The 72,089-nt window shown below is 32.2% G+C and overlaps 3 protein-coding genes and 1 long non-coding RNA gene across 4 annotated transcripts; 3 read left to right on the forward strand and 1 right to left on the reverse strand.

Annotated features, from left to right (window-relative positions):
• Window positions 1-16,496: 16,496 nt before the first annotated feature.
• Window positions 16,497-19,082, forward strand: LOC120118907. Its single transcript, XM_039138822.1, has 2 exons — window positions 16,497-17,087; window positions 18,190-19,082. The coding sequence occupies exons 1-2, from the start codon at window positions 16,500-16,502 to the stop codon at window positions 18,946-18,948; spliced, it is 1,347 nt and encodes a 448-aa protein (XP_038994753.1). The 5' UTR covers window positions 16,497-16,499; the 3' UTR covers window positions 18,949-19,082.
• An 829-nt stretch (window positions 19,083-19,911) lies between these two features.
• On the reverse strand, window positions 19,912-21,528 carry LOC120118901 (transcription factor bHLH93-like). The gene is made up of 4 exons (XM_039138815.1): window positions 20,864-21,528; window positions 20,584-20,754; window positions 20,328-20,495; window positions 19,912-20,234 (listed from the first exon to the last, which is right to left on the reverse strand). Exons 1-4 carry the CDS (start codon window positions 21,437-21,439, stop codon window positions 20,148-20,150), a joined length of 1,002 nt encoding a protein of 333 aa, XP_038994746.1. The 5' UTR covers window positions 21,440-21,528; the 3' UTR covers window positions 19,912-20,147.
• A 28,551-nt stretch (window positions 21,529-50,079) lies between these two features.
• On the forward strand, window positions 50,080-50,782 carry LOC120119022. Its single transcript, XR_005515807.1, has 3 exons — window positions 50,080-50,110; window positions 50,376-50,460; window positions 50,566-50,782. It is a non-coding gene; the product is annotated as an uncharacterized LOC120119022 (long non-coding RNA).
• A 7,444-nt stretch (window positions 50,783-58,226) lies between these two features.
• On the forward strand, window positions 58,227-62,247 carry LOC120119087 (rhamnogalacturonate lyase-like). The gene is made up of 14 exons (XM_039138978.1): window positions 58,227-58,336; window positions 59,157-59,217; window positions 59,296-59,417; window positions 59,506-59,544; window positions 59,621-59,731; window positions 59,808-59,927; window positions 60,024-60,336; window positions 60,407-60,565; window positions 60,787-60,893; window positions 60,987-61,219; window positions 61,321-61,477; window positions 61,560-61,676; window positions 61,765-61,891; window positions 61,985-62,247. Exons 1-14 carry the CDS (start codon window positions 58,227-58,229, stop codon window positions 62,228-62,230), a joined length of 2,022 nt encoding a protein of 673 aa, XP_038994909.1. The 3' UTR covers window positions 62,231-62,247.
• Window positions 62,248-72,089: the final 9,842 nt, after the last annotated feature.

Consider the following 72,089-nt stretch of genomic DNA (forward strand, 5'->3'; position numbering starts at 1 on the left):
AAAAAAGTACTTTGAATTACAAAAAACCCAAAATAACAACATATAAACTCAAAGGACCAAAATAGTACAAACATGAATTTCAAAGGACTATAATGAAATAAATAGAAATATGAAGGGATTAATCGGTAAATAAAAAACAGAGCCAAAATCAAAATATTAAACATTTACAAGCACTAGAAATGAAAATAAACCATAAACAACATCTAGGACTAAACTGCAATAACCAAAAACATGAAGGCCGAATCATAATTAAACCAAAAGTAAAATAATGACTAAAATAATAGATTTAAAACTATCATAGCCAAATTTGAATATCAGAGAAAGTACACAACACCTAATATCAGTGACTAAAATATAATATTTATAAATGTCAGAGATAAATTCGAAACTCAACCAAAATACCTAACATATAAAATCAGGGGCTAAAATGAAACTATTACAAACCTTGGGACCAAAGTCAAATACCCACAAAAATGACATAACATACATTAGTAGGACTAAAATATAAACAAGGAAACATAGATGCCCAAAACAAAAGAAAATAAAATAGACATTAAAACAAATATATTAAAGAACAGAAAATGACTAAAATACAAGCAATTAGAACTTGAAGCCAAAAATTCAAAAATTCAAAGTTATATTCAGTGATTAAAATAAAATAATTACACAATACGAGATCAGATTCAAATATTCACGAAAGTAGTAATATAAAAGAGTAAGGACTAAAATGAATACTACACAAAATCATCAGTCAAAACTCTAAATACTTAAATATATAGGATTACAGACATATGGGACTAAAATAAATGAAATAAAAACATGCAAGGGAAAATAACAATTAGCCCTAAATACAATAAATATTAAACAGTGATCAAAATGAAGCATGCGGAAAATAATATGACCAAATTCGAACATCAAAGAAAATATTATAATTCATGAACTCAGTGGCTAAATCATAAATATCGAAAGATAAATGCCCAAAGTAAAATATCATAATTTTTATTAATGACCAAAATAACAGATTACATACGAGGAGGGACCTAAACCGTAGTTACCCCATAAGATGAAAACACGCTGAAGGTCCCTTGCTGAAACGGCGCCGTTTTGGTTGAATATTATAAGCCCAAAATCGGGCTTTCTCTGCTTCCCCTCTCTCATTTGGTTTTAATTAATAAAACAGAGGGAGAGAGAGAGTTTCAGAACTCTCTCAACTCCCACATAAAAGAAAAGAAGTAACGCCGTCGCCGGTGGCGCTCACGGCGGCGACGACGGCGGCGCACGGCGGCCGGAGATGCCCAACAACCCTCAAAAGAAACATCTCAACCCCTACTACTCAAAACCCCACTCCACTTTGCTTAAACACTACCCCAGTCTCCTAAATCTACCGATTTACCTCTCGAAACAACAAGACACGGTGACCTTTGAACTCCTTGCATGCCTTCGCCGAACCTCCCTCCTCGGTAAGCTTTTCTCTTCTCCCTTTTTCTCTCTGTTTTCTTTATATTTTCTTTTTTGTTCTGAAAAAAACTCCCCCTATCTCATTTTTCTTTTCTTTGAACCCCCTCCATCGTCCCCTTCTGTCATTGCATGTCTGTTTTTTATGGTCCTTCGCTGAGAATCATCATCTCTATTTGATAGGAATGATGTTCCTAGGCTCGGGTTAGTACCAAAAGCCGAATATTTAGGGATTTAGGACAGCCGAATATTTAGGAATTTAGGACTATTTTAATGGGTTTTCAGATTTGGTATATTTTTGACTGATTTGGGCACTGTGGATGACGTTCAGTTACTGTTTGGAAGCTGGATGACAACGGCGGTGGCTTGGGATCGTCGGCGGCAGCTCACTCGGCTCGGGAGTGACTGGTGAAGACCACGCAAGGCTGGAGAAGCTAAATAGCCAGAGGCGGCTGGCTGGCTGGCTGATGAGTTAGGGTTAAAACCCTAATGTGTTTAGGGTTTCCCCAAATGGGCCACATCGGGTTAGGTCACAGTCCAGTGGGTAGAGTCCAGGTCTAATGATTGGATTAGTATATTGGGCTTTGGTGTTGGGCTCCGGAATCTTTGTACTGGGCCTGGAAACAGAATGTAATATGTAAATAAAATAATAATAATAACACTAATAATAATAATTAAAATAACGATAATAATAATATACAAAAAAGACCCGGACAAAAACGGGTGTCTACAGCTGCCCCTCTTTGCACATTCTTGTGTTAACAAGAATAGGGCAAAGACGACAATACAACACGTTTTTGTCTGGTTCTCTTTCTTTTTCCTATAAATTGGATAATGTTGGTTGTTGGGGACGCCACTGCTCATACGTGATGAAGAGTTCGGGTCGTCTAAGGGTGACATGGTTCCTACGTGATGAGGAAATCTGGTCGAGGGTTGACATTGCTCATACGTGATGAAGAGTTCTGGCCATCTAAAGGTGATAACACGGTTCCTACGTGATGAGGACGGCTGGTTATCTATGGTTGACACGGCTCCTACGTGGTGAGGAGATCTGGTCTGGAGAATGACACGGCTCATACGTGATGAAGAGTTCTGGCCATCTAAAGGTGATAACACGGTTCCTACGTGATGAGGACGGCTGGTCATCTTTAGGAGTTATGGTTTCAAGAGAAACCAAATTAAAGATTTGTTTCAAAAGAAACAAACCTAAAGATGATATGTTTCAAAAGCAACTGTCTCAAAAGAGACAAAATTTTGTTTCAAAGGAAATGACTCAAAGATTGTTTAAAGGAAAACTGTCTCAAATGAGACAAAATTCGTTTAAAGGGAAATGATCTCAAAGATGTTTGTTTTGTTTCAAAGGAAACAGACTCAAAGATGGTGAATTTTGTTCCCAAAGAAACAAACTCAAAGATTTTTCTCAAAAGAAACTGTCTCAAGGGATAAAACATTTTTTTCAGAGAAACAAACTCAAAGATGATCTTGTTTTAAGAGAAAATGTCTCAAGAGTGAAAATTCGTTTCAAGGGAAACGACTCAAAGATGGTTTTATTTCAAGAGAAACAAACTCAAAGATTTTATATTTATAGAGAAACTGCCTCAAGGGAAACAAAATTTGTTTTAATAGAAACGATCTAAAATGTGGGTGGTTTCAAAAGAAGTTGTCTCGAGAGACAAAATATTGTTTCCAAAGAAACAGACTCAAAGATTTTTTTTTCTCAAAAGAAATTGTCTTTAAGAGATAAAATTTTGTTTCAAAAGAAACAGACTCAAAGATGGATTACATCTTAAGTGAGACCAAATTTGTTTCAAATGAAACAATCTCAAAAGTTAGTTTTTCATTAGAAACTGTCTCAAGAGAGACAACATTTGTTTTTAAAGAAATAGACTCGAAGATGATTTTGTTAAGAGAAACAAACTCAAAGATTTTCAAAATGAACATATTCAAAGATTTACTTCAAGAGAAACTGTCTCAAGAGATACAAAATTCATTTTAAGAGAAACAGATTCAAAGATTTTTTTTTTTTCAAAAGAAATTATCTTAAGAGAGACAACATTTTGTTTCCAAAGAAACAAACTCAAAGATTTTTTTGTTTCAAAAGAAACAATCTCAAAGATTTTTTTCACAAAATTGTCTCAAGAGAGACAAAGCTTTGTTTCAGACTCAAAGATTTTTCACGAAATTGTCTCAAGAGAGACAAAACTTTGTTTCAAAATAAATAGACTCAAAGTTTTTTCAAAAAAACAACTCAAAGATTTTTATTCAAAAGGAGCAAACTCAAAGATTTTTTCAAGAGGAACAAACTCAAAGATTTTTTTCAAGAGAAACAAACTCAAAGATTTTTTTCAAGAGAAACTAACTCAAAGATTTTTTTCAAGAGAAACAAACTCAAAGATTTTTTTCAAGAGAAACTGTCTCAAGAGAGACAAAAAAATCGTTTTAAAAGATTCAAATATTGTCGATTTTGTTTATATGGAAATAATCTCAAAGGTGTTTTCAAAAGTGTTTATTTTGTTTCAAATGAAACAATTTCAGGATTTGTTAAAAGGGAAACTGTCTCGTGCGAGACAAATCAGCTTTGAAAATCTCAAGTGATATTAATTTTGCTTTAAGTACAACAACCTGGAAATTTGTATTACGAGAGAAAATGATGTCTCAAGCGAGACGAAATTTGCTTTAAGATACAGTCTCAAATGAGACAAAATTTGTTTTTAGAGAAATTGTCTCAAGCGAGACAAAGTTTGTTTTTGAGAAAACGATCTCAAGTGAGATCAACTTTGTTTAATGTGAAACAAATTCGAAATTTTGATCTCAAAGGGAAAAGGTCTCAAGCGAGACGAAATTTGTTTTGAAAGAAACAAGAATATAAGGTGAGATTAATTTTGTTTTTAGTGAATCAAATTCAAAATTTGTATCTCAAAGGAAAAATGTCTCAAGCGAGACGCAATTTGTTTTAAAATTCTCAAAATTTGTGGAAAAATGTCTCAAGCGAGACATAATTTGTTTTAAAGAGAAAGTTGTCTCAAGCGAGACAAAATAAAATTTGTTTTTAAGAAAACTATCTCTAGTGAGACGACACTTTATTTTTTTTTAAGAAAATAATCTCAATAGCCCAAAGTTTGTCTATTGATTCCTGCATGTTGAGGAAACGTCTTCAGAAGATCTGATTGTTGACTTAAGGAAGCCAAATATGTGGATTGCATTGTTCTTTCAGGTTGAAAACATCTGGTTATTTCCGAGTTCTTATTTCCTGAAAAGATCAGAATGATACATTTTTGACTAACTATCTTGGATGTTATGATAGATGTCAATATGAAATTTATTTGATTTTTTATTGAATTTGTCCTCAAGTGAGGAGAAAAATGTCTTTAATACACATGATGATAAATGTTTGATACAAATTTTATGTATCATGTATGTATGTGTATATATGTATGTATGCATATATATGTATGTATGTATGTATGTATGTTTTCTCGATCTGGAAGGAGAATGGTTGCGAAAGTATTCTTCACTCTATCGTTGATTCAACTTGTCCGTATTTCCACCAATGTGTACTCTTACAAACCTTGACCTGAGACCATTTGTTTATTCCATCAAATTTTGCCCTAAAATTTAGCTTCTCTTGCCCCAGCTTCGATCTTGAGCTTCAGATAGATATCTTTTTTGAATTCCAAGATACGCTTCCAGAGAGATTATCTTGTTTGAAAATGTTTTTCTTCTTCTTTTATTTTCAAGAGTCTGGAAATATCAATAGTTTTGAAAAATGTTTAATCAAAAGTTTTGAAAATATTACTCCTTTCATAGTTTCACAATTGACAAATCATAAAACAAGAGTTCATTGGATATCAAAGAATTAATTAGTCTTTTAATCCTTCAATAAATTATAGCTATTTGACAAGTGTCAAGATCAATGCTATCTTTGAGAGATGGTTAAGTAAGGAAGGATAAAAAAGTCTCAAGTGGTTAATTTTGGTCAAAAGTATAGTGTTCTCATTTATTTGATGTTCTCTGATCTGATGGAGTAGCTTCTGTACTCCGTTATTGGAAGTGTGCTCTGACTCCCAACTCTCATGTTCTCATTCATGTTGTGTGATGCCTCATCAAGGGATTTGAGCAATCGTCTCCTATGTAATAATCTTCATATTCGAGCCGCCCTTTCAGGTTTTCAACTCGAATCCTCCTTTGGCTTCAAGACGTTACTCAGAATTTTACGTCTTTAACCCCCCTTTGTTATTTTTCTCTATCATGCATTAAAGATTTTAGAAAATCTTTATAAGTAAAATATTAATCCTGATAGGCGGGATGAAATATGAGGATAGTCTCTTCCGCTTAGAAATCCATATATGATTAGAAGGGACTTTTTAGGCACGTAATATGGGCCATGGTTCATGGTTATGAAAGAAAGGGATAAATAGGCCCAAACAAGTGTTGAAAGGTGATTGATCCAAGGATCAATTAACTCTGATGCCTTGAATCTTGTCCTGCTCAATTTGAATATGCTCGTATTAGTCCTTTGTCTTCTCTTGATGTTCTATGATCTTCTGGTGAACTAATTCTGGATCAATCTCATAGTTTGAAACTTGATGTGCCATTTGAGTCGAGAGACTCTTTGTATGCGCTCTTTGTCCACTTTTTCTTCTCTTTTTTTCACTTTGTTTCTTTCTCTTTGTTTTTCTTTTCTCTTCGCTTTAATATGATCTTTGCACTGTGTATTTGGTTCACCTTTTGGTATCTTATCTGGATTAATGGTCTTCACTCATACGAGCAGATTTCCTCTAACTTGCCCCCCAATATGGAGGGTGATCCTTGATTATGGTTGAATCAGAAGAAAATATCATTCAGGCTCAAATGGGGATACAATGGATATATTTTCTCCTTTTGTGAAGGGATAAAGAAAGAGAGCCGTTCATCATCTCATACACAGAAGTCCTTGCAGAAGAGGTATCCCCAGGGGATAGATTTTCAGGATTAATGAAAACAGTAATTAATGCATGATAGAATTATTTTGAATGAATTCTATTTTTCTCTTCGCTTCTTGCTCTCAACATGTCTCAATTGCTCATGCTCGTCTTCAGAAAATTGATGCGAGATGCCCCACACTGTGTCTTCTTTGTAGGAAGGTTTATGTTCCAGTGAACATCTTGTACTCAATGTCTGTAGGTCTTATTGGTAGAAAAAATTGGTTTGACGTCTAAGAAGAAGATGGTGTTTTTTTCTCAATAAAATGTATAGGTATGAATTTTTGTGTATCGAAAGGATAAATGCAATGTTTCAAGGTCGCAAAGAATGTTTCAAGGTCTCAAAGATAGGGAGTATTAAAAAATTGGTTCTTTGGTAGTGACCAGGAATTATTTCGGGTAAAAATTGAGAGATTTTATTTTGGGTTTAGACAGAATAAAATAGGTCTAATCTTGCCATATGTCAAAAATCTATAATTCTTGAAGAATTAAAAGAATATGTAATTCATTCGATATTCAAAGAACTAAAGATTAAAATTTGTTCAATTATTTAACCTTAGAATGTATCCTCATTTCAGTCATCAAAGATTAAAAATATTTAAGCAAATATTGAAGAAAGAACAAAAACGAGTTCAAACAAAACAATCTCTATGGATGCAAGTGGTTGATGCAATGACTTCTCTGGCTTAGTATTAGGATACCCCTGAATAAAACATATTATGGATTTTGTGCTTTAGTGTCTTGCAGTTGTCAGTGGTATGCCCCGAGCTCCCAACATGATAGCTGCATATGGCGTTAATATCATGGCCTTCAGGATATGGGGTCTCTCTTGGTTTAGATTGAACTGGAGTCACAAGGTTCCTCTCAACTAGCATTGGGATCAATTCCTCATATGTCATTGGGATTGGATTGATGCGACAGAATATCTTATGAGGTTCGGTCCCCAGATTAGCTAGATAAGATCCTTCAATGTTAATATCATCTCTTTCTTCATTGTCAGAATGACTAGTGCCTCCTATCTGGCCATTCTTGACTGCTCTTTCGATCATTTCTCCACACATGACAATGTCAGAAAAACTCTTAGTGGCAACCCCTATCATGTTGTCGATATATGGAGACTTCAATGTATCGATGAATAGAGTGATGAACTCTCTTTCAGTCATTGGTGGATGCACTTGAGATGCGACATCCCTCCATCGTTGAGCATATTGTCGGAAACTCTCATAATTCTTCATCTTCATATTCTGAAGCATTGTTCGATCGGGGGCCATATCAATCATGTGCTTGTATTGGCCCAGAAAAGCACTAGCCAAATCCCTCCAGGAGCGGGCTTGAGTATGACTCAGTTGATTATACCCCCTAGAAGCGGGTCCAATCAAACTATCTTGGAAACAGTGGATCAACATCGGATCATTGTTGGTGTATCCAGTCATCCTTTGGATAAACATCGTGAGATGTGAATTAAGGCAATTGGTTCCACTATACTTTTCAAATTCGGGCATCTTGAATTTGTGCGGAAGCACCAGGTTAGGAACTAGTACTAGTTCTGTTGCATCCATCCCGTTGTGAGAGTTTTGTCCTCTCATTCCATGGAATGTCTCTCTGCACCACTGTTTCAAATTATCTGGGATCTCGTTCTTGGCTCTTCTCGTCGCTAGGTGACTAGGAATCCTGTTGGGCGAGATAATTGGTTGCGAACTAGCCTGTGCTTTCACACATTTAACTGTTTCACGGGTCAATGAAATCTTTTCTTTGCCTTTTTCTTGGTTGAGCTCAGCCATCTTTGCTACCATTTGATCCACTAGGTCACTTTGATTTTGCAAGATATGATCCACGGTGGTCTTTTGCACCTGCTCCATTTTAACCTCCCACTCAGCTTGCATCTTTTGCAAACTCTCGTTCAGCTCTTTCTTCAATTCCTCAAATTTTGCCTCCTTTCTCAGTACTTTGTGAATGCAGTTGCACAGTTAGGAGTACTTCCTCAAAGTTTCCCGCAAGGTATGATTAATGCATGTAAACATGCTTAAATGAATGTTGTGCAAAATGCAACTATGCAAATGCAAATGCAGAAATATCGATCCCAACGATGAATATTTTAGAACATTTTTCACCAGAGATAAAAGTTTTCACATTACAAGACAGTCCACTTTACAGACTTGACTTCTCTTAGATGTTGAATCTGAAATGGGTCGTTTCTTCGTCTCGGATCTTCGTCCTAAAAAATGATGCCCCTTAAGCATTCTATAATCTAACTCTGTTACTGCCCCGACGGTGGTGAAGTCATGCGCCACTCCCTGATGGTTAGTGATGGAATGTTCGTAGATAAGAATCTACTGTTGGATTACTCCTTGGCTTAATAGATCATCATTTCAGTCTCGGATGCTGCACTATCTTCGAGCGAGTCTCATTCTTGTATTCTGGACTTCTTTTAGCCCTCAATGCATGTCTGTATATGCGACTACTTGATTGAAAACTTTCATCTCTTATTGTGAAAATTTTCTCTCGAATATCCCCTTGCTGATCAACATTTTCGCATTATGTTATGATGATGCAATGTAAAGAAGAATGAAAAAAAAAACACAAACAAAAGAAAATAAATAAGTTAGTGCACACAAAGATAAAAAAAAGAAATTAGTTAGTACAGGTAAGACAATCGATATATATAAAAATGTTATTTAAAGATGAATATAACACCTACCCCGTCATGATATCTACCCGGGCATGCTTTCAATAGATAGCAATCCTACCCGGACATGCTTTCTACCCACAATGATCTATTTTCAAGAAATTGGTTCTAACCGCATGGTATCTAGTTCGCATGCTTTTATTCGAAAAAATATATTCTACAAATTTAAAAGGTAAAGGTTTAGAGTCGTTCCTCCTTCGTGTACACCTATTTTGGGTACCTACTGACGGAAAAAGGTTCAGTATGACTATTCCTAGGGTGATCGTTCTACGGTTCACTATGCATGGTTTCGGCTCTAACGGGAAAAGGGTACTCGAATTGTCCTTGATGTCGGTGCCCCCTTGGGCTGCCAGACCCTCGATCCTCACCCATTACAGGTTTCGAGCGGAACGAGTTCAATTCGAGGGGATTCACTGCCTTATACCCATACGAGGAATAAATCCCTACGAAGGTATAAGGTATGTATCCCATGGGTTATTTGCTAAAACTCATACGAAGAATAAATTCTTACGAGAGTAAAGCAATCACCCCAACTAATTTGGATCGAAGCTCGTGTTTAGAGCTTATGCCATGCAAATGCAGTGATGTGTGTGAGGAGTAACATACCTACCTTCGACTCAAAAGGAAAACAAAACAATGAAAAAAATGATAAAATCTTGACAAAGCTGAAAGACAAAAATAAAATGTTAGCATGACAAAAAATGAAGCAATTAAAAATTTTAATAAACGGATCATAAGTTAACTATGTACTCAAACTTATGATCTCCACTAAGACGACAATGTGTAAGCGACCTACAGCTTGACTCTCTAAAAAAAGATTCCCCAGCAGAGTCGCCAAGCTGTCATAACCATTTTTTTTGTAAAACAATTAAATATTATTTTTAAAACGATTATGACTTTTATTTTGAAAAATTGAGTATTTTGGATTAACTTGGATTAAATTGAATAGAGTCGCCATCGACCTTCGAGTTAGGTAGGTCGAATACCTAAAACCGTCTTTCAAAACAATTTTAAGGAAAATCATTTTTAAAGACAAAAGGGGTCTACGTTTACCAAAAAATCGATTTGATGGGTCCGGGAGTCGGTTACGTATGGGGAAGGATTAGCACCCCCACAGCGCCCAAAATTGGTACTGTATCGCTTACATATCGTCGTGATGATGGAAATTATAAATCGAATATAAAGTTAAATTACGATCCATTTATTGAAATTTAATTAATTTGCTTCGAGTTAAATAAAGAAAATCCTTTAACTTAATCAGAAATCTTGAAATTTGCAATCCTCCGTCGGGAAAGCTATTTCAACCATTTCTCATTCGTAAAAGAATTTTCTACCATTGATTATGTTAAAAATACAAATCGAATATAACTAAAAACAATGTTTACATACGGATAAATTGATTAACTAAAAAACGTGAATTGAATACAAATTAAAAATTTTGAAATTTACATTCACATAAAATAAAGTAAATTGTCACTTAAAATAACACACATTGCATCGTTTGAACAAATTAATTAGCAAAATATACTCAACTTATTTTAAGTTACTATGTCATTAAAATGCCGTATCGGATCGCACCACTTCGACCAAGTGATACTTTCCACGCTCATTCTACGCATACGTGTTCTTAAAAGTATTTGGACAATATTTAAATAAAGAAAAATGGAAATAAATAGAAATAGAAATATGTGAAATAAATATTTACAACAAATAAAATTAAACATATTTAATTACATATGGTACAAATAAATACATAACATGAAAAATCTACATACATAGGGGATTAAAATAAATAAAAAAATTAATATTACAAACCAAACTATAATGACAAAAAAAGTACTTTGAATTACAAAAAACCCAAAATAACAACATATAAACTCAAAGGACCAAAAATAGTACAAACATGAATTTCAAAGGACTATAATGAAATAAATAGAAATATGAAGGGATTAATCGGTAAATAAAAAAACAGAGCCAAAATCAAAATATTAAACATTTACAAGCACTAGAAATGAAAATAAACCATAAACAACATCTAGGACTAAACTGCAATAACCAAAAACATGAAGGCCGAATCATAATTAAACCAAAAGTAAAATAATGACTAAAATAATAGATTTAAAACTATCATAGCCAAATTTGAATATCAGAGAAAGTACACAACACCTAATATCAGTGACTAAAATATAATATTTATAAATGTCAGAGATAAATTCGAAACTCAACCAAAATACCTAACATATAAAATCAGGGGCTAAAATGAAACTATTACAAACCTTGGGACCAAAGTCAAATACCCACAAAAATGACATAACATACATTAGTAGGACTAAAATATAAACAAGGAAACATAGATGCCCAAAACAAAAGAAAATAAAATAGACATTAAAACAAATATATTAAAGAACAGAAAATGACTAAAATACAAGCAATTAGAACTTGAAGCCAAAAATTCAAAAATTCAAAGTTATATTCAGTGATTAAAATAAAATAATACACAATACGAGATCAGATTCAAATATTCACGAAAGTAGTAATATAAAAGAGTAAGGACTAAAATGAATACTACACAAAATCATCAGTCAAAACTCTAAATACTTAAATATAGGATTACAGACATATGGGACTAAAATAAATGAAATAAAAACATGCAAGGGAAAATAACAATTAGCCCTAAATACAATAAATATTAAACAGTGATCAAATGAAGCATGCGGAAAATAATATGACCAAATTCGAACATCAAAGAAAATATTATAATTCATGAACTCAGTGGCTAAATCATAAATATCGAAAGATAAATGCCCAAAGTAAAATATCATAATTTTTATTAATGACCAAAATAACAGATTACATACGAGGAGGGACCTAAACCGTAGTTACCCCATAAGATGAAAACACGCTGAAGGTCCCTTGCTGAAACGGCGCCGTTTTGGTTGAATATTATAAGCCCAAAATCGGGCTTTCTCTGCTTCCCCTCTCTCATTTGGTTTTAATTAATAAAACAGAGGGAGAGAGAGAGTTTCAGAACTCTCTCAACTCCCACATAAAAGAAAGAAGTAACGCCGTCGCCGGTGGCGCTCACGGCGGCGACGACGGCGGCGCACGGCGGCCGGAGATGCCCAACAACCCTCAAAAGAAACATCTCAACCCCTACTACTCAAAACCCCACTCCACTTTGCTTAAACACTACCCCAGTCTCCTAAATCTACCGATTTACCTCTCGAAACAACAAGACACGGTGACCTTTGAACTCCTTGCATGCCTTCGCCGAACCTCCCTCCTCGGTAAGCTTTTCTCTTCTCCCTTTTTCTCTCTGTTTTCTTTATATTTTCTTTTTGGTTCTGAAAAGAACTCCCCCTATCTCATTTTTCTTTTCTTTGAACCCCCTCCATCGTCCCCTTCTGTCATTGCATGTCTGTTTTTTATGGTCCTTCGCTGAGAATCATCATCTCTATTTGATAGGAATGATGTTCCTAGGCTCGGGTTAGTACCAAAAGCCGAATATTTAGGGATTTAGGACAGCCGAATATTTAGGAATTTAGGACTATTTTAATGGGTTTTCAGATTTGGTATATTTTTGACTGATTTGGGCACTGTGGATGACGTTCAGTTACTGTTTGGAAGCTGGATGACAACGGCGGTGGCTTGGGATCGTCGGCGGCAGCTCACTCGGCTCGGGAGTGACTGGTGAAGACCACGCAAGGCTGGAGAAGCTAAATAGCCAGAGGCGGCTGGCTGGCTGGCTGATGAGTTAGGGTTAAAACCCTAATGTGTTTAGGGTTTCCCCAAATGGGCCACATCGGGTTAGGTCACAGTCCAGTGGGTAGAGTCCAGGTCTAATGATTGGATTAGTATATTGGGCTTTGGTGTTGGGCTCCGGAATCTTTGTACTGGGCCTGGAAACAGAATGTAATATGTAAATAAAAATAATAATAATAACACTAATAATAATAATTAAAATAACGATAATAATAATATACAAAAAAGACCCGGACAAAAACGGGTGTCTACAACTTTTATATTTTTATTGAAAATTTATTTCTGTCTTCTTCATGTCCGTTTCTGAGATTTTAGTGGCACGTGGCGAATATAAAAATTAGGTTTCCAATAATAAGTATTGAAAAAAATTAAATTATAAGAACAAGAAAAATAAATAAAATTGTTTGTAAATTATTTTTTAGTATGTTTAATAAACTATCTAATAAATACATAGTTATCTCATACATTTTCGGGACCCTGAGCGAAACTAAAATATAGACCCTCATAAAATGAAAGTATATTCTAATACATTAAATAACTAATTTAATATTATGTTAATAAAAAAAGTATTAATTAATTTAATATTATGTTAATAAATCGTATAAAAATGATTAAATTAGGGGCTTAAACTATAAAAATAAAAAATATGATTGAAAAAATTAGGGACCACAATTATAAACGTAAGAAGTGATTTAAAAAAATATGGGTATCAATTTTAAAGGTAAAAAGTGAGATTGAAAAAAAATTTGGGCCTAAATTATATGAGTTAAAAATGGGATTGAAAAATTAGGAGATTCAATTATAAATGTAAAAAGTGAGATTTAAAAAATCATGAGCTTAATTATAAAGGTACAAGGTGTGGTTGAAAAACTTAGGATAATCAATTATAAATGTAAAAAAAAATGGGATTGAAAAAAATTAAGGGCCTCCATTATAAAGATAAAAAGTAGGATTATAAAAATTAGGGACCTCAATTATAATGATAAAAAATTAAATTTAAAGAAAATTAAAGGGTTAAATTATAAAAATAAACAATATTATAAAAAAATTAGGAGCCCCATACAAAATGAGGGGCATGAACAGTTGCTCAATGTGCACACCTAATAGTAAAAAAATAAGAAATATAATTTTAACAAAAAACAAAAAATAATTTAAAATATCACATCAATATCGTTCTTCATTTTTTAATGATAAATAACCAATAAAATTAATTTTTTAATGATAAATAACCAATAAAATTAAAATGTAACGTTAAGTATATTTTTTTAATAAAAAATTGAATAACCAAAACAAAAATTAAATAATAGATAGATGACTAAACAAATAATTTATTAATTTTTAATTATATATGAATTTCACAATTTTGGGCCCGGGCAAGTGCCCCTCTTGCCCATGCTCAAATACGGGCATGATCCTCTTCAAATTTTATAATTTCATTCTCTCTTAGAATTTTATAAATTCGGTCTCTCTAGCAAAAAATTATACATCCGTCCTTGAACTGAACTAATCTTATCAGATGGTCCACTCGCTTGTTGTAAATATGGTTGTTCATGGATGATTAACAATATTGTTAGCCTAAACAATCAATTAACCGTTATGATGGTTACGATATTTTTTTAATCGTAACCTAATCATTAACGGTTAATCACGAATGATTAATCATTATTAACAGTTTAGATACAGGTTAATTATTGCAATTATCTTTCAAAAATAACACAACATGAACATTTTAAAGTTTTATAATTCACTACAAAAAAGTGCAACACTTAACACATACTTTTACCGGTGTAAGTATCAGGGTCGTGGCTAGGTTGTTGGAGGCCCTATGCAAATTCTTATAAAGGGGCCATTAAATCTCGTACTTATTTTTCTGAAATAATAAAAAATTTACAGCTGTATTACACTGAGCAAACCCACTTGCATTGTTTTCCCAAAAATAATTTTGCTTGTTAATGAGATTCGAACTTAGGATCAACAAAGTCATGAGCCCAATGATCTAACCACTACTTTATACCTATTTTTATGCTTCTTAATAGCAACAACTGATAGATATACTCGATTTCAGGGCCCCTATTTTTTGGAGCCTTGTGCCATCGCGCACTTTGCATACCCTTAACCACGTCTCTGGTAAATATGTACATCTCCCAAAAAGTGTTGCCCCTAACACATACTTATACCAGTATAAGTATGCACATTCTCCCAATATAATTATATTAGTTAACCGTTTATCCAAATTTATAACCGTAATCTTAACTGTTAAATATCATTTTTAATGATTTGATTAATTAAAACTGTTTAAACTAACAACTCGATTAACTAACCTGTTAAATACAACAGTTATACCGATCAACGATCACGGGATTTAGTCGTAAGTGCGGCTCGCGTTGTCCCTTCTACAAAATCAAAATTTGCAATCACGAGGAGCATGAAAACACCCAAACTATATGCATACATCAGACCACGAAGTTGGAACATAGAAACAAAAATTTGTCAACAACTCTTACTTATTCCTAGTGGGGGGAAATGTACAGCCTTTATCAATTCATCCACACATTCATGCATCTTGTCAAAGTCGTTTTTGTAATTTTACAAATTTGTATAGATTGGAATTTCAGTTCACGTTATAATTGAAACGGCGTCGTTTTATATCATATTTGTTATGTCTCGGTACGGTGCAAGTCATTGACAGAAGAAACAGGAGGTAGGCCTGGCCTATGATCAAACCACAAAACCCGGGACACCTCAAACACATTATAGGTCCGGGAGTGTTAGGTTTTGTTCGATTTTTTACTAAAAATTGAACTGAATCGAAATAAATGGGTTTTTAGAATTTAAATCGAAATCGAATGGTTAAAAAATCGAATAATATGAAACTGATTTTTTTAGTTCGGTTCGGTGTACTCAGTTCGATTTATCGGTTTTTTAATGAAAAATTTACTTGAAATTATAATTTTTTTAAAAAAATTATCTATTCGGTTCAATATGGAACAAATGAGTTCCATATGAAAAACCCGAACCGAATCAATAGAATTGAGACTTTAACTAACCGAAAATCGAACCGAACAATTTTACTCAGTTCGTGTCGATTTTTCAGTGTTCTCGATTTCGTTGCTCACCCCGAGTTACAGGTTTCTACATTGGAGTATATAATGTTCTCGATTTCGTTGCTCACCCCGAGTTACAGGTTTCTACATTGGATTATATAATGTATCTACTATCACTAAATTTCATAGCACATTGAGCGGTCATCATAAACTAGTAGTAAAGATGAACAATAACTATTCTCGCAATTAAAACATAGATTAGACGGGTATGATATTGATATAGTCTTCATTCGGCACAAACCTCCGCAAGCATCTGCTCTCAATCTAGGACTCATTTATCTCGAAGTGACGAGTTTAAATAAAAATATTTTAAACGTGAAAGTTCTATAAATGCTATAAAAAAAATACAGTATATCTCAAAATAAACTTTTATTTATCTTATTTTTCTAAATAATTTACCCATTTACCCTATTTGAAAAAAACCCATAGTGCGAGTGCAAAGCCCACTTCAAATTCGAGTTCCTCTGTGTTTGCCTAAATTTGAACAGCGGAAGCCTACCCAATTTTCCCTCTCAAAGAGAGAACCTCAGAATGTTTGCAAAAATGCTTACAAGAAACTCCGTTTCTCAAACCCCACACCGGAGATCTGCAAGGCTTCTCAATAAAAAAGCACCCATAAAACCACAAGATTTTAATACCCCTATTTCCGAGAAGCCGATAACATCAAGCAACGGTTCAACGAGTGGTGAGAATCCGAAGCCTGTTTTGCGAAGATCCCCGAGATTCAGCAGTGCATCGAGTAAGCTTTCAGAAAACTTTTTGAATTCAATGTCAGGGTTGCGAAGATCTCCAAGATTGAACAGTGTGTCTTTGTCTAACAAGCCGGAGGAAATCAGTTTTTCGGGGACGAAGAAGGCCGAGTCTAGGAAAAAGAAGAGTGCAGAGGAGGAACTGGTGGGTGAAGAGAAAAGGGAAATCATTGTTGGTTTGAAAGCGGTTTCGGTGGAAGGGGGAGAAAATGAAAGAAATGAAGATTTTGGGGTTAAGAGAAAGGGAAAGCCTGACGTGGAAGCTGATGGAAATGTTCGAGGGTGGACAAGGGAGCAGGAATTGATTTTGCAAAAAGCCTATCTTTCGGCAAAACCAACTCCTAATTTCTGGAAGAAGGTTTCCAAGCTGGTATTTTCCCCCATTACTTGATATCTGGAGTTCATTTTCTTGGATTTTCTTACATAACATAGTGTTGTAGGTTGGTGTGCATATTCTTTAAAACTAAGGTGTGTAATGCCCGAACTTGAAGAATAAAAAAAAGAGTAACTGTACTGCATTTGTTCTGAATGAATTGTACTGGTTATTGGTTGATAGCTACAGGTCTTTAAGTGAAATTCATCTCTTTTTAATAATTTTTTTTTCTTTTTCATCAACTAACTTTGGCTTCAATACTAAGAGATGATTTAAGGCTCACATTTGATTTCATATATGCCTCATTTTATTAATCTTGAGTGAATTCAAAGATCAAGGAGGTAAAACGTAAAGGTTTAAGTTGTCTTACTGTGAAAATTGATATCCACCGCTTGCTCTTGAAGCGAATCCATGAATTATGATGTCTTTTTCCGAAATATACTAGGGTGACGTTTGAACTTACAAGCTGCTTATATGTTCCGTTTGTTTCCTATATGTTTAATTTTATTTAATCATTCATGAAAATGCATAGTGTTATGAACATAAGATATATCTATTTTTCTTACGCTGTCTTCGACATGCTTGACATTTATTTCAAGAAAAAAATGTTTTGTTTATGCTATAATCATCTAAACTTCTTGTCTAGTTCTATAAATGCACCCGAGTTGAATATCAAATGGATTAGATGTTGAAAATAACTGTTTCTGTATGGTCAAGTTTTCTCCTTATGGAAAATATAGCATTCTATTAATGAAAGGAAATATAATTGTAAAATCACAGCATTAGAGCAAACAAAGTCAGACTATTATGCTACGTTACATTCAGTCTGTTTAGATGTGAAGGCAGCACTTTGTGGTGCATTTGTATTATATTTGAATGATTATTCATAAATTTACTAAGTAGCATCTGTGTTTATAAGCCTTTTCTTATCCGAAGACTCACTGCGGTGATGTGTTTCAGTGTCAAATAGTCTTCCATTTGCTATCCGTAAGCTTTAGCTGATCTACCTCATATGTTGATGTGTTTTACCTAGAATGTACCTTTTTTCTCCTGATATTATTGTTTCAGGACTTGATTAAGAGTAAAAAATCTATTTCAGGTTCCGGGAAAATCTGCACAGGATTGCTTTGATAAGATCCACTCTGACCATTTAACTCCAACTCAGCCCCAGCCTCGATCGAGGTCAAAAAGAAAAGACTTATCACTCATCGAACACTTATCATTCTCTGCAAGCAAATTGCTTAAACCCGTTTCACCCAAGAATAAAAGGTCTAGGAGTAGTAAACATAAAAGCCTTCTTGTACAGAAAAAAACAGTGAGACATTTGTTGCAAAAGCAATGTTATGAGGGCCATGGTGATGAAGCTGATCTATTCTCCATTCTTGAATCCAACACAAGTTCATCTATGCATGCTCCACCAAACAATGCGTTTTCCACCCCAACAAAGTTATTGGCAAAACAGGGACTTCTCCAAAAATGTCATGAGAGATCTTCTAGTTCTAAGAAGCCCCATTCAAAACTTGGCAACACTTCTAAAGAAGCCCTTATTAGTCCCCCAGTGTTGAAGCAGATAAAAAACAGAGGCTTACATGAGAAGTACATCGACCAGCTACATTGCAGGGAAGCCAAGAGAAAAGCAGAATCCGCACAAGCAGGAAAAGATCTTGGAAAGGAGAATTTGGGATCTCGAATTCATGGAATCGATAAGGTTCGAGTGGCAAAAAACAAATTGGTTTCTGACACTAGAGATGTTATTAACCAGCTGCAAAACCAGCAGACCACTTCTGTCGATGACTCTTTAGATTTGGATAACGATGGTGTTGATAGTGGCGACGATCAAGGTGATCTTCAGCTTTAATAAATTCTCTTAGTTATATCAGGATCTGCTATAATTAGCATGCCTTGTTAGAGCTGTTGACTTGTGAACCTGTTGTTTAGCCTAAATCAAGCCTTGGAAAATCCATGCTGTAAACAAATTTCGTTTCTTTAACATATTTTTTTCAAACCGACCATAAGGAAGTGCTCAAGTTCCATTAGCTGTTGCTTCAAATGATACAGTGTTTATATTTGATAATACTAAGAAGAAATAGTGTATTTTGGGAGCATGCTCTAAACAATAAAATAATAGAGGTGAAACTGCAGTAGATATTTAAGCTTGGTAATATCACTGATTTGCCCAAAGAAGAGAATAAACAGAAAAAGGTACTTTTTGGTAAAGTACTTGCTTTTTATACGTTCAAATATGATTTGTTTAATACTTTAGAAATAAATTTGGGCATATTAGTGTCGACGTTCACCCTAAGATTCGAGTATAATAATTATAAATTGCACTGTAGAATGGTCGCCTTGAATTTTCAGTTCCTTTCTCTCATAGGACGGTCTCAATAGTAAAAGAAGTGTTATTCTTCCTCGAGATTCCCAAATCCAGTAGCTACATCTGTAGGGTATGTGTATTATCAATGACTAGGAAAGATTATAAACACATATTATTTTATAATCACGTAATACTATTGGAAAAAAATACTAACGGTTGGCTTGATGATATACTTTGGAAAGTGACTTGTTGCCTAAAAAATTTGACATGTAGAAAATGTTGTTACTGGTGTATATATTTGCTGGTCCTAAGGAGAAGTGTTGCTTTTCTTAGTGTGGTTTGTTTTGTGCAATTAATATACACTTTTCATGATTTAGAGACAAACAGTCACCATCTCTTGCTAATCTGAACTTCAATTATTGGTTGGTAATGTCTACCACAGCAATAGGAAAATAAAGGAAAGAAACATTGATGGAGCACTAATCTGTGAACACTTTTCTCTCAAATACATCCTTGTTCCATTAAAAAATGAACAAATTGTTTTCTTTTTTCAACCATTTAACAGTGTCAAAGAGAGAGAAATGATAGTTATATTACAACATACTCCAACAAGGGTAACATTAATTCAGGGCGGGTTGTGAGATTGATTTGATAAATGAGCTTATATGAATAGGAAAATGTTGTTACAGATTCAGATGAATCTCATCCCTTAAAGGCTTTGTTAGATGGCAATCTTATGAACTCTATAGACATGTTCCTCCGTAGCCTACATTTCTGAACAATGCTTGCTTTATGTCTTCAGAGCTCATCAAGTTCCTTTGCTCTGCAACCTGATACATTAGAAGAAACACTTGTTATCGATGAAAGTGCCGTCGATGGCGAATTCAAGACTTCCACATCGACACGAATTTCTCAAAACATACCCCTGAGCAAGAAGCTTGCATTGAAAAATCATTGAAACAACTTATCACACACTGTTGAATCTCGAGGCCTAGTGCATCCAACGTGTTCACGGTTGATAGGAGCAACCCTGGTTTGGTGGCGCACCGGATGTCGATTCGAGTATCAGTTTCACTATGCTCAACTTCAAACTGTGTTTAGGAACATAAGTCTTGAATTTACTTTTGTTCATTTAATGGATTAATATTGTAGAAACTGAGAACAGGAATCACATTTTACCTTGGGGGATTTCCTCACCATCATTTCATTTGGCTTTAGCTCCTTCATGTTGTTCATTATACTCAAATGATTGAACCCCACTTTTGTTTCTTCTTCCTGCATCTTTTTGACCCTTTCTAGAAGCTCTTTCATGTAATCTATGGTATCTCCAAGTATAGATGTTCTATCCATCTGCAAAATTTTCACATTTCTTCTGTCAATCCCAGAAGAAGTCTATCAAACTTAACTAAAAATAATGCTAAAAAATGAAACTTTTAACAAATAAGAGAAGCAGGGTAACCTTGCTGATCTTGGGGACAATTGATCTGAGCATTGAGAGCCTGTCATTGAGCCTCTTCCTTCTTCTTCTCTCTGCCATTAGATTCTTTGAAGGCTGACCTTCTAACCTCTTACACTTGGTCTTCTTCTCCACCGCCAAGTCCATGTTGAAACCCTGAATGTTGCTGCTTTGCTCCATCTCGACTTTGCAACTGCTCATGATCTCCTCCAAGCTGTGTTGCTGGTGGTCGGTGCTGAGAAGGCCAAACTGATCTTCATCGTCAACCATCGATGGGTAGTCTTCATGAGCAGCTGGAAAAATGGAGGTTGAAGAATCCATTTCCGGCACCGTAAATGATGCATCAGCTGCAAAAGGGTAGGGCTGATGATCGTTGAAATGACATTCAAAGCTACGGTTTTCATCTGTTGCTGTGGAGAACCCCAGAAAGGAAAGATTTGGGGTTGTGGCCAATGTGGGATTTTGATCAAAAGAGTCGAGGTTCCATCCGTTAGGGAAGAACTCGGTCACTCCATTTGAAAAGGTGTCTCTTCTCGGAGTTAATAACTCCTCCAAGAAGCCATGCTGTGACAGCTCCATTCCCTGCTCTCTCTTGCACACACAATATGTTATTTTAAAAATATGTCTGATTGAGAACTGGTCGAAGAAGACAAGCTTGAAAACGTGAAGATGAACCAGCTTAGAACGAGTTATTATATAATGAATAAAAGACCTTGAGAGAGAGAGAGAGAGAGAGCGATTAATAATGGAATCTGCTAATTTCTCTACCAATGTGAATTCATGTCTTTTTCACCGAAATTTTCATTCAGACAGCTTATATATTTTAATTATTCCCAACACCCTGAAGTGCTTTGACCCACAAATCTGCTTGTCTTAACCCACAAAAAATGATGACTTAGCTTAGCGTCATCCTCTTTCCTCTTTTCCATTTCATTACTTAACTATTATCATTAAAAAAACTTATTAAAACTTATTTGATACACTAACCTTCTATTGGATTAATGTGATGAAGTATTAGATTTTAAAATTTATTAATTGAATTTAATGATAAAAAAAGTGTTATTTTATTTAAAAATTTTGGTTTGAACAATTGTTTTCAATGGCGGATCCAAAAATATTTTTTTAGATTAGACACATATGTATTAAAAAACAAATAAAATCGTATGGGATAAACACGAATAAAATTTTAAGGCGACACCTAAAATGAACAACTAACATAAATAAATTCATATTTCAGAACGACCACGTGCACAGCCTGGATAGTACATACATCTACCAGTTGTTGCATCTATAACATATAGGTATATTGTCAATAACTAAAAAAGATTTAAACAAATATTACCTTATAATTATTTTAAACTATTAAAAAAAGTTTAGAGATTTGATTTCTAATATTAGACCTGGAGAAAATTAAATTGAAACGATCACCCTCATAATTATTTTTTTTAAAATTTAATCTGGATCAGTTAATTAATAAATTTAAAATCAATTATTAAATTTAAAAAAACTTGTTCAATACACATTATATATAAAGTTTAATTAATTTATTTTAACATTATTTATTTCCTTTTAAATATAAAGATATGAAATTTAATTTTTAGGGGTTAGTTCTGATTTTTAAAATTTAAAGATTAAAATTAAAAATTTTAATATTTTAAAGGCATAATATCAAAAATAGCTCCAAAACTTATTTGTCTTTATTCTTTTTCTGGAGTATTTTAACTCTAACGTTTCACTTTAGGGCAAAAAATTCCCTCTATCGATGAAAATCATTAGTTAACACACAATTAACACTCCAAAATATGTGTTTTTTAAACTAAAATGAAACGTTGAGAACCATCACAAAATAAAAAAAGGATCAAAGTGATTATTCTATAAAATGTTAGAGCATTTTTATTGTAAAATAAAATATTGTGACTTATGACCCAAAATTCTTCAAAAAATTAAATAGAGATAAAATGATCATTTTAATAAACATTAAACTGAATTTTAACATTATACCTATTTTAAATAACATAATATTAAATTATTATTATTATTATTATTATTATTATTATTATTATTATTATTATTATCACCATCATCATTATTACTAGTGAGTCATCTCTTGAAATAATTCATAACTTTTACCTATCTTTTCCTGTGTTTTGCATAATTATTATATGATATAGGAAAATGTTGTTACCCCATCATTATCATTCCCATTCCCATTCCCATTCCCATTCCCATTCCCATTCCCATTCCCATTCCCATTCCCATTCCCATTCCCATTCCCATTCCCATTCCCATTCCCATTCCCATTCCCATTCCCATTCCCATTCCCATTCCCATTCCCATTCCCATTCCCATTCCCATTCCCATTCCCATTCCCATTCCCATTCCCATTCCCATTCCCTTTAGAACTGTCTATAGATATACATAAACCTAAAAGGATTTCATCCGGTTTAATAAATTTAAGAAGAAATATATAATCTGAATTAAATTCTAAATATTAGTTTTAATAATTTAACTATTTTTAAAAAATATTATATTAATTATCAGTGTAAGCATTAAAATTAATTTTAACTTAACATGGGAATTATATATATATATATATATATTAGACGTGTACTTATTGCGAAAATAACCAATTATTATTTTTATTAAACTAAAGCGATTATTAAGTAGTATTTGTTCTAAATACTATCAATCATTAAACAATAAACACTCAATCACCCTGTTGAAGTCGTTGTGCTCGAACCCATAACCTCTAAAAACAACAACGATTATTTTAATCATAGAGGAAAATTGATTCGTGCACCAATTAATTCAATTAATTTGAATAGAAAATATTATATGTATTACATCTAATAAAATGGTTGAGTGGGGATTTCAAATATCTTGTCCATGTCCCAACACCAGTTACGGTTGAGTAATTAAATTGCGAAAATAAAAAAATATATCAGAATTAATAATATTATTATTTTTGAATTTAAACATATGTGTTTTCAATATAATTAAGCTTGAAGTTTAGTTTTATTTTCTTGATATTGAATTTAAAAAAAATGAACAATTAAAAATTACAAAACCAAGTCAAATCAAGTTAAATTTAACACAAAATTTTAATTTTTATATCATTCAATTTCAATTTTATTTTTAAAAACTAAAATAATATGATTTGATTCATCTTTTATTAAAAAAATCGAATCGAATACACCCTAATCCCGGCCCCTAATTTGTGCCTTTGGTTATCAGTGGGTCTTGGAATTTTGTTTCTTCCTCATGGGTAGGGTAGGGGTAGGGAGAGAAAAGATTAGGCCTAAATTGTCTTTAGCTTCCTTAATAAATGTTTATTGTTTGTTTCTATTTGGGCACTTGACATTATCCAATTTACACTTGTCCTGTAAATGCAAATGAATCAAACAAATTAAAGAAGTAAAGAATTGATTAATTTTATTTCAATGGACTGTTGACCATTATAAATAAAGAAACGGTAAACTACTCGGATGACCACCCAACTATGAGTTGGTATCGAAATGACCATCATTTTGAAATTTGTGTCAATATAACCACTGAATTATTTAAAAGAATTCAATATAACCGCTAGCCATTAAAATCTAACAGAAGAGTGACGCGACAGCTAACAAAAAATTGTATAGTTACATATTCGATCCTCAATACTTGTATATTCCATTAATTTAGTCCTAATTTTAATTTAATTACAAAATTAACCCTCCAATCTGAATGTGTCACGTGTCAACCGATTATTGAGACATATTTTAATAGTGATACATGCCATAACTTGATGGAGAGTTTTTAAATTAATTAAGACTAAATTGATAGAATATACAAGTATTGAGGATCAAATGTGTAATTATACAAATTTTTATTAACTGCCACATCACCCTCCCTTAGATTTTAACGGCTAGTGGTTATATTGAACCCTTTTAAATAGTTCAATGGTTTGAAAATGGTGGTCATTTCGATACCAACACATAGTTGGGTGGTCATCCAAGTAGTTTACCCATAAAGAAAGCATATACTAGCAGTTGCTTGAGAAAGGCATTTTCTTGGAATTTTCAAACATGTAATCTTAAAACCATGAATCTCTACGTCCATAGATTTATTTTATTTTTAATCAAAGAAATGTATTCACTAAAGAATGAGAAAAAAAATTATAGCAAAAGTGGGTCTATACTTGGAGACAAAACAAAAGGGGTCGACAAAAACTCAAACAAACAAGGTAGTCCTAAGCCGAAAGAAACAGCAAAACAAAAGGTGGAGACAACCACCCATACCAACGCTGATGTAGTACGGGATAAAAAAATTATAAACTACGTATTTAGTCACCTATTTATTTGTGTGATTCTGTTTTAATCTTTTAATTTTTTAAATCATATCTAACATTATATTTTAATTTCATTTTGGTCACCATCTATTAAAAGAAACTAGAACTACATAGAGATTAAATGAGACTAATGCATTATACGTGGTTAAAAATATAGATAAAAATGCCATCAATTATCGGTATCATATTCTACGTGATATTGCTCATAGTGATACAATTGTGAGAAAATTGACACTTATGATGTTTTTATCGATGTGAATATTAAGTTACTTTATACATCCAAACTTGTGCATGCCTTGAATTTTGTTAACATTCTTTGTTGATTAATATGCTTTAGAAGTTTCATAGAAGAGATGCATATGTTCTTAAGATAACAATTTTTATAAGATTGTGATTTTATCATCTTATCTTGCACTTCAAGAACTCGTGCCAAGGTAAAACTTGTTAGATTTTGTGAATGAATTTATTTTGACACAATTATATTTTTTTGTATTAGTTTTTTTTATTGAAAATACGAATTTATATTGAAGAAGAAGCTGTGTAATCTAATAGTTTGTTTATTTTATTGAACACGTCATCATAAAGTGAATTGTGAAAAATAAATTACATTTTCTAAAAAAATGATTTTCAAAAATGATTTTTTTGTTATTTGAATGATGTAATGTAAATCATTTTTGTTGTTTGATCATTTTTTTTGGAAAAAAATATTCATTATAAATATCAAATAAAATAAGTAATATTATTTATTATAATATATATATATATATATAAATATTTTTAAAATATTACAATAATTTAGTTAAAATTATTTATAATAAAAATATTATTAAATTATTTACATTAGTGTAAGTAATTATTTTCCTCAAAAATTTATATATTCGATTAGGGGCATAATCTTATTTATATCGGTGTAAGTTAATGTATCATAAAATAAAGAAGACAAAGTTGTCATATTATGAAGATTTCAAGAAAAAAACCAAAGATTCTTGTTTGCACCCATTTTCATCCGTCTTTTTTTTAATATTATTATAATATAAAAATCAAGTCCGATATATACAAAACTAAAACAAAAAATTAAACCCATCAGCCTAATTACAAGACCCAAATGCTCATCCCACATTATGAAACCTAGGGTTTCTACTTAATCCTAGCTGCCACGCACCCTAGTCTACTATATCTGAAATCCATGCAATGGTTCAGATCAAAATACATTAGAGTTTTTACCCTTAACCCTAATATCATCCAACCGTCACAACTTCTCTACTGTTGAATCGAATCTGATATAACTACCTCAGGTGCACCATCGTTGGTTTCCCATGCAATCCCAATGATGTCACCACTGTCAAATTCTACGCGCATGATCGTTAAACTCAAGTGATGTCCCCGTCGACCGTTGTCAAAAGGGAATAGATTTAATTGTACTATACTACGTGCATTCACTATATGAACATGTAAGCAGACAAAGAAATAAGCATACAAAAGCAGTATCATACAAAGATGAGGGAGGAGTCATAGTGTGATAGGACGCACACCCCTCTAGCCTACTTATTATACCCTTGAGTATCTAGAGTAAGATTTAAAATTACATCGAAAACATACACTTGACCATCTTTCTCTTTAAGAGTACTTGGGGTATCTAAGTCCAATCAGCAACTAAAGTGCCTCGGTACTAGTTAAGATATATCTAGATATTAAAATTATACAATACGATCGTCATGCTGCTAGACTAACTCGGGTGTCCTTATTGTTTCTTAAGCGTCACACAAAAGTTAGTTTTATAACATTTTTATTTCATTCTTATCTATTGTTGTCTTCATTAATTGTTATCACTTGAGGTTCTTTTAATAAGTTCTGGTGATTCTAGACACCTTCCCAAACTCTTAGACCAAAGTTGGATTTCTTTCTAATTCAGGATGATGGTTTCCTAAGCTTTTTAGTATCAGTATCGACCCTTCACTATCAATATACATCCTTGGTATCGATATCAAATCTGCCCACTAAAATATGATGAAACCTTGCAGTATTGATACCCCTATTTAGAGTATCAATACTTCTTTTTCGGGGTATCGATATTAAAATTGGGTTATATGTTTGTGAAATTAAATTCAGTACCAATACCTTTATTTTAAGGGGTAAAAACATATTTTCAATAGACAATACATATAAAAATTCTAAAATATATGATAATCTTATAATTTTAGATAGGACCGCCCCCATCCACTTCGCCTAGGTCCATCCATGAGTCTAACACTATATATGTTATTGATAATTTTGATTTATAATCATGTTTATTATCTTTTATTAAACTATCTAGTTATAATCAGGGTGGATGCATTTGGTCTCGGGATGCATTTGGCCCCTTAAGGGACCAAGTGTATGCCCATTATTTTAGATATGTTATTAAATATAGTTCAATATATTAAAACAACAAAAAGGAAAAAGAAAAATTGCATACTCGTTTTATTGAGAAAAAAGGAGTATTAAAATATTTAAACCTTTATTTTTAAATTTCTAAATCTATCACTAGTTGTAATAAATATAAATAACTTAAAAAATCTAAATATCAATTTGAGAACAAATATTTTCATGTATCAACTTAAAAAATATTTAATTTAAATATAACATATATTTATACTTTTTTAGGTTGTCACAATAAACATTTAAAGATACATAAAATTGAACACGAAAGATACAATTTCAGGTTAGTCCAATGAGTCTGAGTTCTCTACTCTTGAAGCCTTCAACCATACCTACAAACTCAGTAACACAAAAACTTACGAGTATCATAGAAGGAGTTGAGGATGAACACAAAATTTTATATCAAGAATATAAAAAAATATTTAAAATATATAAAAAATTAAATTTTATAAAACATAATCATCCTCTAATACTCCTTCGATTCATCCCTACTCCAGACTGCTATTGAGTCGATGGACGGCAATGAAAAAAGAGAGAAAAACGGAAAAGGCAGAGAACATCCTTTTAAAAGAGAGAAGCGGAGAATGCGAGGAAAGAGTGGATACAGCAGCAGTTGTGCATGGTGAATCAACTAGGTTTTTCTTCATTTCCTTTTGAGAGTATAACACATTAGCAAGTTGACTTGACGAGGATGTGCTTTTAAAAGGATAATTATTCTCTATGAGAAGACATTTTTATTTATAATACATTAGTAAGTGGTAAAAAAACTTGATATCATTTAAGTAAGGTCTCGAGTTAAAATTAATAAAGACCAAATCTTAGAACTGAAAACAACCACAAAGAAAAAAAAATGTGTACAAAAAAAGTATTATGCGGATGCAATTCAAATACTTGTTTAACTCTTCATGCATCAATTTTGCATCTTTCAACATAAAGGTGTTGGAAAAAGAAAAAAATTGTCAAAAGATCCACTCCAAAGTGTACCACGTTAAAATTTAATGTTCGAGTCTTTGTGTATATAGAAAATCTCCACTAAGAGACTCATCTATTAAAACCAGGTGTGCGATGCGGATCGATCCGGATTAATCAAGACGAAATCTTAAAACCAAATTTTTTTGTGGATGCAATTCAAATACTTGTTTAACTCTTCACGCATCAATTTTGCATCTTTCGGTATAAAGATGTTGGAAAGGGTGATTGTAAGATACAACACCTTAATATAATGTTAAAGAAAGACGCGACTTAAAATATTATAAACAACATGCAATTTTAGGTTGTGCACAGTTTAAAATGTTAACATTTTAACATTTTCTGTTCAACAGAAAATGTTATAAAAATATAATATTTCGATTACAACTTAAAATGTTAGGAAGAAGATTTACACCAAAAAAAAGTAAAAAAAAAAAGTTAACATTTTAAGTTAATAACATATTAGATCACACATTTTCTTAGATTTATATTAAGCCAATGTACCGTAGAACTCCTCGTGTTAGAAAAAAAATGTCAAAAATCCACTCAAAAGTGTACCACGTCAAGGCATTTGATCAGTGACGGATATTTTCAAATTAATTTAAAATTTAAATCATTTATTATAATACATGTGGAATTTATTATAAAAAAATGATGAATCATACTAATAGGAATTGATTTAACTGATAAGCAGTTTAATATAACTTAAACAAATTATCAAATTCGAATTTGAATTTAAATTCTTATGTATGTAGAAAATCAATACTGAGAAACCCACACACTCTAACTAAATGTGGGATGTGAGTTAATTCAGATTAGTCAAACTAAAAACCCTTGAAGTTTCTGTTTTTTACTGTTTATTTTATTTATTGATCAAAAATTACCATTCACAATAGTAACTAAATTGATAGATTAGATTAAATGGAGAATTTTTTGTAAAAACAGCTGCGTCCAAAACTAGGGCAGCCCACAATATACAAGGATACCACTGCTAAATTCTTCTCAAGAACCGCTTTTCACAAATTTATATGAAACGAGGAATGTTAAATATATTTTCACAGATTAACATTCAATTTCATCATACGTATTCTGCAGTGCAGTATCAGTACATATAGTATGTTTCAGATCGATACCATTTATTTTTAATGAATAACGTGCACTTCACGAAAAGATGAATAAAAAATAGTAGTACACATGGGCTTCCTCGCCATGCGTTGAAAAAAAAATTTCCATATAGGGTTCTATCCAAATTATTTTTTGAGCTGGAGTGTTTGTTACGGTGACCTCATTGGTCGCCAAGTGTTCCTTACGATAAAACCTCCTCTGTTGCAGCAATTCTTCTCTTTTCCCTCGTTGTTGCAGCTCCATAGGTCGATGTGTGCTCCTGGAGACCTATGGTGGTCACTGTAACAATCACCATACTTAAGCAAATAATTATTCGATTGCACTATGTGAAGAATTTTTTCTTCCATTGTATTATTCAAACACTTTTGCCCAAAACATGCTTATAAAATCTAATTTACAACAGATTCCAAACAACACCTTTTAGAGGATTGATTGCTTCATCAAAAATATTATTTTTAAAATTATAGGTCAAAGTACACAAATAATCATCCAATTATAGGATATTGCTATGTTGAGTCCTCCGACAATTGAAAATTATAAAATAATAACTCAATTATTCATATGTTATACTCGTTATTTTCGTTAAAAAATTGATACATGGTTGATTACTTTTTATTTTAAAGTATGAAATTTTGAGTTTGGGGTTTTATTTAATTTAAAATCCACAATGTATGTAAATTTAAGAAAGACTTAAGGGTCACTATTGCCCTTGTAACAAACTCAATTTATCAATTTCACCCCTATCATTTTTTTTTGCATCAATTTAGCCCTCGAAGTTGTCTATGGTGTTCATCCTAGCAGTTGAAATATGTTGATTATTTTTTACTAACATAACCGTGAGTCTTTTGCATTTGTGGATTAAAAGATTAGGTTAAAATATTTATTGAACACGCTGATTAAAATAAATTCCCAAAATCTTATTATTTATTTCAGTGATATTAAGTGATTAAATCAAATTTGTGGATATTTTTTTCTAATCGTTGTATTTAGTAAATATTTTATTATTATTTTTAATAAATATCTCGTCATTATCAAGCCAGATATAATATTTGGCTTATCTGGATTGCTAGATTTGAAAAATACAGAAGACTAATGGTTTTATTAGTCAAAACCGACATCGAGAGCTAGGATGAACACCATGAACAACTTCGATGGCTAAATTAATGCAAAAAAATAGGAGTGAAAATGATAAATTTGGTTTACTAGAGGGGAAACATTGACCCTTTTGCCTTTAAGAAATGATATCAATTTGTTATGACTAATAACAATTACCCAAAGCATAAACGAAAATTTCATTACTAATATCAGTAAATAAACGTTGTCTTAATAAATTTAAAATCATGTGGGGTTTTAAAAAGGATGTTGATTTATTTTGAGAATTAATAATAGTCACCCTCGAGCAAAGGCAGAAGATACAATAGTAACACCAAAACACATGAACATTGTCTTATTTTGAAATCGAATTATGTAATCAAACAACCAATTATTAAACTTAATTATACGATGTGAATTAATTAAGTTTTCACTCTAATTGAAGTGTCAAATTATGAATTTTAAAGAAATGCATTAAAACTATTCTTAAAACTGAAGGTCTAATATTTGACCCTAATGAGTTTTAAAATTTATTAATTGAATAATTAAAATAGAACTCTGAGCACGAGTCGATACTAATTTAAATATCCTTTTGATTAAGCTAATTAAAGAAACTAAGCCTAAAATTAATTAAGGTTTTATCTAATTAAGCTAATTAAATAAACTAAACTTAAAATTAAGGCTTTATCTAAGTCGATGATAAGTTATTTAATAAGAGCCCTAATCAAACTAAGTATAATATGTAAGCTCTAATATTTTTTTTGGATAATTCAGATTTTTATTACCCAAAATAACAAGGTTTAGTTACAACCAATCAACCAATCAACAAAACAAAAACCGTCTAATTACACAACCAATGATTGGCTAGACTATACCCCAAGCATTACAAAGAAATAAGTTAGTTCTATCAAGTCGATTTATGGTCTTGCCCCTAAGACGAATTGCAACCACGTCAACAATTTCTTTAAGAATAACGTCAGTAGAACGGAAACGGCCTTGAAATAATCTTTGGTTCCTTTCTTGCCACACAAAGTAGATGAATGCATTCTAAGAAATCTTCAAAATGGTGGTTAAGAGGGACTTTCATTTCCAAGAGGAACAAGCACGAGTTACCATATCATCCCAAGTCAAAGTAGAATAGTTCATTCCATTCTTTATAAGAATTGATTTCCATATTCCAGCAGCCAAGGAGCAATGATAGAAAAGATGATCTCTGGTTTCTTGATGAGTGTTACAATTTAAACAAAGTCGATCTGTGCAAATTCCCATTTTTTGTAAACGATATCTGGTAGGTAATCTATTCAAAATGGCCATCCAAGCAATTAAGTTATGCTTAGGAATATTCATAGGATACCATATTAGACGTTGCCACATAACCTTCTGCACTTGCATCCGAATGTTCTCACAGATTTCCTTCGTTCGCATGAAACCATAAGCAATTAAAGGAAAAGAAGTAGGTCTCAGTTTTAAGATTCTTTTGAGGCCCCAACTAACGTTTGTTCCAGCCTCGAAATGCCAGAAATTCTGCCCTTTAAGAACATAATTGTGAACCCACGCAACCCACAATGAACCATCACTAGCAAGAATCTTTTTTAAGAGGCTTATAATGCATGCTCGGTTCCAAATATATGTGTTAATCAGACCTAAACCACCTTCTGACTTGGTGAGGCACATACTATCCCAGTTTACCCGAGCACCTGCTGCAGTTTTATCTTCACCTTTCCAGAAGAACCTTGCGCATAGTTGATCGATTGCTTTTAAAATCGAGGCTGGAAGAACAAGTTGCATGCACCAGAAATTATTGATGTTGAACAGAACCAAGCGAATTAATTCCAGTCGGCCAGCGTAACTAAGTTGCTGAGCAGACCAGTGATGCAATCGCAGTTTTATTTTCTCGAGTAGAGGACCACAATCCTTCATTGTGAGTTTGCGAGTAATTTATCAAGAACAATTAAAACTCATGCAACCGAACCAATATTTCCTTTGCAAAAAATCAGCAAGTCATCAGCAAATGAAAGATGTGAAAGCCCGATCTTCTTGCATTTTGGGTGAAAATCAAAGATTCCTTTTGAAGCAACCAAGTTGAGCATTTTTGAAAGCACATTTATAGCGAGGACAAACAAATAAGGGGAGAGAGGGTCTCCCTGCCTAAGATCTCTAGCTCCTTTAAAGTAACCAATCAAGGAGCCGTTGAAGGACATTGAGTATCTTGCTTGAGAATAACAAACTTCAATCCAAGAAATAAATTTTGTAGGAAAATTAAGGGCATTAAGGATAGAAGAAATAAATTTCCAATGCAAGGAATCAAAAGCCTTATGTAAATCGATCTTCATAGTGCATCTTGGAGAAATGGTTTTCCTACCATAACCTCTAACAATCTCCTGAGCGAGAAGAGAGTTGTCAATGATGTTACGACCTCGGATGAAAGCGGTTTGATTCAATGAAATAATCTAAGGAAGGAAATCAGTCATTCTGTTGACCAGAATTTTAGAAATAATATTGTAAATAACCGAACAGCATGAGATAGGCCTGAATTCCTTAACAATAGTTGGGTTTGGAACTTTGGGAACAAGGGCAATAATAGTGGAGTTAAAGGCAGGATGAATATGTGAATTGCAGAAGAAATAGTTAACAGCCTCAATAACATTTTCACCCACAATGGACCATGCTTTCTTGAAGAAATAAGGAGTGAAACCGTCTAGACCAGGAGCTTTATCATTGCCTTGGCGAAATATGACATTGTGAATTTCTTCATTAGTAATATCCTTAACAAGAGCAGAAGCAGCTTCGAAAGGCAAAGAACATCCGAGAAGGTCTTTAAGGAAAGGATTAATATCCTTAACCATAGGATCAGTAGTACCAAGCAGATTGGAGAAAAAAGAAGTTACTTCATTGGCCATGGCATCAAAAGTTTCAAGCCTATTCCCCCTTCATCAATAAGGACTCTAATGGTATCCCTTTTGCTTTTAAAAGCCACAATGGTAAGCTCTAATATTAATTATAAATATATTTTACTTTTTTAAAATGAATAACTAAAACATAACTCCGAACATAAGTAGAGACTATTTTAAAAATTCTCCTGATTAATCTAAGTGAGGACCTATAAAAAAAACCTAAAGATTTAATCTAAGTAAAGTAAACGAGTCTAGGACTAAATGTTACAAGTATAAAATTATAAATTAAATTTAAATAAATTAAATAAATAAAAAATTAAGATAATTCATAATAAAAAATTGATAAGAAAGTAAACTAAACAAATCGGTGAAATATTACAAATGAAAAATTAATATTTTGTTATGATTTTCAATAATGATAAATGCATGAAAAGTATTTATGGATCCACCGATGATTGTAGTAATCATTTCCTTTGATAATTCAACTGCTGTAAAAAAATATATATGGTTTATTGATTGATTTTCTCCTTCATCTTTAAACAAGAAGGCTGTAAAGGGAAGGTGACAATTCTAATAGAATTTTCCTGTGTTTTGACAAGGATTTTTCACTAGTTTCAGTTGCTTCAGGCTTCAATTATTTATCGGATAGACATCTATCATTGTTTCTGCGATTCTTGTGTTTCTGTTTTTTCATGCAGCCCATAGAAGAATGAGTGCCTTGCCATTTGCTATTGGATTAAATGAGCTAAGTCCCAATGAATAAAATTATATTTGTATTCATTTGTTTATTTTTAAAAGTGTTTATGTTTGATTCATGTTCATTTATATTTTTTAATATTATGTTTATATTCATTTATTTATTTTTTAAGGTGTTCGTTCATTTATCATTGGCTTAATACCAAAAATAAGTGCCTAAAGTATACCACTTTTCTCAAATAGGTGCCTAAACTAGTTTTCGTCTCATCCAAGTGTCTAACGTTACAACCGTTACCCGGACTGTCAACAGTGTTAATTTCTCCCGTTAAGTGACACGTGTTACAATCTGATATTTTGAAATTTATTTTTTAAAATAAAATATTAAAAATATTATGATATTTATTAAAAAAAACTAACTTTTCTTATATTATAAAACAACCTCAAAATCTCAAATCCTAACCTTAATCCACATCCTTTCCATCCACGAGCACCGCCACTGACGGAGTCACTGCCATCCTCCTACTCATATACCGTCGTATTTTCTATCAATTGGCCTTCGGAATCGCGTAAAATTGCGATTTTAATCCTAGGGTTCAGGTGGTTTAAAACGTTGATTTGTCATCGATCGGTCACGATTTCATGGGGGTTTTGGTAGTCGGGGGAAGGAAGGTCGGGTGGAGTTTCGTCGACGGCAAAAGATAGCGATCAACATGGGTTTAGGGGTTGAAATGAAGGTTTTCGAAGTTTTTGGTTTATTTCAAAATTTGTGTTTTATATTTTCTAAAAAATATATAATTTAAATTTTTTAATTTTAAATATTTTTTTAAAATTACCAGGTTGTGACATGTGTCATTTAAAGGAGAAATTAACACCGTTACTGGAACAGACACCTAATTAGGTAACATTTGTAACATTAGACAACTAAATGAGAAGAAAATTAATTTAGGTACATATTTAGGAAAAACGGTATAGTTTGGACACTTATTTTGGTATTAAACCTTTATCAATTGCAAAAGTGTTTGTTTAATGTTTTGGGAACATTTTCATTTATATATCAAGATATAAACAAAATCAATTAGTATTTAAGAAAAATGATAAAATTATGTCACTAATGCTTGAACTACTTAAGATTCGCAGTTTAAACTCTAAATTTACTATGTGTTCAATTTAATCATTACATTCATCAATATTTGAAATGTAAAAAGAGTAAAAGGTAAATGATCTCATTTATTACTATAAATAAACAAGTTTATTCTTGAACATAAATGAATGAGTCGATAAACTGTCTTATAAATGAGCTTATTTGTGAACATAAACGAACTAAGCATACTTATGTTTATGCTCGTTCGTTTATTAAATAAACATATAATTTTTTCATGCTCGCTTATACAACTTAACAAACGAACAAAAACAAATGTTATACAAACGGTTCGTGAATAATTCACCGAACATTTTTTTTCCCATTTACTCCCTTACCGTTCGTGAACAAAGCGTAGGGTTTGCGAAAACGTCCTTTTAAGTTACATTGTCTCAAAGTCCGAATTATATCATTTCACCATGGAGATGAGTATTGTGGTATTGTTCTCTATCGATCACAAGGAGCGAATAGGAATCATCAATTTATTATGAATTTATCCCAAATAAATTTTAAAGCATAATCAGGGATAGACTTAGGTGGGGTGGGTGAGAGCTGACGCCTCTCCTAAAAATATAAAATTATCATATATTTTAGAATTTTACATGTATTTTTTATTAAAAATATGTTTTCGTCCCCCCTGATATTTTATGAGTTTAAGTTTGTTTCCCTTAACATAAAATTGTGTGTTCCCTTGAGCATAACGTTGAATGCTTATTTTAATAACTCTTATTTTTAGCCGTAGTTTGCATATCACAGTGAGTTTAGACGTAGTGTGGGGGTGTTTTGGTTTGGGGGATGATTGCAGACCCTGCCAGGATCGGGTACATGGTTGCCTGTGCCCTATGATGACGAAGGTAATTGATATCTTTTTGTACGCCATTGAAGATTAACACTAATTATAGCCAAGGAATGAATTTTTTTTAGTATTATAATAAAGCCAAATGCTTTACTACTATTTTTTTCCACCTAATTATCTTGAAACATATATAAATCCCATTTTAAGATCATTAATTGTTAATCTTAATTAAAATCTTTTTTTAGTTTCAGAAGTCAATAAAATGAATTGCGTATCTGGGGATCTAAGTTCAGAATCTGTCAACACTACACTAAAACAGCTAAGTTTTAGCGACGTTTTTATATCAAGCGCCGTTAATTTTTTACATAACGCGACGTTTTCTTAAAGAATACCATCAAATAGAAATAACTCAAAAGAAATATTAAAATATACATTTTTAATTAATAAATGTTGAATATAATATTAAAGTATTATTATTTTTAAATATATATTTGAATATTGAAAATAATGTTATTGAAAGTAATTATGAATTGACCTATTGCATGAAGGGTAAATTACATCATTCACCATTCACATCTTCTCACTTATAGTTCTATCATTAAATATTTTTAATTTAATCTTTAAACTTTTAAGTTGTTCTTATTTTAGTCACTCATTATTTATATTATAAAATTTTTGATGATTGGATTATTATATTATGACGTGACACTTTTATTAATATTTATAAGATTTATAATAAAATTAAAGTCACTAGACCTAAATCCTAATCTCAATCTCTAACTCCAACTGGCCACTTAAACCCTAACATATCACCCTAAATTCAAAATCCTAATTGATCACCTTCAATTCTTACTAACCACCCCTACATTGACTAACCCTAAAGCCTCATTAACCACCACAAATTATCCCTAACCTCATTGTATTACCTTAACCCTAAAACCTTCACAAACCACCTAAACCTTAATACCTAAACCCTCGTCAACTTTACCATCACAAATCTCAAATTTTATTAAGTTCTAATACACTTGGTTCTTCGATCATAGATCCCAATGATCAAAGCACGACACATCCAGTTGAGAGTAACATACCTCAATCATATAACAATTAGATGGTTAAAGGAGTACAAATTAAATCAAGGTTATTTTGTAACACCCTAATTTTTGAGTTATTAGTTTCGAGTTGACCTGAGTGGGTTATAGATAAGCCCAAGTGTCCATTAGAAAGATTTGAGTCAAGTTTGAGTTTGTTTGGGCTCGGGTTAAGCACACATGTTAATAAAAATGATAGATTTGACTTGAGACCAAAAGAGTAATTAGCCCTTTTGTTGGTACAAAAGTTGATTTCCCGTTAAAGGGGATTATGTCGCACGTTGGGAAGGCTCCCTTCACTCTTATCATTATTCTCTTTTTAAAAACTTATTTTCTTCTCATTTTTTTTATCTTGAGCAAAGGTGTTAGCTTGATTAGTCAACATTTTTTGTTTGAATCGAATAAGGCAGGTGTTATAATTCCCTTACTTAGGGCTTCATTTTGAGCTCTCATCTTCTTGGGTTAGCCATGGGGCTATGGATGAGGGTTTAAGTGAGGTTTAATATTTTTGAGTGAACCAGCTCTGTTCGGGTTAAATTTGTTTCTTGGGAAGCCTCCTAAATTTCTTATTATGTTCCTAGGTAAGTAAGAAACTCATTCTTTTGCTTGTGTTAATGAGAGAAGTTAGAGAAGGCTCAAAAAGAAAAGTAAAGGAAAAGTTAGTGTTTGGGTGAACTTGTAGTTGTTTTCCAGCAGCTAGTAGTAAGGTAATATACCTATAACTCTCTTGTAATGCTTATAAATCACTATGTATAGTATGATGGCTTGTATGAGTGCATGAGCATTTTGGGTGCGTTTATGTTCATGGAAGAGATGCAATGTTTTATTGTTGTTCATGCATAAAAAATGACATTTTATGATCCTCTTGAACCTACATAAGCTTTGAGAGTTAATGAGGGCTTTGGGCATGAAAAGAGGTAACTTTTCGCGAAAAAATAAAGTTTTTTAGACAGTACTGAATGACTAGTATTAATATTGTTCATTTGAAGGACCAAAATCTAGGGTTTTTGTATCACTCATAACATGTATATGTCTCGAGGTACGAGTCAAAGATGTTACATCAATATTACAGACATTTGTTGATCATAAATGCTTAAAATTTTGTTTCTTTGCAAAACTATTTCATTAATTGTGTAAAATCATAAAATAATATTTAATTGATCAAAATGAATCCAATTTTAGGCAGCAATTAGGCAGTTTAATGTTGTTTGATAAATTATTTAAAACTGCCTAAAAACACTGCTTAATTTATAAACCATTTTAATATATGTTAAACATAAACTCGGATATAACTAAGCTAGCAAAATAAAATGGTCCTAGTTAATATTACAAGCCATTTAAATTAAAACTGATAAAACAAACTGACTGATACAATATACATGCCACTAAAAAGTCAGAGATAAGATGTCTTACTGATACTGTTATTAGCTATGATTTACTGAAAAGATACTCAAGAGGCTCCTCACTTCACGTTCCTTTCTCTATCTAAACCTACGCATGAAAATCATCACGCGCTAAGTAAAACTTAGTGAGGCAATAACATAACTAAAGTGATATAAAACTTAAATTTTATAAAGTACTATAACATAAAATGTAATTTAAACAAAAACATTTAAACTTTCAAATCGAGCTACTCAACTGATTTCCAATTGAAAATCTAAAAAACATTATCTCATGATTTTATCAAAAATCATGTAACTCAACATCAAATATCATAAACAATTCATATTTTTTTCATTCGTGCATATTTAAGAACTTTCATTTAATTTTTCATAGTCTTTTCTTTCACATACTTGTCATAACTTTCATATTTACTTTTATTGCCCAATGTATATGTAAGAGAATACAACGTACTTGAACATAAGGTGCGCATTGGGCATTTCGCGGTGCCAATCGTAATAATCATCATAAGATCCACTCCAAGTGCAAATAATAACATGTGCACCAACGGTGCAATACGTAATGTACACGAATGTACCATAACTTGTCTTTACTTGAACTTGACTCAACTTCCTGGCATGCCAAGTGTACATACGACTCACAATGCAACATACAATGGGCTTTCGTATAATAACATATTCATTTAATAATCAACATTTCCAAACGAGAGCATTTCAACTTATCGTGATAAAAATCATACATTGGGCAGTTCATACCCAAAACAATTGGTAAAACTTTTAAATAAACATTATGGAAATAGTTCACATTTAAATTATAAAACATACTTTAAAATAATACGAGGTTGACTTATCACATGTCGTCCTTAATCAGATTAATTAAATAAGCTAGCTATACTCACTTAGACACTTTACTTATAAATTAGAATATAAGTCTCACTAAGCTTTAGGTGTAATCCTTTGCTTTCGATGCTTCAGCTACAAAATTTATCAAAATTCCATACTCGGGCAGTTTGCACAACCTTCAAAGTATTATTATGTATTAATATGCATACTTAGAATTATTTCGTTTATACCAATAGAAACTAGACTCAAGTACAAATCTAACCATATAAGACACTTCTTCTAGTTGAACTTGTACAATTTATAGCAAATTTTCAAAGTTTGACTTACAGAAATTGTTTTGAGCAGAATTTGTTGTCCTGTTTTCAGACCTATCCTCAATTAAAAATTCATATTTTTTGTATCCACCTTGAAATCAATAGTCGTTTGTTTTAAACAAAACTAGATTGATATACTAGTCCAACGGTATAGAGATCATTCTCTAATCACTTCTATATAATTTATGGTGATTTTCTAAATTTATTGTTCAGATAATAATTTCTAGACAGTTTTCCATAGTTAGCATCCTTAGCTCATTCCATAATTCTATTAGTTTACCAAATGAACATATATGCATGAACCACAAATTACATAATATTTAGGAGCCACATTTTACTATAGTAACTTTGTCACTTGCTAATCGCAAGCCAATGTTCGTTCAATAACATAAGTACAATTTAAATATGCACTCACATTTACTTCACTATCGAACTTTCTCCACGATAATCTTCTCAATCTCGCACTTTTTCCTTTTCTTTTCAAGTTACTTAGATCACTAGATTTATCGTGGCCTGACGGCGTCATATAATAACTTAAAATATTCAAACTATATGTTAATATCATACTAACATAATATAAACTTAATAATATAAAAGTCTATAGAAATAAAATCGATACTTAATTGATATAAAACTAAATCATATTTCCATCATAAATTTCAAACTTTCCAAAATCCTCATTTGATTCAATAAATATTTATTTTCATCATCAACCCTTCAACTTTTGCCCATTTCACAATCAAGCCACTAATTATGAATTCTTTTTAGAATTCATATCAATCTTTCTATTTAATTCATAATGATCCTTCAACATTATGATCATTTCACATAATTTACTAAAATTTCCAGAACCTTGATAATATACTCACATCAATCCTCGAATATTTGAAAGCTTATAATTTCATCCTCAATTTCTTTAAACTTTTCGAACTCAACAATCCACTAATAAACTTGTAATTTGATCCCAAACCAATATTTAAACTCAAAATCAGCATGGTAATAAAATTTCCAGCATTGAAATTTTCTTAACAAAATAATGTCATCTCATTTACAAACGTGCAATCAAGTCCCTAAATTCCTAGGACCTTTCGAATTCCACCCTCAAATTTTACCAAATTTGTAATTTGGTTCAAAACTACTTTCTAACTTAAAATTCCAGCATGTCAATATTAAAATTCAACATTGAACACCCCAATTAACACATGTATGCAATAATATCCCACAGTTCTTAAAATTTGTAAAATAACCATTTTCCTATTTTTAAGTTCCAAATTGATCTCCAAAACACATAGAACACTTCTAATATTGATTCTAGACCATATGAAGTTTTTCAATATTTTCCCTAATTAATTCCCTACGGCCGAAAATCATAAAGTAGCTAGGGTAAACTTTCCATTCATCAAGCATGAATCCAACCTCCTAATATTAAATTCATGTTATTCTAGTCTTCATAACATCAAATTTAATTAAAATTCAATCAACTCTATAAACCCTAACCATGGCATAACATGATTTAAGTTTCTACACTTGATTTTAATTACCAGTCATGCTTTAGAAATATTCAACAACTTCAATAACATAAAAATCTTTCATCAAACCTTCAAAATCAAACATGTTCTTTAACCACCCAATTCATTAATCTCAACATCTAAGCTTGATTTCCAAATAATTTTTGTACTAAATGATAGAGAATTTCTAGATGATTAATTCTTTATCTAATACCTTAGTCCAAAAAACAACCATAAAGCTTTGAAAATCAAAATGAAATTCTCACCTATTTGGCTACGGAGCTCACGAAAATTGCTTGGGGAAGATACTTATTTTTTCTTGATTTTATCAAGTAATTATAAATTTAAAACACTTTGCGCTTTCTAATAAAATTGAATTTAAAATTCAATTTATGAGAAATTTCAATTTCACCCTTAATGAATCATGGTAATTACCAATTGCCATTGAAATATCTTCCATTAAAATATCTCATGGTAAAAGATGAATCAATTTGACTTTGACTTTCTACTTTGGCCATACAACATTCAAAAATTCTATTTTAGTCACTAAATTCCCACTATTCAGCCAAATATAAAAAATAACTTCAATTACACTGATCTAAAATATGGAAATAATATTTTCAACCTTTATCTAACATTCTTCAAATTTTTGTGAAATTTCGATTCGATCCAATTATCCGATTTCTATATCGAACTTTATCGCTTTATAGCTTTTAATACAAATCCCGTACCGAAAATCTAATTCCCAAAAAATTCTTGTTTTAGGACAAACTGTTCATTTAAGGGCTAAAATATAAAACTTTTCAAAATTACATTTTTGGTCCTTAAACTTTTATAAACTTTATACTTTAACCACCAAATTTTCAAAACTTACATTTTAGTCACTAACCAAAATTTGGGGTATTACAATTTTGGTCAAGTAGTATCAATACTTTATTCATAGGGTATCGATATTATTATTCGGGTATCGATACCATGGGTGATTTTAAATTCCAATAGGCAAATTTGGTATTGGTAATAAGGGAGTATTAATACCACAATGAATAAGTATCGATATTTCAGGTAGGAGTATCAGTATTGGATTGATTTTCAAAACATAGAATGTAAATTGAGTATTGATACTTGGGTGATATTGATACCATGAGAGATAATAATATCGATACTATAGAGGTGTGTATCGGTAGCATTATGAATAAAAATTCTTGAATCCTTACTTTAGTCGATAGACTCGGAAAGAAGTTAAGGTGGATGAATGCCTTAATAAAAGCCTGCAAGTGAGAACATTAAATTAATTGTGTGATAAACATCATAATATTATTATAAGGTAAGACTATATAAAACTATGCATGCGTTTGACGCTCGGGAAACAATGAGAACACCTAAGTTAATTGTGTACGATGATCGTCTAGTAGCTTATGGAATATCTGGATTTATCCAACTAAGTGCGAGGGCGCTATAAATGCTAGTTGGACATAAATTTAATGCTATGTGATCTATACATGTCCTGAGTACTCTAGAAGAGTAGAGTAACCATGTAAGATGTTGATGCTATGTGACCCTAACCAAAGGTACATGGCAACAAATGCTATTTAGGAGTAAAACGCTGAAGCTACGTGACTCAGGTCTTACCCAGGGTATCTTTCATAAGCAAACATGGGTATGAGTTTCGTGATGCTGGTGTGATCTCGAACTACACCATTATCCTTACTTGTATGTATGCTTGATGTATCATTTTGCTCATGACTATACATGTTAACATGCTCTTATGGTGAATGCATGTAGTATAGTAGAGTTGTTTGTGTAGCACTGAGCTTGTTAGTTCAAGTTTTGAAAAACAAAATTCGTGCGTAGGTTTTTAGGTTTCGATTTGAGGAACTCATCGTTAGATCGTTGATTCCATACTTGACTGAGTATTAGAGTACGTCTCAAGTATTTTAGTGGACATGTACTTTCATATACCCTATGTGTATTGAGTCATAAACTCTCGTATTTTGAGATATACTATTAGGAGCTCCCCATTTTGTAAATTGTACAAATTTATGTTTTAAACTAATGGCTATGTTATGATTTCAATGATGATGGATGATTTACAAAAATGTTATTGACTACAAAAAACGGTTAGCCATTTCGGTGGTTTCGTGTAAAGTTCTAATCCTCTCGATTTTGAGATTGGTCGGATTAGGGTGTTAGATATTTGGTTTGAATTTTAATTTGATTTTTATGGTTTTGGAGTTGGTTTCACGGAGATCTGAACCGAGAGACTGAAAAACAAGAGGAAAAGCTTTCATTCAACACGATATTAATGTAAATGATGATTAAAGAATGACGATGTACGACAAATATTATATCAATGCTAGATTTGGGAGTTTATGTTTTTTAATTAAATGGATAATAGATTCGTTTTGAGAATATTCAAGCAAGTCTGAGATATTTTGAGACTTAATGGCTTCCAAGGACGATGGTCGGCGATGGAAAGAATGACGGCTAGCTCGGTGGCCAGAATCTAGGTTAGTTTAGATCGAGAGAGAGAGAGAGAAAAGAAGGTGAGGAAGAAGAAAAAGAAAAAATAATAAATTGGGGGAAATGAGAAAAATATGTTTTGTATGAAAGCAAAACGACGTTGTTTGAATTACATTTGATTTTATTTAGGGATCCATAAACGATGCCATTTTGGTGTAGATTTTCAAATCACAACATTGTTAATTATTTAACTGTGGAGTGATCAAAACTGGAGAAATCAAAAACTAGTGATTAAATTGAAAACTTTTAAACTTCAATTATTCAAATACGATTAAGAAGATAATTAAGTGCTGAAAGATATAATTTACCCCTGTATTAATTGTCTCTCTTTAGTGATTAGCTGCTTGTGAACCTTACTTTATTATTGATAATGAAGCTTGAATGTCATTTAGTTGAGATTCACGAGTCCAAATTACAGATATTCCGACAAGCAATCGATCATGGTAAAAGTTTGTCAAATCTTTCGAGAGTTTCAAAGCTCCTTGAAGCATATGATGCATGTAATTTATTATTTTTTACTGTTAAAAAATTAAAAAAAAATTAATTTGATTCGATAATATTATTTCTCATTTAAATTATTAAATAATAAATATAGTACGTCCGTGATTCATAAAAGTAAAACTAAAAAATTTAATTTTTCATCATTAATGTAAAATAAAATATGTATGTTATGTTATTATGCAGTTTGAATAATCAATTACAAGCTTAAATTTATAATAAAAATTTGACATTTTTAATAATTTAGAACAATTCTAGAATAATATCTATTTAAAAATTTTGATAATCATTAACAATATATACATATCATAATTGATAATATATACATATCATAAAAGCAATTTTTTGAACCAATTTTTTTTAAAAAAAATAATATTTTCTTTTATCACTTGGATCATTTAATAAGTTTATTAATATTTAAATTTTAAAATACCCTCCTACATGCAAATCAAATATATTAGTGATATTACAAACAACTTCCCTGCAAGTAAATTCATTTATTATCTAGTTTGATTTGCACATCAAAATATTTTTAAAAAAATAAAATTTACAGTTATGGTCGTATTCATTGCTCGAGACTGGAAACGAGAAGTGTTTGTTATGATGGAGGGGTTTATTTGTCCTTTTACAAGTGTACCAAATGAGTTGCATGGGCCAAAGATTCTTTAAATAGTAAGGTAATCTAAAAAACAAAAGATAATTTAACTGAAAACAACCAAAACTTCCATCGACCGACAATGCTTTTATGTGTTGTCATTGTTAGAGTTCACAACATCAAGATTTGTACATAAAAGGGTTATAATATGAAGCAACAACTAATTGATTTAGTAAACGAGATACTAAATTCTTTAAGAAATATTAGATGTTCGAATCTTGACGATTGTGAATAGAGTAAATTAGATTGGGAGAGTTGCCCTTACCTCTGCAGTACCCGATTCAGATTAGTTGATCAATAGATCGGATACCGATTGTTATACAAAAAAAGGTTATAATTTGTTCCTAAAAAAAGTTCAATATGCTCCGTAATAAATAAAAGAGTTAACTACGCGGATGATCACTTGTGTTTGTGTTTTGTCCACTCATTTCAAAAAAATAAGACACTTTCATTTTTATTTAATTAAGATGTGACAATCCCGAATTAACTGTCGTTAACAACAGTTAAATATTTTGATATAATCACACATTTGATCCATTTTACTTACACATTCTCTCAATTTAGTCATATTTTTAATAAATTGAAATAAATTTAATCCTCCAATAAAAATATGCCACGTGTCACCCTCGGATTGAAATAAAACAAAGGAAAGCGAATTGGGGCAAAAAAAATTCAAACCTTTGTCACTTGAGAAACTATATATGTATCCAACCATCAAACCAAGACCATTGCTTGGTCTAAAGTAGACAACATTGTGTATATATTTTTATATATTGGCGTATAAATAATAAAATTCAAAATATTTTATATATACTAACTTAAAAATATTTTTTATATTAACTTGTAAATATATTTTATTATTAACTTAATTTAAAAATATTTTTTTATTATTTTCAATTAAAAATATATATTTTATGTTAAAACTTATTTAAAAATATGACTAAATTGAAAGAATGTGTAAATAACAGAGACTAAACCAACTATCACATCACATATTCCGTTAATTGTTAATATCAGTTAACCCGTGATGACCACGTCTTAATTAAATAAAAACGAAAGTGACATTATCTTATGTTTTTTCGAAATTAGTGATTAAAAGTAGATAAAACATAAAACATAAATGATCATCCGTGTAGACATCAGTTAACCCGTGATGACCACGTCTTAATTAAATAAAAATGAAAGTGACATTATCTTATATTTTTCGAAATTAGTGATTAAAAATAGATAAAACATAAACATAAATGATCATCCGTGTAGTTAACCCTAAATAAAAATATGAAAATAACATATAACATACAAAGAAAAAAATACTACATGGATCTTTATATTTTGCATTGTTATATATATATATATATATGATAACTTAAGCTACAATATAAAACAAAAAAAACTCAAAATGAATGAGTGATTAAATTAAAATATCTAAGATTGCTTGAATTTGAGTTTCATATTTGATGTCGGTACTAATTTTACATTTTCTAATATAATTTTTCCTTCGTCTATGTGTAGAATTTATTTTGATGGATAAAAATTAATTTTCAAGTGGGATTGAGTTTTGTTAAGTATGCTTGATGGGGCTTTTCTAGGTGAGCTTTTGAGTCTCGAAACGTAAGAAAACATAGAAGAGGCAAATCTGAGCCAATAAGGTCCAACTCAGTTTGGACTTTTGTGTGCACGATTAGCTTCTTATCATATAAAAATATTAGCTGAACCTTATTCCCATATGCAATGGGATAAAGGGAAGGTAAGATAGTAGACTGCTCCAATACTAGGTTGAGAGTAACTTCCGTAAGATATCTCCAAATTATGAAATACCTTCCGTGAGACTCGATCCCACAACCCCAAAATTAAAAACTTGTGCTCTACCAATTGAGCGGGATGATAATTTCTTATTAGCTTCTTATCATATGATATATATAAAATTTTGTATATACGACTAATCGAACTCAAATTCTTTCGAGAAAACAATTCACTTTTATCATTAAAACTGCCGGATGAATTCAAAGATGCTTTAGTTTAGATATCGAGATATTGCCCTTCGTCATCATGTTTCAACATTTTGGTGTCAACTCGAACTTATTTACGGTTAGCAAGCATGACATTGTTTAAGAACAGGGATGGACCGAGAGGTCGGGCGAGCGCAGTCGTCCTCTTGAAATTTTAAAATTACCTTATATTTTAAATTTATTTTTCTATTGAAAATATATTTTCGCCCTTGGAATTTTATAAGTTTAAGTTCGCCCCATAGAATTTTATAAGCTCAAGTTCACCCCAACATAAAATTTTATGTCTGTCCCAGTTTAATAACAACATGCAGCTTTTGGTATAATGCATCGTTTCGTTCCATAATTGTCTCAAACTTAAACCATTATTATTATTTTTTAATGTGAATGTGTCCGTTTCAGAATAGAGAAAGTAGACATGTTCATATAAACCGGTTACTTATAATTATGAATTGACAAAAATATATATTATTTTGCATAAAGATTAATTACAGCATGATTATGAACATGTCTTTAGTTATATACGGTAATTTCTATATACTTTTTCTTGTATTTTTTTCCTCCAGTGTTTAGTAAATGCACTTCAAATCATTTCGTTTTGAATAAAAACGATTTTGTCGTAAGAAAAATAGATGTATGTTCGATTGTTTTAGACAACAATTCTTTAATGATTATAATAAGTAGGAATAAGTATTTGAGTCGAGCCAAGTGAAAAAAAAAATCTGAATTAGTCGAATTTATGAGTATCGGTTAATCATTCAAATTTAATTTGAAGTTTTTTTTTTCAAATCGAATCGAATTTATTCAATTTGTTTTGGTTACAGAGTTTATTCAATTTGAGTTAAGTGGAATTGAATACATTTGTTTGAGTTTCATTCTTCTTTTATTTAAAAACGTGTTGTATGATTTTATTTATCGAATGCATACAAAACAAGACTATCAAACAAATGTTAAAAAAACTTTTTAAATCTAATTGGAGGAAAAGGAGTATACTCCACCGATGTCAGAATGAAAAAAAAAAACCAATAAACACTATTCTTATTTGGTTGTTTGAGTTTCTATTTAAATTTAAATTTAGTTATTTACGATGTCATCGATTCTAATTTAAATTATTTTCTCTAAACATATACACTATACATATCCATTTCTTCATATTATTTTTAGCATTGTGTAAATAAGATTTGTAATGTTAATTTTAAATATCATATGAAATTATATACTACATTTATAATGATATTTTTAAAGATTGAATTTTAAGGATAAAGTATTGACGAAGTATAAAAAAGTTGGATGATTAAATTGCATAATTAAGAAGAAGAAAAATTCGAAAAGAGTAGTTGAATCTACAACGGTATTCTAAAGTGGTTAAGAGAATGTGATTCAAATATTGAAGAAATTAGAAAATTAAGAATCAAAATACAAAATTTAGATCATTAGAACTTTAAAAATATGAACTCGAATCAAACTCAAATTTTAAACCAAATATTTGATAACTTGACTCAAATAGTTTGAATTAAAAAAATAATTTTTAAGTTAAATCGAGCTTTGCTCACTTATAGTGTCAAATGCTTATCCTGCTGCTCCTTTCTAGTATCATTAAATAGGGAAAATTAAAGGTTAGAATTAATAATGAAAATGAGAAAATATTTACTTAAAAAATTTAATCTCAACTTTTAATATTTTTCATCTAATTATCGTAGAAATATGTAAAACTAAAAGTATTCGGCGATGTGTAAATTTACTTAAAAGTTCTGTTTTGAAAATCGGACCGGACCGGCCGGTTCAATCGGGAATCGTTGCTTAGTCTGGTTCAATCTAAACCGGTTGAACCGCTATTAGTGAACCGGCCAGAACCGCTGAACCGTTCGAACCGGACCGACTGAAAACCGAAAAAAACCATGAAAAACCGGGATTTTTGTTTTTTTTAATAAAAAAAAATTAAACCAAACAACGTCATTTATTAAACGAGCCAAGTCGAACTCGAGTATTGCTGAGCTCGACTCTAACTTGAAAACTTTAAAAGTAAGCTCAACTCAACTTAAACTCACAAGCTAAAAATTATCAAGTTCAACTCAAACTCGAAATATAATATTGAAACTTGAACTCAAAAAAAAATTAGAAACTCGATTGAAACCTAAAATTCGAGCTTGATTGAAGTGAAAGAATAGTTATATAATTATAATTATATAATTTTGTTATGATTTTTTAACCCCAAATTTATTTTTTAATTATAGTTATATAATTATATTTATTATTTAATATGTTTTACCTTAAATATTATGTTGTAGTTAATTTGAATCAATTTGTTTTACTTGATTTTATGGTTTTTAACTTATATATGTTATGACTTGTTTTGAATATGACTTGTAATATAAAAAATTATTTTTTATTAAATATTTTTGGTATTTTTATTTAATTTTTTAAATAATTATGACATCGTCCGATTTTTTCGATCGATCTGACCGGTTTAACCGATTGAACCAATAAATCGACAACATGACTGATTCGCTAACCAACCCGGTTCTAAAACCATGATTAAAAGTTGCGATCTTTTTTCTGTAAGAACGCGTTTTCACAAATGGCTGAGCTGTCCGAGGAATGAAAGCTTTTGCTTACGCCACACCACTAGTGTCTTTGAGCAATCCAACGGCCACCTCTCGCAAATTTAGCTTTCCACGTAAGCACGGGCCAACTTTTTCTCAATTCACACGTCATCAGTTTGAGATGAACGGGAGCGCCCGAATCAATTCTGGAAAAAACCACATAAAGCGATTGATTAGACAGTGAGAAAGTTTTGAACTTTGAATAATAAATTACATTAGAAAGACAAGGAAAGAAATACTCAGCTCTATATAAATCTATAATCCCCTTCCTTCTCTTTGCTTTCGTTGTATTTCCCAGAGGTTTTGCACTCTGCTAAAGCATGAGTGACCCCAAGTATGCTTATCCCTACCCTGCTCAAGGTACTCTTTTACCCTATTCAAGTTGTTTAATATCTCAGTTTTTTGCATTTATGGCAACAGTTGATCTCCAAAACTTGCAGATTTTGAAGCTTTTGTTTGTAAAGTTGTAGCCTTTACTTTTTTGCATGTTCTGTTGTTAATGTTCATGGGCATGGGATTCTATGTTGGAATTATTATCTTTTTTTAATTCCTAGAGAGAAAGGGTAATTTCCCTTTGGATTGAAGGAAAGTTATGGGTAGATTTTGCTATAATTTTGGTCGGCAGGCTATTATCAAGGGCCCCCGGTGATGGCACCACCACAATATGCAGCTCCACCACCTAGGAGAGAGCCTGGTTTCCTTGAGGGCTGGTATATAGTATTTTCTTCTTCCCATGCTGTGATGTTTCAGTTAGTTTAAAGAGTTTTCTTCTTTTTAATGTGTAATTTATTGGTTTTTTTTTTGCAGTCTTGCAGCTTTGTGTTGCTGCTGTCTCATTGATGAGTGTTGCTTTGATCCTTCCATCATCTTCATCAGCTGATAAGAAATCTCTGTAATTTCACTGCATCTGTATTGTTAATAAACCCTGATTTATGACCAGTGGTTGTGTTGGTTTGTTTTGTGGTTTGATGAATCTTCATCCCTGTAATTTAATTCAAGGAAGAAAATAGTAGTAATCGAATTTATGGTTGAGATTAACCTTCCAGTAATCATCACTTTCCTTTGCAAATAATTACAGTGCACACTGCAGAGAAATGATAGAGTTTGATTTTTTCCAGCAATATAAGGGGGGAAAAGGGGTTTATGAAATGACAGCGGTGGTTCAGTTTTATCGAGTTGTAAAAGATTCAAAGCACTCAACCATTTGGTCCCAAGACGAGGACCGAAAAGTCAAAACGAAAATGATTTTAGTGATGTGAAACAAATTATAGAAGAGGAGGTTACATTGTAATAGAATGGGGTTTTCAATTACATAAAACAACCCATATCAGGACACTGACATGAGAACATAAAACCTGACACCATTTAAGATTGTAATCAACCAATGGAGCAGTTTTCAAGTGTATTGGAGTGGTTACATTGTACTTTTCATTCATGCAAAGCATGTTTGAAGCTTTTCAGAATCATGACGAGACAAGAAATTCCAAGAGTAGTAGTATGGGGAGAGTAGGACCATCGTGGAGCCAACGATTCTTATCGACGGCAGCAAGAAATTGAAGCTGCTTCTTGGCGGCAGCCGCAATATCCAAACTTATCTCTATCTTTTGAGCTTCAATCCATTCCGATTCTTGCTCTTTCTCCAATCCCATCTCTTCATTCTCGCCTAAACACAACCCCATCAACAACAAGTAAAAAGATTAACACAATAAGTATTATTGATTTTCAAAGTTGATGAACAACGGTTGAAAACATTACCAGAAAAGTATATCAGTTGGCTTCCTTGCATTCTCAGTCCCATTGGTGATTAGGGGTGTAAACGAGCCGAGTCGAACTCGAGTATTGCTGAGCTCGACTCGACTTGAAAACTCGCGAGTTTAAAATTTTCAAGCTCGACTCGAACTCGAAATCCTAAACTGAAGCTCGTGAGCAGTTCGAAAAGGCTCGAAATGAAGAAAAAAATTCTTAAACTTAACTCGAATGAAGCCTTAAACTCGAACCTGAACCTTAAATGCATGAAAATCTTAATGTATTCTCTTTAAAAAAATCAATACATAAATATTAATATTTTTAATAATTTTTTTAAAAAAATATAATCTTATATATTATATTTTCGAGCTGCTCACGAGCTTTTCGAGTCGAGTATCAAGTAGCTTATTTCGGCTCGTTAAGAATTCGAGTCGAGCTTGAGCTCGAGTCGAGTCCATTCGATCCGAGTATTTATCGAACATTGATAGAATCGATCTCGAGTAGCTCACGATCTGTCTAGTCTCATTTACAGCCCTATTGATGATGTTTGATCGGAGTTAAATAGGAAATTTTTGTCTGAAACTCTGACTCGACAAAATGACCAAAATGTCTTTTCCATGAATTGTCATTTGTGTATTTTTACTCTACTGGCTCGGAATTATCAAATTATCCTTTTAAAGGGAACTGCGAAATAATATTAATATAAAATAAAGGGTAGATCACCCGTTTAGTATCTAAACTATCAATTTTGTTTCGTTTCAGTACCTAAATTTTTATTTGTTTTAAAATCTTACCAAACGTCTATTTTTTATTTCGTTTTGGCATCTAGCCGTTAAAGTCTCAGCAGAAGTGTTACAACATGACACTTTTTTATGGGTTAATTATATTATTCATCACTCAACTATCTTCCTTCTCTTATTTTGTCCTCAAAAAACATTTAATTTTTTAATTTAGTTACTTAACTTTCAAATAACTTCTAATATAATCACTCTAATTTAAAATTTAATTTTTATTTTAATTATATATTACTAAAACAATAAAAATGTCATATCACAAAAATTATTAATAAAATAAATTAGAGTGATTAAAACATGAACAATTTGAAAGTTGAATAGTTCAATTAAAATTTTTTAAACATTAATGATCAAAATAAGAGTGAGAAGATAGTTAATAGATGAATGATGTCATTTATCCATAAAAATTGCCACGTGCAACAGTTTCATCAAATTGTTAACGATGTGGTATTACAATGAAACAAAAAGTATACTTTAAGGATGATTTTAAAACAATGAAAGTGTAGGTACTAAAACGAAATAAAACTGATAGTTTAGGTACAATACATGTAGTTTGCCCTAAGTAAAAGAAAGAATACATTTGGGATAAACTTGACAAATGACCGCTAAACTATACTAAAATGATATTTTTGTCCACTAAAATTTTAGAAGTTATAAAATGATCATTAAATTTATCATACTTTATCAAATTAGTAAAAAATAATCATTAAAATTTAGGGTAATGTTGCTTTATTAAGTCTCCTAACTATTGAAAATTATAAAATGGTCCCTTGACTATAAGGTGTAGCATTTTTTCAATCCCTCAACTATTAAAAGTTACGAAATAACCACATGGCTATTCATACGTTCAAAACTCATCCTTTTTCGTTAAAAATTTGATGATCGTCTGAGCTAGACGTTAACCGACTCATTGAGATATGATAACATCTAATACCAAAACTATTTGAGCTATATTTTTGGATTGAGTCCCTATTTAAATTATGTCGTGAAACTGGTGTTTGAAATATCATGTTGTCGAGCTAGTATTTGAAAGCAATAACGATGTCAATAGACATCATTAAATATGTTTTTTCATATCATAGTTAGCAAGTTCATGTTCAACTCAGATGATTGTCAATTTTTTAACAAAAAAATACGAGTTTGGAACATATGAATTGTTTGGTGACATTTTATAACTTTTAATAGTATGAGGACACAATAAAAACAACATCCTTTAATTGAGTGACCCATTTTTAAATTTTAATAATCGAAGGATTTAACATAGTAGTGTCCTACAGTTGAGGGTATTTTACCTTGAAATTTATCTTTTTTTTGTTTAATACAAAAATAAGTGTCTAAAGAATATCTTGAAAAACGTTTTAGTGCCTAAAGAATTCTTCACTAAAAATTGGCGCCTACAATTTTTTCCGTTATATTTTTATGTGTCTACCTTTAAAAAACCGTTAAGTGACACGTGTCACATATAGATTTTTTAAAAATAAAATATTATTTAAAAATATTTTTTTTTAAAATGTGTCCAATAATCCAAATATAATAATTATTTATAGGACATTTCAAAAATTAATTAACAATTTACGCTAATTACTATAGTGATTTAAAATTCATTATATGAGCGTGATAATTACTACGACAATTATTACAGTAATTGCGTTTCTCCGACCTTTACTGCTCAATCTGAGAACAAATAACTAAGGGTGTTCAGATCTAATCCGATCTAAAAAAATAACCGAAAATCGATCCAAAAAACCGAAACCGATTTTGTGTGTTTGGTTTTTTTTTCACAAAACCGATTGGTTCGGTCCATTTTCGATTTTGGAAATCCGGAACCGATCCAAACCGAACCGAATCGATATCTATTAAAATGATTTTTCCATATTTCTTGTCTAGAGCATCTTACAAATATAAGGATTATGCAAAACTTTTAGGATTTCGTTGTAGTTTAGTTGGTCAGGATTCTCGGCTCTCACCTGAGAGACCTGGGTTCAAGTCTTGGCAATGGAATGTTTTTTTAATAAGTGTTGATGATAGTATGCTGCAGCATTGGATTTAGCCATGCTTGTTTGGATGTGGAGAGGGAAGCCTGAATGAATGATTCATTGAACACGTTAGCCGTCTTAAAAACCTAGTTACTTTTTCAATTTTCATCTAATTTACTACCTCTTCAAGATAAGGAAAACTAAAGCCATTTATAAGCGGGAGGTAGAGGAAAAGAAGAATTGGAGAGTTCACGGAATTGTATTAATCGACAAACTGGCCTATGTAAACATTTCATTTCTAAATATTTTAATGGAAATATGATTCTCAAGTATTGTGTTTTTCCTGCACAGTATTTGTTCATCAAGATTTTTTTTTTAAAAACATCCAAACCGATCTAAACCGTAAATATTTATACTTTCAGATCGAATAAATTTTTAACTAAAAATCGACTCCTACAAATAACTGATGCATTCCACTTATGATGGGTTCGCGACCCCTAGATACCGAAGGCGTCCTTCGGGTGATCTCATTTGTATGGAAAGAAGCCTTTCAAATCTCTTTCAAGCAAGTGAAAGCTAAACGCTAGCAGTTGTAGGGTTAGTCCCTCCGGACAATCCTAGCTTTCTTGCTATCCTTGTAGGTGTCTTTGTACCAGCTTTAGCCAATCCATCAATCTCGTACAACTATGTAAATGATTTAGCCTAAAGATGGTATGCTTATTGGTCAACTATCTTAAGCATTTGCAGTGCTTTGCCCTTTGATTCCTCCTCTGAGCTATTGGAATAAAGCTTTTTCTTGTGGCTGCAAGGCATTTATTTCTTGTTGTCGGTCACAACCGAAACAACATATTTAAATGCATTGACAAACGAAATAATTTAAGTTTTTATATAGTTTTGATATTTTGTTGTATTATTATTGACGAAATGATTTTACATTACTGAAATTTTATAATTTAATTCTTAAAATTTTTAGTACTATAACTTTATAAATTCACATTTTTGACATAAAATTTTACGGACAAAATACTATAATAACACCAAAACTTATATTTAATATATTATATCTCCACCGCTACTGTTTGTAAAAGAAACCTTAGGGCTTCACCTATTACAAAACAAGAAATGATAAAAAAATATTTTTTTAAAAATAATTTATACAACGTCATTCAAATATTATAAAATAATTTTTGAAATTTATTAATTAAAAAGTGTAATAAGAAAAATATCTTTCACGTGGAAACAGGCTCTTGTGCCTAAATTCTAAACATGAACTAAAATTAGGTTATATATTTGGAAATTGAACTGAATTGTGAGGTTATTTGCACACATCGCAATACAGTTTCATTCAAAATTGATGTACGGTGGGTTAGTAATCAATCATGAAAGTCGCTTAATTAGGTTTTATAAGTAAACAATTGACCTGCTTAATTTGTATTCATTATTCATTTAAAATTCATTTTTATTATATAATCATTATACTTGACGTTATCTTATAACAAATTGATATTAGGGTTTATTCGGGTTTTTTCCAAAATTTATCTTCTTCTACATCTAGTTTTTCCCGAAAGTTATTACGTAAAATCTTATTATTTTTTATTGTGTGATTATTACATTTATCTTTATCCTATAACCAAATGGTATCAGAGTGTATTCGGATTTATCTCGATCACAATAATATCATTCATGAAGTATGAAATATCGTTATTGGATACAATAAAAAAAATTATTTAAAATATTTATTTTATTCAATAAAAATAGGGATTTAATTGAAAGAAAATAATATAGATAGATGTTATTGTAATTATCCCTAAATATATAAGATAAAATTATAATTTTTTTAGGATCTAGTCGAGTCGAGTATTTTTCACCCTAAACCCGAACCCGACCAGACACGAACATAACCTTAAAAAACCTTACCCGAACCTATCCGAACTCGATTTATTTTTCAAAAAAATCTAACTCGATCGAGTCGAGTCGAATCAAAATCCGTCGAATTATGATCCCACGACCATCCCTAATTTCAATATTAATTCAACAATTAAAACAAATCGAATATCAAATAATATCAAGCTCCAACCACTAAATTAACGACTTTTATTTTTGATGTACATTAAAAATATTTTCAACCACTTCAACATACCAGATTTGACAATATAATAATTTAAGAAATTTTATCTAATAAAAGACCCTGGAGATTGACGCAGCCCAGAACCAGTGCGGTGCGGCTATCTTTTTATTTATTTTTTTGAGCGTCTGAGCCAACGCATCGTAAAAGCCACGGTTGCATATCAGGATTTGGACCATTTTTACACCTTTTGTTGATCCATGCGCCGCAGGGTTTTGGTGGTTGTCAAATTTGGACCATCCAGAGTTTTTATTGCCTAAACAAATCTACATAATATTACTATTTATGTGTTAACTAAATAATACCAAATAATATTTTGTAAATGAAAATTTAATTAATTATCAATTAAATTTTTGATTAATTTATAATATATTCAAAATATACTGAAGAACTTAGTCTGAAATCTAATTAATTACTTTTAATTAGGAGTGTTAAAAAAATCCGTAACCGTTAACCGTAATCGTTAACTAGTATAATTATTATATTTAACAGGTTAATTAACCGAACCACTAACATTAAATGATTTCGGTTAACCGAAAGGCTAAAAGTTATGATCAACAGTAAAAGTTACGGATACGAATTTTGATAAATGGTTAACCGTTAATAAATTAAATTTATAATTATATTTTTAATTTATTATATTTTTACACAAATAACTTAATATATATTTTTTTATTTGAAAATACGTAAACATTCTTACACTAATATAATTATGTGTTTATTATTAAGTGTCAAGATATTATTCACTTACATCGGTGTAACTATATGTTAAGTGATACATTTTTTTATTATTCACTTACATCGGTGTAAATATGTGTTAGGTGCTATACTTTTTTGTAGTATGAATTATGAATTTTTTTTACAACTAATTGTAATAGGTCAACCGTAGGTTAATCTGTAATCGAAGCGTTAGTAACGGTTAACCGTTAGCGATTAACTGTTTTTAATGGTTAGATTATAGGTTAAAAAAACCTCATAACCATTATAACAGTTAACCAACCGTTTAGGATAATCTGTACGGTTAACCGTCCATAAACAACCCTACTTTTTAATTTATTAGTCATTATAATATACATATGCAGAGTTTACTGATTAATTCTGTAAATTATATTTATGAACAATGCTAAATGGTGGTTAAATTTATATTGAGTAATAATAAAATCACATTATCGTTGTTTTTGATTTCAAATGATTTCAATGGTAAAATAATTATTGTTGTTTATTGAGGTCTCGAGTTTGTGAATCATGAATGCTAGAAGTACGAGCGTTCAATGTTAAATGATTGAGAATCATCTTTGAGCATATATTACCTTGTACTTACTATATCGTTGCTACACCTAAATTTTGGTGAACTGGAAATGCCAAACGTCAAAGCCAAGAACAAACATTGTTGAATTGTTCTGATTTTCTATCTCCATGCGACGCTAAATTTCCTTCAAGACATAAAGTTCTCCGTGACATATTCTAAATTAATAACCATAATGCGAACGAATATATATATTTTCACATATACAATTATAAGCAAAAAGTAACTCTGGTAGCCGAGTCATAAGTTATAAGCCTAACTCAAGGGAAAACATATACAATTAAAAGCAGCCGTTCCTTTATCAATATGTGTATATAAAAGCCATCGGGGGGCAACATTATTCCTTGTGCCGCTCTGTGAAAGCCATATTGTTTCTTCTTTCTTCTTCCGTTTTGGTTCATTGGATATTTTTGTTCCGTTTTATTCTGACCCTGGTAACTCCTACTTCCTTAACCCGTTTTCGAGCAATAAATTATAAGTTATGTTCCTCTAGAGGGTTACCGGATTGCATGTTTTGCAGTTGGACGTAATGGAGAAGGTGGCGAACAGGAGCCACCGGAGGCAGCTTGTTTTATGGGTGGTAATCATGATCCAGCTATCTCTTTTTCTTTCTGCCTGCTCTGATGAAACCCCGCCCAGGTTCTTCCTTTAGCTCTTTCTGGATGTTAGTTTCTGTGTGTGGAAATCGGAAAGAGAGAGATGACATTGCTTTGCATGGACATAATATTTTATGTTTAAGTGATAATTTCATAAAATTTAAAAGGATATGAGTTTCTAATATTTTAAGAGATAAAAATATATTTTTAATAAAAATTATTAAAAAAAATATTTAGAATATATAAAAATATAGAATTTTTTGATAGACGACCCTTTGAGTCTATCCCTGCATGGATGTACATACCGTATGGCAGTTGCCTTATTGTCATCACTGTGTTGTTGTCTTTACTTTCTCATCTTTCTATTGATTTTGGGCCTATTGGTATAGGGCAAAATAGCTTTTTCTCGCTTTTACCTAAACCACAGCGTGTGGTTAAATTCTGACCCGCAACGGTGACATCATTATAACTTATTAGAGTGGGTATATCAACGACTCCTCCTCTACAAAATTTTCAGAATTGTCTTAGATATTGATGTTACACATGTTAAAACTAATTATATGATTCATGTCATGTATTAAAAAATAATAACATATTATATACATAGGTAAAAAGTGACGACATGATACATGTCATGTGTTGAAAATTATGATGTGACAGTTTCACATCAATAACAAACGTTAACCGTTAATCGACTAACGATTTTCATTCAATCAGAAGTCTTCTTATCTTAAAATAAAATGTTGGAAGCTAAAATATTAAAAAAGAATAATAAATGTTTGGGGACATTTTATTTTTAAATTGTACCTTTTATTTTAAACTTTTTTGCATAAGAGAATTCGTCTTGGATGTTTGAATTGCAGAAAACTCCTAAAGGATACCGACGGTAACACTCATGTCCGGTTACAAATAAGTGATAGCCTAGTAAGAACCTATTCTCCTTCTTATGCAGTTCTTAAAATATTTCTTCATATTATATAATTAGCTGATAAAAAATTTCAGGTGTCTATTGACAATGGACTTGTTGAAGTGACTATCCAGAATCCAACTGGTCATCTGATAGGACTAAAATATAAAGAGATGCAAAATGTGCTCGAAAGTAGAAACCACAACCACAATAAAGGGTATAAAAAACCAAACATTCACAATGATTAACGTTATTTTTAACGTTGGAATTCGTGGTAATAGTAATTATCACCTCATATATCCTAGGTACTGGGACATTGTGTGGGATGAAGATGCCTATGACAAGTAAGTTGTTCAACTCAAGTGATTTCATGAATTTATCTTACATTACATTTGTGGGCTGTTTGATGTTCCATTGCAGGCTTGAAACCGAACATGTTGAGGTCATAACACAAACTGACGACTTAGTTGAGCTTTCCTTCACCAAAAAATGGAACCATGGCAAGACACTTCCTTTGAACATACAAAAAAGGTAAGCAATCTCAGCCCTACAAAAACAGGGCAAGTTTTTTATGGTCCTCTATGATCATTTGTAACATCTCTTACAGGTTCATAGTCCGACGCGGCGTTCCAGGGGTCTACATGTACGGTGTTTTCGACCGCGAGGAAGATTTTCCGGATGCTCAAATGTACCAAATAAGGATTGCTTTCAAGCTCAAGGAAGACAAGTAAAAAAAAATTCAAAGATTAACCCTTGATAATGTACCAAATGTTCATCTTTTTCTGTTAGGAAAACTAACTGATATGCTGATGTTTCGAATCAGGTTTCGGTTCATGGCGGTATCCGACACGATACAAAGGGTCATGCCTCGGAGCGAAGATCGGGACGAACATCGCAGTCAGATTCTTGCCTTCAAAGAAGCTGTTGTATTGACCAATCCATCCGATCCAAGCCTTAAAGGAGAGGTTGATGACAAGTACCAATACTCAGCTGAGAACAAAGATAACAAGCTCCACGGTTGGATATCGGATGACGATGGTGTAGGTTTCTGGATAATCACCCCAAGCGACGAGTTCCGAACTGGCGGCCCGCATAAGCAGGACCTCACTTCTCATGTTGGCCCGACTGCACTTTCGGTAAGTCTACTTATAAGCCAACGCATTCTTGTAGTGTTTGATCTGATTGGATTCATGTTTTGCGACGTAGATGTTTGTTAGTACACATTATACCGGGACCGAAATAGACACATTCTATAAGCAAGGAGAGTCCTGGAAAAAGGTTTTTGGTCCGGTCTTAATCTACCTTAATTCCGCTCCGTCAAATGATGACCACCGCAACATCCTCTGGAATGACGCTAAAAGACAGGTTTTATCTCTCAGCCGGAGATATAAAATTACAATTACAGTTACGTTTTCGGTTGTTTTGCATTTATCATGATGACAACGACAGCATTAGTTATTCTGATAGCGGACTGCTATTTAAATCCCTCCTCTCAGGGCTCCATGCCTTTTTCTGCTTTCTTAACATCTTAAATGATCAAACTACAACTTTGGTCCTAATAATAATTCTTTTTTGGGTACAATTAGTTGAGTGAAGAAATCGAAAGTTGGCCTTACAATTTCACTGGATCAGAAGATTTTCCCAACTCTGAACAACGAGGACAAGTTAATGGGCAATTGCTAGTGCAAGACCGGTATGTGTTTAGCTCTTGTATTTTGTCACACTTGATCTAATTCAACTTAGTGTTGCATAATGCTCATCTTACTTTAATGTTGTTGGTGTTTAGGTACATGGTTAGGACATTAATGCAGGCGAAATCTGCTTTTGTGGGGTTGGCTGCCCCTGGAGACGCAGGTTCATGGCAAACAGAAGGAAAGGGCTACCAATTCTGGACTCGAACTGACAATATTGGTCATTTCAGTATAAATAATGTCCGACCAGGGAATTATAGTTTGTACGCCTGGGTCCCTGGTTTCATTGGAAACTACAAATTAGATCTCAACATCACCATCCAACCGGGTAAAATTTATACATCATTGGCCTCATGGTCTTGCCTTTCTTTTCCCGTTTCAACAAGCTTCCATAGGAAAATTCATCCCTTAAACAATGTCTGAATACAGGGAATAAGATCGAACTGGGTACACTTATTTATGATCCTCCAAGGAATGGCCCTACATTGTGGGAAATCGGAGTTCCCGACAGGACAGCCGCCGAATTCTTCATACCTGAACCGTACCCGCAGTTTATGAACTCAATTACCAAAGATGGCACTGACAAGTAACCATGGTCTAAAACTCTTTCTGCCCAAGGTTTCAATACGATGTTCATAACTTACTGTTTATGTTGGTATAATGAACAGATTCAGACAATACGGGTTGTGGGATCGATACTCAGATATTTATCGGGAAGGCAATCTAGTCTACACTGTCGGCGCAAGCAATTATTCGAGGGATTGGTTCTTTGCTCATGTTCCTAGGTAACATGTTCGGCTCACTAATTCTGCAACATCCTCCTATGTCTTTCATGATGTTTCTTGTTTTATTTGTCTGGTTTTTCAATTACAGGAAAACAGGGAACAATACGAACCAGCCGACGACATGGCAAATCAAGTACAATCTCCAAGATGTAAACGAGAATGGAACTTACACTCTCCAACTGGCATTGGCAGCAGCTTCTTTTGCTGAAGTACAGGTATAAAACTATGAAAATCTCATCTCTCATCCATAATTTTATCAGTGATATCTCTTTAACTTACCGATAAATTTTCTACGGATGCATTCATAGGTTCGATTCAACGATCCGACCACCGTTCGACCTTATTTTACTACGACAAGAATAGGTTACGATAACGCCGTAGCAAGGCATGGAATTCATGGACTGTACAGATTGTATAGCATCAACTTACCAGGATATATATTTCATAAAGGGGACAACACCATATATCTGACTCAGACAAGAAGCCTCAACTCTTTCGTAGCTGTTATGTATGACTACATTCGATTAGAAGGGCCTACCAGTTTAGTCAATTAGCTATAATATTCAAGTAGAATTAGAAGGGCTTAAATTCATTGGTTGTTACATTAATTCGTTTATTCAATGACTAATCTATTTATTTTGACTGTAATCTATTACATGAAGTCTAAAATGAAAATATAAGGAACTAAGACTGTCACCTCCTCCGACAAAAACCAGGTAGGCTTCATTTTCATTACAGTTTACCAAACCTACCTTTTTACTCCCTCTTGTTTTAATGCATCGCTTTTGTCTTAATTGTTACCATGAATTAGAGTACTGCCAACGGAAATCGATGTTTTTTTTTAAATTTAAATTATAAGTACTAAAAAAAAGTTTAATTTGACTCGACTCGAAAGTTCTATAACTTTAAATTGTCAAGTTTGACTCGAGCTTGAAATAAAATGAAGCTCGACCCGAGCTCAAGAAATCTTGAACTCGAAATATTCTTAGAGTTCGATTGAAGCTCAAACTTAAATTCAGTTAAAGCTCGAACCTGAACATGAAAATCTTATATTACATTTAAAAAAAACAACAACGTATAAATGTTAACAATAATTAATAATTTAATTAAAAAAATTAAAAAAAAATAATATATTATTTTTTTTGAGTTGCTCGAGAACTTTTTAATTCGAGTATCAATTAGTTCGTTTTGACTAATAAATAATTCAAATAGAGTTCAACCTCAAATCCGAGTACATACAAATCAAATATTAATCGAATTTTAACTAAATCAACTCAAATTAATATATAATTTGTTTCATTTCATTTACAACATAGATAACACCTCATCTTTATTTAGAGATCAATTTCAATTTCAACTTTAAATATAATCATATTTTGAAGAGAAAAAAGAATCCTAAGCAGGTCTCTATCCATTTTTTTTAGTATCTAGTTGTGTATCTCTTTGTATTCTTCCAAATGATTCCGATATCATCTATAGTTTATTTTTATCATTTCCTTTCCTTTGTCTTTATTGTAACTTTTTTTATTCCAATTTTCACCAGATTTAACCTCAAAGATTAAACCATATATATATATATATATATGGGTGAATTCACGAGATAATGTTCTCGAACTTTTTTATTCACGATATAATGCACATTTCAGATTAATTGTTGGGATGGGGTGAATTCTACAGTGATCTCGTAGGACGCCATGCAATCCAGGCGATCTTGTAGGACGCCATGCAATCCAGGCGACATACGGGAGACATACGAGTGGCATACGAGCCATACAAGCCATATACGAGCCACGAGCCAATGGAGAGGTCGCCATGCAGTATTATACGAGGAGAGGTCGCCATGCAGACGAGCCAGCCAATGGAGAGGTCGCCATGCAGACGAGCCAGCCAATGGAGAGGTCGCCATGCAGTCTGGGCGACCTTGTAGGTCGCCATGTAGTCCCGGCGACCTTGTAGGTCGCCATGTAGTCCCGGCGACCTTGTAGGTCGCCCCGGCGTCACCTAGCTCCCGAGACCATGCATGCACATGCAGCCAAGATAACTTCACGTGCTCCTGCTCCCCGCTGCATGCCTACAGCTATTGATGGCATGTGATCCTAGCTCACGAGACCATGCATGCACAATAATTGAACCATTGCTGTTGGTGAAATAATTGAGGCAGCCGGTTATATATGGGGTGTGCAAATCGCAAGAACATAAAAGAAAGATCACACATAAAAGAAAGAAAGAAAGGGAGAAGAGATTGCAGCCGAGAAAGAAAGAAAGGGAGAAAGAAAGGAAAGTAAGAAGAAGAAAGGGAGATAAGGTAAATTTGTTTATATTTAAATTAGTTTATTATTATAAATGTTAATTAGTTTATTAGTTTAGGGTTATATGATTGTTAGTTTAAGTTATAGTATACATAAATTAAAAATTATTTAATTAGTATATGTTTGATAGTTATATAGTTAAAAAATAATTAATTAGTTTGTTTTGTTAATAGTTAGTTATATAAAAAAAATTATTTAATTAGTTTTTGTTAGTTAAATAGTTAAGTTATATTTGTTTGTTGAATATATATTATATAAAAAATTAGTTAGTAAGTTTATTAGTAGTATATTATAATGAAAAAATAGTTTATTAGTTAGTTTTAGTTATATAAAAAAATATTTTATTAGTTGTTTAAGGGTTTGGTGTTTACGTTTAACTTATATTTTAAAAAGTTTAGTTTGTTAGTTTATTAGTTTATTATATTATAAGTTATTATATTAAAGTTTAGTGTTGTAAATTAGTTAGTTAGTTTATATTAGATTATATTAAATGATTTTTTAAATATTGTTGTTTAATTTTTTTTACAGATTCATTCCAATGGCTGACCAAATTCCACTGTTGAGGCTTGACAATGAACATATTTCAAGTCATTTGGGAATAATGGTGAATAAAATATTTGTTTAATGAATTATAATTAATAAATATTTGAATATTATTTTATGATTGTGATAATTTTTTTGAAATATTTAATTGTAGGAGGACGAGCAGCGAGTCCTTCGTCTTCGACTACATAAAGTGCCCAAGCCACACCCACTAATAGAAGAAAATTTGCAAGAGGCTGGATTTTGGTATATCACATTTGTGCGAGATTACAAGTTGGTCCCAGGTTTGATCAGTGCGTTGATTGAACGCTGGAGACCAGAAACGCACACGTTTCATTTGCCGTGTGGCGAATGCACGATAACTTTGGAGGATGTGGCAATGCAACTCGGGGTCCAAACTAATGGGATGCCGGTGGTAATGTCACATGAGTTTAATAAGGTGGAACAACTTTGCAACTTGTTTCTTGGGAAAGCGCCCGTACCACCAGAGTGTAAAGGGTGGCGGGTGAGGTTGTCATGGTTGAAGAATGAATTTCAACTTCAATCAAATAGTACGGAGCACGAAATTATATATGCAACACGAGCATATATATTACAATTGATTGGGGGAATTTTGATGCCTGATAAATCCGGTAGTTATGTTCACACTCAGTATCTTCTTTTTTTAACAAATTTTGAGAATTGTAGGCAATATAGCTGGGGTTCGGCGATATTGGCGTTCTTGTATCGTGAGATGTGCAAGGCGTCATTAGTCGTGAATGATAATAATACAGTAGAAATCGGTGGATGTCTGTTGCTGCTACAATCATGGGCTTGGCATAGACTTCCGTTTTTGACACCGATTAGTCGGACTGCGGTTGACTTTCCACTTGCCGGAAGGTAATATGAATCCTCTATTTTAATATAAAATATTAATTAAAAAATATTTATTTTGATTAAAATTATTGAACAAAATGTCTCTATTTTTGTTTTGATTGATATACAGATGGAGGCATAAAATTGAAGGCACAGGGTTGGTGCACAACAACATTAAAGAGTTCAGGTTGAAGATCGACATTAAGGCCAAAAAGGAGGTATGCATAATTTGTATTTTTTAATTATTATTTAAATTAACTATATTATCTGATTTAAATAAATTTTATTGTTTTGTAATTTTACAGTTTAATTGGAGACCATACATGAATGAAGAATTATTTGCGTTGATACCGCACGATATTTTAGATGGGTTTCAATATTGGTGTGCTGTTACACCATTGATCAATTTTGCTTTTGTTGAGATCCAATTTGGGGATAGAGTGCTGAGGCAATTCCACTTCCACCAACCTATTCCGCGGAGTCCATGGGATCATGACCTCCTCCAAAACTTAGATGGTCGTCGTCCAGTGAATTGGGTTGAGACGCATGACGACCTGCACAGATTTGATGGTCGTCGTAAAGAAAGCGTTAATTGGGTTGAGAAGCATGCAACCTACATTAATGCTTGGAACAATAGGGCTTCATTCATGCCAACTCTTGACGCCATTCAAGACGACGACTTTAATTTTGAGACTTCGGCTTACCTTGCTTATTTTTTGGATAATGGAAAGCCGTTCCTCACAACAATAGTAGAGAGGCGACAATTTTTGAGGTTTAAGAAAAGATTTGGTAAAGCTGAATACTCTCTACCGAGTGGGAGTGGGAGTTCATCTCTACAAACTGAAGCGGAAATGACCGATGTGGATAATAGCGCACCACAATCGTTGCATTACGCAGTTGATGATTCTACTGGCCCGGCATACATACCAGAGTTTGTGCAGCCTGAGGCACCCATCTATTCTCCTACGTTTTTGTCGACGTATGACTTTGAACACATGACAGTTCAAATACCCCCAATGAATGAGGGGGATGGGTACAATACTCCTGAGCCACAACGGCCACAATGTATCAGACGTCCGCCCCGACATTATCATTCAACAACACCCCGACATCGACAACAATTGTAAACTCGTTTGCTATTTATTACAAATTATTTATTGAAATTAGACTACTTTTTTTAACCTTAACAATGATGTTTAGTATCAAATCATTACTAGTATCAAATAATTAAATATTTAGTAAATCAACTGTTTTAAATCATTAGTATCAAATAATTAAATATTAACAATAAATCCTCATTAATAATAATTAGTAAATCATTAGTATCAAATCATTAAATATTTAAAAATCATTAATAAATTCGACTATGTATAAATTTAAACTCAGTAATCCACACTTGTACACTCATTTGTTAGTATTCTATAATTATTAGTAATAATTATTAAATCATTAGTATTAAATCATTATTATAAATAATTACTAAATAATAACATAATAATTATTATAAAATCATTATTATAATGATTATTATCAAATCATTACTAAATCATCAAATCATTAAATATTTAAATCATTATTAAATCATTTTTATAATGATTATTACTAAATCATTATTATAATGATTATTATCAAATCATTACTATAATGATTATTATCAAATCATTACTAAATCATCAAATCATTAAATATTTAAATCATTATTAAATCATTTTTATAATTATTATTATTAAATCATTATTATAATGATTATTATCAAATCATTACTATAATGATTATTATCAAATCATTACTAAATCATCAAATCATTAAATATTTAAATCATTATTAAATCATTTTTATAATGATTAATAAATACATAGAAATACATATATGATTACTAATGATGAAGCCTATATCTTGGTAAATTAGGACAATTATTTTTTGAATGGCCTTCACCCCTACATAATCCGCATCTCTTTGCTTGACCTCTCTCTTTAGCATGAAAATCCATACTGGTATGAATTCGAGTGGACTCAGGTCGACCCTTTGGACTTCTGCGAAGCATTGGATTTGGTAGCCATTCATCATGATCCTTTTTGGGCCAATATGATTCATTCGGGATCTGTCTGAACACATAGCTGTAGACATTTAATATCCTACGTAGGTGGAAGCATTCATCAACATAAGTGTATGCGCTTACACCAGCATACATACATGCAGCGACTGCATGAGCACATGGATATTTCCATGCCTGAAAACGACCACAATCACACCATTTGTGTCGTAAATCAACTCTAAATGTTTGGTCTTCTCCTCCGACGTTACGACGTATGCACGACACGACAAAAGTATGACCAACTCGGTCGAAATTATGAACAACCATTGATGTTGCCAATCGCTCATTTGCTTCCATTGATTCCACCACTGTAGGAGCCCAAGTTTTACCTCTATTTATGAGACTCTCAATTTCCTTGCCTTTGTCCGACCAAACTTTACCCAGTCTAAAGTACGTCTCTTTTACCACACTCGCTATTGGGAGATGGCGTGTACCTTTTAGTACCGAATTAATGGCCTCAACAAGGTTTGTGGTCATATGTCCGTATCTCCGACCTTCATCGTATGCTTGCGACCATTTTTCCCGCGGTATTTTTGAAGCCCACTTCCAAACACGCTGGTCATCGTAAAATACCTTCAAATTCTCCAATCTCTTGTCAAAATTTGGTCGACGTAGTTCGTATCCTGTTCCATAATATATTGTGTTAAACCGCAATTAAAAAACCACGTAAAAAATACACAAATATTGAAATTAAAACTTACCCATGCTGACTATCTCGCTACGAATATGTGCGTTATGAAACTGGTCGATACTATTCTTGCCAATATGACGGATACAAAATGTCGGATATGCATACGGAGGTATCCAACGACTTCCTGGTCGTTCAATTGCCGCCAAAATACCCGTTCCTCTATCGGATATCAAGCAAACTCCATCTTCACGAACGACATATTGACGTAGATTGGTCAGAAAGAAATCTCAAGCCTCTGTTGTCTCTCCCTCAAAAATGGCGAATGCAATTGGGAAGATATTTCGCTCACCATCTTGAGCAACTGCCATCAAAAGTACATGCCTATATTGACCATACAACCACGTACCATCTACTTGGATCATACGTTTGCAAAATGGAAATCCTTCAATACATGCCTTGAATGCCCAAAATAGTCTATGAAATATTTTCTTCCCTGGCAGAAGTTGACCTTCTTCGTCATATGCGGGCATGGTTTGAGACTTCACTATAGTTCCTGGGATAAATCGCTTCATTGCTTGTAGCAAATGTGGTAGCTCATTGTACGATGTATCCCAATCTCCATACGTCAACTTCATTGCCTTCATTTTCGCATTCCACACCTTGCCATATTTTACTTGATATCCAAATTGGCTTCAAATAGATGCAGCTAACACTGAACAAGATATCATTGGATCCTTTTCAACCATCGCCTTCACGTATTCACATATTACATCGGAGTCCAATAGTCGGTGGTCTTGTTCGATGGAGTTTCGCAAACATGTGTGCGAACCATTGTACCTCGTGATGACCCAAACATCGTGCCTTTGATTTTTCGACACTCTGATCTTCCACTTGCACTCTGGGCCATATTTTACACACTTTGCGTATAGGGTTTTCTGGTTGGACTCTGCAACATGGACATCAACATGGCATTTGATGCAGTACTCTTTAATCGCCAGCGTAGCTTCATTTTTTCCTCTGAATTGCACCCCAACTGAAAATTCACCAGAATTATCGAATGATTCAGTCATTTGGTACGGAGGTAAATGTGGCATGTCTGGGAATTCAGGTGCCCTCATTGCATCATAGTCTATCTCGTACATGTGAGGAGTAGCTTTATACGGTGCCGGAACTTCATCAATTGCACCTCCACCAAAAATATTTTCGTCGTCGCCCAAAACGGGTTCTTCGGTTTCTTCATCTTCGCTTGAATCATCGTGAATTTCTCCCCATCGATTTTCAGCGTCAATATTAACAACCAATTTCGATATGTTTCTCGTCTCATACTCTGCTGTTGCAGATGTCCCCCCGACTTCATTTACACTTTCCAATAGTGCCATAAAACTGTTCGGGAACCTGTACGTCGGCTCCTCAAACTGACTATATAAAGCCATTTCAGATGGATTTTGAGCCACACCTCTTGATGACCCAGGAACATCACATATGTTACGCACATCAACAAATAACTCAATAACTGCTATATTGGTTGACTCATGTAATCCAACCATGGTTCCAATATCATCATCTTCTTCAAGTGGAACTGCAGCATATCTGACTGGGTTGGGGCATATCATAAACCTATACCTCAAACCATCAACTGCAGCTCGAATTTTTCTTTCTATCTTATGCTTCATTTCTATAAATGTGATGTCTTTTTTGAACATCATATTTATTGGTTTTTCAGACTGAAAAGCTACTCCGACCTCATTTTCCATAATCTGTCCATTATAATGGACAATCGTGAAAAAGTTGTTGCTCATTTTCTCTACAAATAAAAAAATAAATTAATTTAGATTAAAATATTAGATAAGATAATTTCATAAAATATTAAATCATTAAATATAATATAATATACTATTATATTATATTAATGATCAAATAAAATTTGTTATTTAACTTGATTAATTGATTAATTACTAATATTATTAATAATGATTTAATAATTATTATTAATCTAATGATTTGATATTTAATGATTTAATAATAATATGATTTAGTCATGATTACTAATAATTATTTATTATAAATATTTAATGATTTAGATTTGATACTAATTATTTAGTTATTATTACTAATAATCATGATTAGTTTGATAATTTTTTTTATTTTTTAAAAATATCAAACAAATTTGTTAGGCAAAATATCGTAATAATTCGTTGGCCGGATTATTTCATTCAATTAATTTTTACTCCTTACTAATTTACACATACAATATAAATAAAACAAAATATTTTTTTTAAACAACACTAAATATTTTTAAACACAATATTTTTTTAAACAAAAATTATCTCGCACAAATTAGTTTATATAATCTAATATAAACTTACTATCTAACTAATTTACACATACACAACAACAAAAAATAGACAACAAAAAATAATAAATTACTCACGTATTTATGCCTTCCTCCTTTCCTTTCTTTTCCTTATTTGTTTCTTTATTCGAATCAATTTCAACATGGGCAAATGTTGTGGAATAATGCCCTGTATGTGTAAACCGTTTAATTTATTTAAACATCAATAGCTCCCACAAATTAATTTTATATAATCTAATATATTATAATATAACTTAAACTAATAAACTATTTCTTTATTATAATATAACTTAGTTAAAATAACACACTAATTAAGCACTAATTAATTTTTTTATAATATAACTTCAACTTCAATGAACAATCTAATATATGTTTAAAGACACTAACAAATTAATTAATATTTTTTTATATTTAATAACTTAAACTAATTAACTAATTTTTTTTATATAATATAATATATAACTTAAACTAACCAACTAATAATTTATACTAACAAACTAATTAACTAGATTTTAGTTTTACCCTAAACCCTAAACTAACAAACTAATAATTTCATATAATAAACTAAATTAAACAATAAAAAATTACCTCACAAACTATGTTTGATCCTTTATCTTATTTTCTTCTTCTTCTTCCTTTTCCTTCTCTCGGCAAAGTTTATATGTGCTTATGCTTATACTCCTGGTTGTTCTTCTCCTTCTATCCTAAACCCCATATCATTTATATAAAGCAAAAAATCGTTGTACAAAGTCTTTAAAATTTGACTATTGAATAAAATATTATTAGGATTGAATCGTATAACTATTGAGCATTGAAAGTCTTCAATTGAACAGCAATATTTGTTGTATTTAACAGCTAAATTAACGCTGCAATCATACAGCTATGGATGCAACGCATGCAGCTACGGATGCAGGAATCTCCCAGCTAGCTATGGATGCAACGCATGCATGAGTGATACAGTTAAAGCTTGGTCGTTGCATGCATGATTGCTACAGTTAAAGCTTGGTCGCGATGCAGGAATCTCCCAGCTATGGAGACTCCATGGCGACCTACCACCTACCCTACCACCTACCATGTCGTAGGGACTCCATGGCGACCTACCATGTCGTCGGGGACTCCATGGCGACCTACCATGTCGCGACCTACCATGTCGCCGGCAACCTAGAACCGATCCTTGGTCGCCCCGAGTGCCCCATGCATGAACCGATCCTTGGTCATCCTTGGTGCATGGCCCATGCAGAGGTTTGCCGAGATCAGACCACGTGAACAAAGCGCATGCGACCTATCCCATGCCTCGTGCATGGCCCATGCATAGCACCAAAGCAGCATCAGCGAGCAACAGCGGCCACCAAAAGCAAATAATGATGGACGCCGGGCGTGCATGGCGACCTATAAGGACTCCGGGCGTGCATGGCGACCTATGTTGCCACTGTAGAATTTACCCCATTCGAGCAATTAATCTGCCCAGTGCATCATCTCGTAAAATATTTTTTTTGAATCCATTATGTCGTGAGTTTTGCCATATATATATATATAAAGCGTACTTTGATGAATATTATAAGTTCCTGGTGCATCATCAAACCAAGCCCCATGCATCTCTTTTAATTTCTCAATCTATGTAAACCAT

This window comes from Hibiscus syriacus, unplaced genomic scaffold, assembly GCF_006381635.1.
Source record: "Hibiscus syriacus cultivar Baekdansim isolate YM2019G1 unplaced genomic scaffold, ASM638163v2 tig00110330_pilon, whole genome shotgun sequence".
Taxonomy (NCBI): domain Eukaryota; kingdom Viridiplantae; phylum Streptophyta; class Magnoliopsida; order Malvales; family Malvaceae; genus Hibiscus; species Hibiscus syriacus.

Bases quoted from the DNA above. Each gene is read 5' to 3' on its own strand.
- LOC120119087 (XM_039138978.1), top strand. From the start codon at position 58,227: ATGGAGAAGGTGGCGAACAGGAGCCACCGGAGGCAGCTTGTTTTATGG. The intron at 61,478-61,559 runs GTAACCATGGTC...TATAATGAACAG, and splicing joins ACCAAAGATGGCACTGACAA to ATTCAGACAATACGGGTTGT. The intron at 61,677-61,764 runs GTAACATGTTCG...TTTCAATTACAG, and splicing joins TTCTTTGCTCATGTTCCTAG to GAAAACAGGGAACAATACGA.
- LOC120118901 (XM_039138815.1), bottom strand. From the start codon at position 21,439: ATGGAGCTGTCACAGCATGGCTTCTTGGAGGAGTTATTAACTCCGAGA. The intron at 20,496-20,583 runs GTAAAATGTGAT...TCCTAAACACAG, and splicing joins TGGTGAGGAAATCCCCCAAG to TTTGAAGTTGAGCATAGTGA. The intron at 20,235-20,327 runs GTATGTTTTGAG...CTAATGTATCAG, and splicing joins TGCAAGCTTCTTGCTCAGGG to GTTGCAGAGCAAAGGAACTT.
- LOC120118907 (XM_039138822.1), top strand. From the start codon at position 16,500: ATGTTTGCAAAAATGCTTACAAGAAACTCCGTTTCTCAAACCCCACAC. The intron at 17,088-18,189 runs GTATTTTCCCCC...AATCTATTTCAG, and splicing joins GGAAGAAGGTTTCCAAGCTG to GTTCCGGGAAAATCTGCACA.